Source organism: Cynocephalus volans, chromosome X, assembly GCF_027409185.1.
Source record: "Cynocephalus volans isolate mCynVol1 chromosome X, mCynVol1.pri, whole genome shotgun sequence".
Taxonomy (NCBI): Eukaryota; Metazoa; Chordata; class Mammalia; order Dermoptera; family Cynocephalidae; genus Cynocephalus; species Cynocephalus volans.
The window spans coordinates 166,909,062-166,981,150 of record NC_084478.1 but is presented as its reverse complement, the minus strand read 5'-3'; the positions used below and the strand labels follow the sequence as shown (position 1 = coordinate 166,981,150).

The 72,089-nt window shown below is 39.4% G+C and overlaps 3 protein-coding genes, 1 non-coding gene and 1 pseudogene across 4 annotated transcripts in view; 2 read left to right on the top strand and 3 right to left on the bottom strand.

The window, feature by feature from the left end:
• The first annotated feature begins 14,507 nt into the window (after nucleotides 1–14,507).
• LOC134368529 (spermatid nuclear transition protein 4-like) lies at nucleotides 14,508–15,077 on the top strand. The gene is made up of 2 exons (XM_063084966.1): nucleotides 14,508–14,606; nucleotides 14,796–15,077. Exons 1-2 carry the CDS (start codon nucleotides 14,508–14,510, stop codon nucleotides 15,075–15,077), a joined length of 381 nt encoding a protein of 126 aa, XP_062941036.1.
• A 1,205-nt stretch (nucleotides 15,078–16,282) lies between these two features.
• LOC134368528 (structural maintenance of chromosomes protein 1B-like) lies at nucleotides 16,283–57,134 on the bottom strand (annotated as a pseudogene).
• LOC134368742 (U5 spliceosomal RNA) lies at nucleotides 56,237–56,352 on the bottom strand. The gene has a single exon (XR_010022453.1). It is a non-coding gene; the product is annotated as a U5 spliceosomal RNA (small nuclear RNA).
• An 11,782-nt stretch (nucleotides 57,135–68,916) lies between the features above and the next one.
• LOC134366577 (EOLA-like protein) lies at nucleotides 68,917–70,130 on the top strand. The gene is made up of 2 exons (XM_063082939.1): nucleotides 68,917–69,169; nucleotides 69,997–70,130. The coding sequence occupies exons 1-2, from the start codon at nucleotides 68,917–68,919 to the stop codon at nucleotides 70,128–70,130; spliced, it is 387 nt and encodes a 128-aa protein (XP_062939009.1).
• Nucleotides 70,131–71,871: 1,741 nt separating this feature from the next.
• LOC134368527 (heat shock transcription factor, X-linked member 3-like) overlaps nucleotides 71,872–72,089 on the bottom strand; it is a 1,548-nt gene continuing 1,330 nt past the window's right edge. The window contains exon 2 of the mRNA XM_063084965.1: nucleotides 71,872–72,089. This exon is cut by the window's right edge and continues 371 nt beyond it. Coding sequence (XP_062941035.1) covers nucleotides 71,872–72,089 — 218 coding nt within the window.

The following is a 72,089-nucleotide window of genomic DNA, read 5'->3' as shown; positions in this document are numbered from 1 at the left end:
GAATAAAAGGTAACTTTCGTAACCTGATAAAGGGCATCTATAAAAATCCTAAAGCTAACATCGCACCTAATGCTGAAAGATTGAATGTTTTCCCTCTAGACAGAGAACAAGGCAAGGATGGCTCTTTTCACCACTTCTTGTGCAATGTCATACTTGAAATTCTAGCAAGTGTAATAAGGAAACAGAAAAGAAAGAAAATGCCCACATTGGAATGGAAGAAATAAAACTGTCTCTATTAGCAGACAGCATCACCATGTAAGCAGAAAAATCCAATGAAATCTAAAATAGCTCTTACATGTACTCAGCTTAAGAGTCAGAGTGCAAGGTCATAGTGCAAAAAGGTCAATATACAGAAATTAATCGTGTTTCTATATACTAGCAATTAATATTTGGAAACTGACATTCGTAACAGCTTTATTGAGGTGTAATTGATGTACATAAAACTGCACATGTTCAATACATACAATTTGATGAGTTAGGACATATACACCCTCCCACGGTAATAATCCCATCTACGACCTCCAAAAGTTTCCTTGTGTTCTACTGTATCATTTTTTAAATGTGGTAAGAACACCCAATGTGAGATCTACCATATTAATGATTTTGAAGTGCACAATTCCAAATCATTAACCATAGGCACCGTGAGCAGGTTGTGCAGCAGATCTCTAGAACTTACTCATTTTGCATAATTGAAACTTTACACCTATTGAGCAATGACGTCCCATGTCCACCTCCTTCCAGCCCCTGGCAACCATCATTCTATTCTCTGCCTCCATGAGTTTGACTATTTTTAATACCTTATATAAGTGCAATCATGCCCTATTTTCCTCTGTGACAGGTTTATTTCACTTAGCATAATGTAAAAAGCATTTGTGTCATTTACAGTAGGCCCCAAATATGGAATACTTAGGTATACATCTAACAAAGTATGTGCAGGTTCTGTATGCTGAAAACTACAGAACGCTGGGAAAAAAATAAAAGAAAACCTAAATAAATGGAAAGACACACTAGGGTCATCAATTGAAACTCTCAAGATCATTAAGATGTCAATTCTCTACAGATTGATCAATGGATGCAGTCCTATCAAAATCACAACAGTTTTCTTGTGATTATCAACAAGCTGATTCTAAATTTTTTATGGAAAGGCATATGAGATAGAATAGAAAGACAAATTTGGAAAAGAAGAACAGAGTTGGAGGACTCACACTACCTGCTTGTGAGACTTAATGTAAAGCTGCAGCAAACAAGCCAGTGTGATATGGGTGGAGGGACAGACTCAACAGAAAAAGAGTAAAGTACCTAGAAATAGACCCACACAAATATGATTGGTTGATTTTTGACAGAACTTTAGTGGCAACTCAATGAACAAACAATAGCATTTTTCAACAATGGTACCTAAACATTTGGACATTCTTATGCAAAAAAATGAACCTTGACTTATACCTCAAACCTTATACAATTAGCTCAAAGTGGATCATAGGCTTAAATGAAAAGCATAAAAGTATAAAATTCTTCATGAGAAATAGGAAAAAAAAGTGTGACCCTAAAAAAATAAAAAAATTTGAATTAAAAAAATTAGATACAATACCAAAAGCATGATCCATAAACGGAAAAATGATAAATTGGTCGCTACGTAAATTTAAAACATTTTCTCTGCAGAAAAGACACTGTGAAAAGAATGAAAGTATACTCCATAGACTGGGAGAAATGATTTGCTGATCACATATTTTACAAAGGACTTGTATCCAGAATATGTCAAGAACTCTCAAATGTCAATAATAAGATCAAACGATACAATTAGAAAAATGAATGAAATAGTCGTACAAATACTTTATCAAAGATGACACATGATGGAGCCATACAAGATATATAGAAGACATACGTAAGACAAATAAGCACATGAAAAGAAGCTCAGCATCACTAGTTGTTTTGGAAATGCCCTTACAAACCATAATGAGATATCACTGCACACCTACTAACATTCAAAAATAAACAAAAAAGAAAAAACCCAGATATACCAAGTGCTGGTGAGGTTGTGGAACTACCGGAAGCCTCATGCAATGCTGTGGGAATGCAAGATCGTACTGCCTCTTTGGAAGTCATTCTGGCAGTGTTTTTAGTAAAGTTAAACATACATTTCTCACATGACCCAGCAATTCTACTCCTAAGTATTTACACAGGTGAGATGAAAACACATGTTCATACAAAAACCCCTTAGTGAATGTCTGTAGCAGCTTTATTCATAACTGTCCAACAAAAGCCGGAAACATCCCAAACATCCCCCAACTGAGTCAACCGAGGAATGGATAAAGTGCGACCCACCCATCCAATGGAATACTACTCGGTAATATAAAAACAAACTATTGATACACACAACAACATGGAGGAATATGCTGAGTGAAAGAAGCCCGCTTGAGAAGGCTGCATACTCTGTTATTTCATTCCTATGACACCCTGCAGATGGCAAAACCATAGGGATGGAGAGCGGATCGGGGGCTTCCAGGGGTTGAGTGTGTGAGGCAGGAGGTTTGATTACAAAGGGGGAGCACGAGAGGAATTTTGGGGGGTAGTGATGGGACTGTTCTGTGACTTGATTGTGGTAGTGGCTGCGTGACTCTGCTCATTGCCCAACTCATCAAAGTGTTCACGAGAAGAGCACATTTTTCTGAATGTAAATAAAAATAAACAGTCTACAATTACTCTTCAGTTTCAAGTTTGCTACCAGAGTCAGTATTGCCGTTTACTAAAATAGGGAGCAGAGGAGGAGGACCGAGGTTTGGAAGAAAGAAACCACGTTGCTTCGGGGACACGGGACATTGTGGGACAAGTTCTGCGTGGCCAGCCATTGCTCGGATATCCAAGTTTGGTGCTCACAGGGAGAAAGCCTGCACCGTAGACCAAGACTGGGGAGCCCTTGAGGGTGAAAGTGTTTCCTCGACATCTGCGACACGCTGCTGACTGTACCTGGCTCCTCTGGTGCATTTGACAGTCGTCCTCTCCCTCCTTTTTGGAGCTCTCTACTCTCCTGACTCGAACGACAGCGCACTGCCCTTCTCATCACATTCCTATGTCTTTTTCCCTAGTCTTCATTTGGACTCCTCTCTGTCCCTCCAATAACTATTTCGAGAGAACTTCCTATTCTCCAGGCGGCGTGCTCAATGTTGGGCATGAAACAGTAAGGAAGGGCCAGTGCCTGCCCTCAAGAGGGTCCAGCCTGGGGACTCTTCCTCAGCCTGCCTTTTCAATGTTGGCACCCCAGGCTTCTGCCTGCTGATCTTCCTGCAGTCCGTACACTGTCTGTCCTGCCTGAGCCCAGTCTAGTCGTCCCCCATCCTTGCCCCGAGACTTCTCTTCAGTCTTTGATCACGTGAGCTACGTTATCCAGAGGATCCTTGAACACACGCTCAAGTGGCGGCTCAAGAAGCAGAATAAACGGATTTTAGCCGAGGCTGTGCCATTCGGTGGCTGTATCATTTTAGCATGTCCCTTGTCCCTCTCCTTGCTTCGAGGTCCCACATGTACAGAAAGATGGTGGCGCTAGGCATTGTCTTTTTAGGACAGGTCATAATTCTGTTTCCTCAGGCTCTGCTCCAGATCTTTCTCTGGCTTGTTCTTACCCTCAGATTTTTTAAACTTCACACCACCGATCATATTTCAGAGCCTCAAGGTCACTTACAACTGTAAGGTTCTTTCCCAGACCCTGGGCTCTGGCCCAGTGTCCAGTCATCTCTTGGCCAAAGCCAGCTCATTCTTTAGGGAAGATGTTGGAACTGCTTTCTCTCTACTGTATCAATGAGCACCCTTTGAATTCTGATGCCAGCCAACCTGAAACACGCCTCTTCATGCCCACCTCCTGCCTAAGCCCCTCCCACTCCGGGGATACAGGAGAATCTTTGGGAAGGCAGCCCCATTCGTTACCAAGGCTGGTGTGTCTGCTACTTCCAGACCCCACTCTGTGTCACAGACAGCTATCCTGCCAAGGTGCAGCTTTTAGCCACCTAGACACAGATACTGTTTCAGCCACTTGCTGCTCCATCCATGTGGCATTTGGCTTTTGTAACATCAGCTATAATGCTTTACAAACCATGCCTGACTTTTTGATCAGGCTCCCCACATCCTCACCAGCATTTGTTTTCTGTCTTATTGAGAGTAGCCAGTCTAACTGGAATGAGATGATATCTCATTATAGTTTTAATTTGCATTTTCCTGATGATTAGTGACGTTCAGCATTTTTTCATATGCCTGTTGGCCTCTATTGTTTTCCTTACAAACAAATGCTGACCGATGCTTCATAATTTCTGATGCTTTTTAAAATAAAACTTCTTGGTAACTCTCCCGATCCCTACTCCCAACCCCACACAGAATTTTCATTCAGTAGTGGAATCTCAGTTCCTGTCTGGCTTGACTGGTGAGAATTGCCCAGTCTGCTGAACCTTTTCTAAAATTGTTGCTGGTCTCCAGAACCTCTTCCAGAATTAAGAACAGTTGGTTAATGACTTGGTCAAACAGGTTGAATTTAATTAAAGTGACCCTTAGCCACTGAAATAGCATTTATTTGATCTGAAATATTTTCACAAGAACAAATATCAGCTCTCAGGCATGATTTGTGATTAGCAACTGTATAAAAATGAAGAGCAATTTGAAATTTTAAGAAAATTGAGCATCAAAGAACAAGAAGAAAGGAGAAAAAAATGGGAAAATATATAAACAGACAATTCAATAAATAAAGTATATAAAGATGGCCCTTAAGTATACGAAAGATATTTGAATTTCATGCACAATAGGAGAAATGCTAGTTTTAACTGCACTGAGATATTATTTCTTACCTTTTGGACAGGCAAAATTTTAACAAGTGTACAACCAAATCTATTGATGACTCTTTAGGAAAGAGGCACTCTCATTGAGTTGCCTCTTGAGGCACTCTCATTGAGAATGCAATTTGGAACAACCCTTCCAGACAGAATTTGGCAATACCTATAACCTTGAACCCAGAAATCCCAGTTCTAGAAGCTATCCTTGAAGATGAACTTCTAACAGTCCAAAAATACATATGCAAAATTATGTTCATTGCAGCATAGTTTGTACTTGTGTTTTAGTCCGTTTTGTGTTGCCATGACAGAAATACCTGAGACTGGGTAATTTATAAAGAAAAGAGGTTTATTCGGTTTACAATTCTGGGACAGCAGCATCTGGCACGGACCTCAGGCTGCTTCTACTCATGGAGGAAAAACAACAGGTAGCTGGCGGGTACAAGCAGGTCACGTCGTGAGAGGAAGGAAGAGAGACTGTCAAATACTTTACAAGTCATGCCTGACTGTTTAGTCAGGCTCTCCAGGATTCCAGAATGTTTTCTAACAAGTATTTAAACTTTTTATTTTTATGGATGTCCAGCTGACTTGGTCCAGGGTTTGAAGTTGCCACCTGTGACAAGCTCCACTACCATTTCCCTGATGATTAGTGATGTGAGCATTTTTTCATATCCCTGTTGGCCATTTGGATGTCTTCCTTTGAGAAATGTCTACTCAGCACCTTTGCCCAGTTTTAAATTGGATTATTTGGTTTTTTGCTGTAAAGTTGTCTGAGCTCTTTGTATATTCTGGATATTAATCCCTTGTCAGATGAATATTTTGCAAATATTTTCTCCCGTTCTGTAGGATGTCTTTTCACTCTATTGATTGTTGCCTTTGCTGTGTAGAAGCTTTCATTTGAATTTTAGAATCACATTGCTAATTTATATAAAAAACCTCATGGTATAATGATTTGGATTGTGTTGAATCTGTAGGCCAATTTGGGAAGACTTGGCATTTTAACAATATTGAGTCTTCTGACTAACGAACAAGGGTTATAGCTCAATTTATTCAAGTCTTTTTAAATTGGTCTTAGCAACATTTTACAGTTTTCAGTGCATAGGCTCTTCATATGTCTTGCTAAATTTTTCTCTCTATATATCATATTTTTGGATGCTATTGTAAATTTTTTACTTCAATATCTGATTGATCATTAACACCATATAGAAATAAAATTGATTTTTGTATATTGAGCTTGTATTCTACAACATTGCTAAACTCACTTATTAATGTTAGTAATATGTCATCTGCAAATAAAGGCAATTTTATTTCTTCCTTTCCAATCTGCATGCCTTTCATTTCTTTTTCTTGCCTAATTGTCCTGTTGAATAGAAGTGGCAAAAGCAGACATTTTTATATTGCTTCTTATCCTAGGAAAAAATTATCCAGTCTTTGCCCATTTAGTATGACATTAGCTGTGGTGTTTTGTACAATCTATTTGTCTTTATCAGATTAAGAACTTCCCTTCTATTCCTAGTTTGTTGAGCATATTATGAAAGGATCTGGAGTTTTCCATCTATGTCTATTGAGATTGTCATGTGTTTTTTTACCCTTAATCAATTAATATGAAATATTACATTGATTAATTTTTTAGATATTGAACAAACCTTGAATACCTGAGATAAATTGCACTTGGTCATGGTATATAATATTTTTCATAGGTTGCTAAATTCAGTTTGCTAGTATTTTGTTGAAGATTTCTGTGCCTATATTCATAAAGGCTATTAATCTGTGGTGGTTTTCTTTTCCTGTCATGTCTTTGGTTTAGGTTTCAGAGTAATATTAGCCTCAAAGGATGAGTTTGGAAGTGTTCCCTCCTCTTGTATCGTTGTCAATTCTTCCTTAAACATTTGGTAGACTTTAACAGTGAAGCCATCTGGGTGTAAAATTTTCTTTCTGGGAATAGTTTAAACTACAAGTTCAATCTCTTTAATGTTTATAGGGCTAGTTTGGATATACATTTCTTCTTGAGTGAGCTTTGGTAGTTTGAACCTTTCAGGTATTTATCCATTTTATGTAAGTTGTCAAATTTATTAGCATAGATTGTTTATACTACGTTCTTCCTTTTTATTATCTGTAGAATCCATAGTGATGTCATCTTTCTCATTTCTGATATTGGTTTTCTGTGTTTTTTATCCCTTTTTTCCTCATCAGTCTGGTTAGAGTTTTATCAATTTTACTGTTCTTCCAAAAAAATCCCCTCTTGGTTTCACTGATTTTCTCAATTGTTTTTCTATTTTCTATTTCATTGTTGTTGCTTTGGTCTTTATTTCCTTTTTTCCACATTCTTTGGGTTTAATGTGCTCTTCTTTTTCTTGGTTTTTAAGGGAGAAGCTAAGGTCATTAATTTGAGACATTTCTTCTCTTCAAATACATGCATTTAGTAATATAAATTTCCCTATACATACAGCTTCGGTGGCATTACATAAATTCTGTTATGTTCTGTTTTTATTTTTACCCTGTTTAAAATATATTTGAATTTCCCTTTGATTTCTTTTATGTTCCATAAGTTATTTAGAAGTGTATTATTTAGTTTCCAAATAGTTGAGGATTTCCAAACATATTTCCCATATTGATTTCAAATTTAATTCCATTGTGGTTAGAGAACAAAATCTACATGATTGAATCTTTCTAAATTTATTGAGATTTGATTTATGACCCAGAATATTATCTATTTTGATAAGTATCCCATATGCACTTGAAAAGAATGTGAATTCTGATGTTACTGGGTTTTCTTTCTTATATTCAAAATATTTTAACATTTATTTGCACAGTATATTGTTTCAATACATGCATATACCTGGCAATGATTCACTTAGGGGTGGATAGCATAGTTTTGTACCCATTAGTCCACAACTTTTCTTATCCCCCTCCAACTCCCTGGTCTCTGATAACCCTTATTCTACTCTCTACTTCTATGAGAATCACCCCCTTTTTAAAAGATTCCACATATGAGTGATATCATGCAGTATTTGTCTTTTTGTGCCTGTCGTACTTCACTTAATATGATAGTTTCCAGTTTCATCAATGTTACTGCAAATGATAGGAGATATATAAATATATATGTGTGTGTGTGTGTGTGTGCGTGTGCGTGTGCGTGTGTGTGTGTGTGTGTATTATAGCTTAGCAGTTTTCCATTGTATGTATATTCCACAGTTTTTTTTATCCATTCATCCACCGATTGACATTTAGGTTGATTCCATCTCTTGGCTATTGTGCATAGTGCTGTGATGAACATGGGAGTGCAGGTGTCTTTTTGAAACATTGATTTCAATTCCTTTGGGTATATACCCAGTAGTGGGATAGCTGGGTCCTAGGGCATATCTATTTTTAGTTCTTTGAAGAACCTCCATGCTGTTTTCCACAATGGCTGTACCAATTTACATTCGCACCAGCAATGTAGGAGAGTTCCTTTTTCTCTATAGTCTTGTGAGCATTTGTTATTTTCTGCCTTAATAATAGCCATTCTAGCTGGAGTGAGATGATATCTCATGTGGTTTTAATTTTCATTTTCCTGGTGAATAGTGATGTTGAGCATTTTTTCATGTGCCTGTTGGCCATTTGTATCTCTTCTTTTGATAAACGTCTGTTCAGATCCTTTTCCAATTTTTAAATTGGGTTATTTGTTTTTTTTGCTGTTGAGTTGTTTGAGTTCCTTATATGTTTTGAATATCAGTCCCTTGTTTGATATGTAGTTTGCAAACACTTTCTCCCATTCCATATGTTGTCTCTTCAATTTGTTGACAGTGTTCCTTGCCGTGCAGAAGCTTTTTAGTTTGATGCAGTCTGGTTTATGTATTTTTGCTTTAGTTGCCTGTACCTTTGTAGTCTCACTCAAAGAAGCACTGCCGTCTATTTACAATAGTAAGATATGGAACCAACCTAAATGTCCATCAGTGGATGACTGGATAAGGAAAATGTGGTATATATACACAACAGAATACTACTCTGCCATAAAAAAGAATGAAATTGTGCTATTTGCAGCAACATGGATGAGCTTGGAGACGACTATGTTAAGTGAAATAAGCCAGACACAGAAAGAGAAATGCCACATGTCCTCACTCATAAGTGGGAGCTGAGAAAGAAAGAAAGACCATAATAAAATGTTGAACTTTCAGAAGGAGAGAACAGACCTATAGTTACTAAAGGTGGGAAAGGGGAAGGGGGTGGGGGATAAGAAGTAATTGGGTGAGGGACACAAAAAGTAATTATGATTTGTAATGATAAACATGCTAGTAATTTTGATTTGATCATCACATACAGTACACAAATACTGATAGTCAACTCTGTACCCCATAAATATGTATAAATAATACAAAATAAATTTAAAGAGAAAACTGTAATCCCAAAGCATTAAGTTAAGTGAAGAAACCAGACCCAAAAGACTATAATTTATAATTTCACTTACTAGAAATTTCTATAATCAGCTCATCTCTAAAGACATAAAATTTGTTAATTTTTGTCTCCATCTGGCATGGTAAAGGAGAGTAAATGCAAACAGGATGCATTTTTCTCTTAAAGGATAGAAATATTCTACAGGTATGTTGTAATTGTTGTGTAATGCCACAAACATATCGAAAAGCTTGGAATCGCTCACTTAAAAAAAAAAGCGCTGCCCACTCCCATTTTGGGCAGTGTTTTCCCTATGTTTTCTTCTAGTAGTTTCATAGCTTCGGGTCTTAAATTTAGGTCTTTGATCATTTTGAGCTAGTTTTCATGTGTGGTGGGAGATAAGGGTCTAGTTTGAATCTTCTGCATGTGGATATCCAGTTTCCCTAGCACCATTTGTTGAAGAGACTATTCTTAACATTGTATACCTTTGATGTTTTTGTTGAAAATCAGTTGGCTCTAAGTGTGTGAGTTTATTTCAGGATTCTCTATTCTATTCCATTGGACAATTTGTCTGTTTTTACGCCACTACCATGCTGTTTTGGTTACTAAAGCTTTATAGTATATTTTCAAGTCAGGGAGTGTGATGCCTCCAACTTTGTTCTTTTTGTTCAAGATTGCTTTAACTATACGGGGACTTTTGTGGCTCCATACAAATTTTAAGATTGCTTTTTCTATATCTGTGAAGAATGTTATTGGTATTTTGATAGGGATTGCATTGAAATGTGTAGATTGCTTTGGGTAATATGGACATTTTGATGATGTTGATTTTCCCAACCCAAGAACATGGGATATCTTTCCATTTATTTGTGTCCTCTTCAACTTCTTTCAATAAGGTTTTATCATTTTCATTGTAGAGATCTTTAACCTCCTTGGTTAAATTTACTCCAAGGTATTTCATATTTTTGGTAGCTATTCTGAATGGGTTACTTTCTTGAATTCTTCTTCACCTATTTTGTTATTGGTGTATAGGAAGGCTATTGATTTTTGTGTGTTGATTTTGTAGTTACTGGGATTTTTCTGTAAATGTCAATTAGGCTACTGTAGGTTGGATGCCCCTGCCACCCTTGTTTTAGTCCGTTTTGTGTTGCTATAACAGAAATACCTGAGACTGGGTAATTTATAAAGGAAAGAGGTTTATTTGGCTTATGATTCTGGGACAGCTGCATCTGGCGTGGGCCTCAGGCTGCTTCTACTCATGGCGGAAAGTGGCAGGCAGTGGCGGGTACAAACAGATCACATGGCGAGAGGAAGCAAGAGAGAGAAGGTGCCAGGGTCTTTTTAGGCAATGAGCTCTCACAGGAACTAATAGAGCGAGAACTCACTCATTAGTCCCTTCTCCCCCAGGGAGAGCGTTAATCCATTCATGAGGGATCTGCCCCTATGACTCAATCAGTTTCCAATACTGCCACATTGGAAATCAAATTTCCACGAGTTTTGGAGGGGACGACACATCCAAACTACATCATTCAACCCCTGGCCCCCCAAAACTCATGTCACTCTCATATACAAAGTAGAATCATTCTATCCCAACAGTCCTAAAAGTCTTAGCTTGCTCCAGCACCAACTTAAAAGTCCAAAGTCCAAAGTCTCATCAAAGCAAAAGTCCTTCCAGCTTTGAACCTGTAAAAACAAAACTAGATTTATCTACTGCCTAGATACAATGGTGGAACAGGCATTGGGTATACATTCCCATTCCAAAAGGGAGGAATAGGCCAGAAAAAAGGAAAAACAGGCCCCAAACAAGTCCAAAACCCAGCAGGGCAGACATTATGTCTTAAACGTCCAAAATAATATTCTTTGACTCCAAGTCCTGCATCCTGGGCACAACTGGGCATTTGGGCCCCCAAAGCCTCAGGCAGCCTCACTCCCACATCTCTGCCAGGCACAGCCCATTGGGCTGCACTGGTGCCTGCAACTTTTCTAGGCTGGCGTTGCATGTTACCAGTGGCCCTGCAGTTCCAGGGTCCTGGAGGCAGTCCCACTGCCTTGGCTCTACTAGACATTTCCCTGGTGGGGGCTCTCTGTGGGGGCTCTAACCCCACTTTCCTGCTCAGCATTGCTCTAGTAGATGACCTCTGCGGTGGCTCCGCCCCTGTGGCAGGTCTCTGCCTGGGCTTCCAGGCTTTTCCATACATCCTCTGGAATCTGGGTGGAGGCTGCCATGCCTCCCCTGCTCTCATGTCCTGCTGGCCTGCAGACTTAACATAACGTGGGTGCCACCGAGGTTTTGGGCCTCTGCTCTCCAGGGCTGCTGCAAAAACCACATTTGGGGCCACTCCAGCCGGAGCAGCTGGAATGCAGGGAGCAGGATCCCAAGGGCGGCTGCACCCCAGGTCTTTCCTCCAGGATAACTCAGTCCTTCTAGGCCTCAGGGTCTGTGATGGGTGGAGCACCCTTCCAGACTTCTGAAATGCCTTTAGGGCATTTTTTCCATTGTCCTGCTTATTAGCATCTGGCTGTCTCACCGCCAAGATAATGTCTTTAGCAACCAGTTTATCTGCTTCACCCTTGCATTGTTCTCCAGCTCTCTGCTTTACCTCATGGCCAGGCTGCAAAGTTTCCAAATCTTTACGCCCTGCTTCCCTTTTCATTTCTGGCTTTACATTTTGCCTTTGCCGCCATATCTCAGAGTAGGCTGTTAGTAGTAGCCATGCAGCGTTCTTAATGCTTTGCTGCTTAGAAATTTCTTTGGCCAAATGCTCTGGCTCACAACTCTTAAGTTCCAACTTCCACAAAGTCCAAGGGCATGGACACAATGTAGCCAGGTTCCTTGCTATGGTGTAGCAAGGGTGATCTTTTATCCAATTCCCAATGAGTTCCTCATCTCTATCTGAGACCTCATCGTCCACATGGCCTTTACGGTCCACATTTCTATCAGCATTCTGCTCACCACTACATAAATCTCTAAAACATTCCAAACTTTCCCTCGTCTTTTTCTCTTTTTCTAAGTCCTCCAAACTCCTCCAACTTTTGCCCATTATCCAGTTCCAAAGCTGCATCCACATTTTCAGGTATCTGTTTAGCAACACCCCACTCCTCGGTACCAATTTTCTGTTTTAGTCCGTTTTATGTTGCTATAACAGAAATACCTGAGACTGGGTAATTAATAAAGGAAAGAGGTTTATTTGGCTTACGATTCTGGGACAGCTGCATCTGGTGTGGGCCTCAGGCTGCTTCTACTCATGGCGGAAAGTGGCAGGCAGCCGGCGGGTACAAGCAGATCACATGGTGAGAGGAAGGAAGAGAGAGAGAGAAGGTGCCAGGGTCTTTTTAAGCAATGAGCTCTCACGGGAACTAATAGAGTGAGAACTCACTCATTAATCCCCCTGTCCCCAGGGAGAGCACTAATCCATTCATGAGGGATACACCACCATGACTCAATCAGTTTCCAGCACTGCAACATTGTATATCAAATTTCCACGAGTTTTGGAGGGGACAACACATCCAAACTTCATCAACCCTAATTGAAGCTTAAATCCCCACTGTAACTGCTGAGGATGGGAAATCCTATTATGGTAATCGAAAGGTGGAGCCTTGAATAGGTGATTAGATTGTAGGACCATGCTGCAATGAATGGATTAATAATGCTGGTCTTGGGTGTGGTTCTTTAAAAGCTTTAAAAGGAGAGTGTATGAGGAGCTCTCTCTCTCTGCTCAGCCATTTTCTGCCATCAGACCCCTGCATTGCTGTAAAGGCACCACCAATGAAGGGCCTCAGCACAAGGGTTCCCTGGACTTTGGACTTCCCAGCCTCTGAAACTGCAAGCAATAAATTTTGTTCTCTTTATAAACTACCCAGTTTTATGTATTTTCTTATAAGCACCAGAAATGGACCAATATATAGGCCAATTCAATTGATGGCATAGTTCAAATTTTCTATATATTTACTGATTTTATGTTTATGTGTTTTTTTATTTATTGAGAAAAAGGTATTGAAATCTTTGACTATGAATGTGGACTTATCTATTCCTCCTTACAGTTGTATCACTTTTTGTTTCATATAGCTTGCAGCTCTGCTGTTAGAAACATAAAAGCTTTGGATTTTTGTTCTCTTGATAATTGACAACTTTATTATCATTAAATGACTTCTTTATCCTTGATGATATTCCTTCCTCTGTGTGATATTAATATAGCCACTCTGGCCTGTGGCTAACTCTATCATCCATTTCCTCCAGGGACAAAAAGCTGAATGAAAGACCTTCTACCTAGGGAGGTAAGTGGTCTGAAATCAATCATAAAGTGTCTCCTCCAAGAATCTGGAACTTTTTATAGCTGTTCATAAAAAAGAATTCCTTCAGGAGCCTTCCTGTAAGGTAAGGTCTATTTCTTCAGAAGGCCTCAGGAGAAGGCAGAAATGTAGGATCTAACAGCATCAGCAGCAAAATAAAGTAAGGCAAGTGTCTGGTGAATGAGGACACATGTTGAGAAGAGCTTTTCACATCCCTCTGGTTAAGCCAAGCTCTTCCCTGGAGCACTGATGAGTTTTAGGTTGTGCTTTCTGCATGCAAACACCAGAACAACTTGCAGTATGGACATATCTGCCTCATCCCCTGTTAACCCAGGCCTTGGTACTACACCTTCTGAGATAAGCAGGTCCCCAATTTGAAACAAGACCAAATATCAGGTGGAGCAAGTCTGTTTACCGAGTCTCACAGCCTGAAGGCAGTGATTTCAATCTGGAAAACATAACTGAGAAGTCCTGTGTGAACACTGGGAAAAGCAAGTGGGATGGAAAAGTTTCCTGGTGGCAGCCAGGAAGTGAGTGGCCTTCAGAGTACATAGAGAAATGTTTAGGAAGGATGTAGGATGACTCATATGTCCACATAGACTTAAGTGTGGCCGCATGACTGTGGGTGGATGGTAGGTAGGACACACAAAAACCAGGTAATGGTGAAGGGAGGGAGAGGACAGAATGAGCCACTGAATCAGGTGGCCGTGGGGAAGGGCGTGGAGGAGACACCCTCTCCTTGCCTTGTGACCCTCCAGAACTGAACAGTGAGGCGTGTGGCAGGTCTGTTTGGAAGGCTCTGAAGGGGTGCTAAGGAAACGTTCCCTTTTCCAGCCAGGGCACCTTGGCCTCCCCCCACTCCCAGAGGTGTCAGGATGGGCCATTGTGATGTCTAAGCCACCCCTCCCTGGACAGGGCTAGAGGGGCTGGGGGAGGGGCTTGCTGACCAAACAAAGCCTAGGGTGTGGCTGCTCATTGTCCTGGGCAGGATATATATAGGGAGGCCAGGGGCCCTGGGACAGACCACTGGGCAGTGCTGACATGGCGAAGGAGACCAGGACACCACAGCCCACCAGAAACACCAAAGCGGGGAAGGAGAGGAAGACCCCCTGTCCACCCAAGTCCAGAGGAAAGGGCAAGGTGAGATGACCACCCAAGCTCCTTCTCATCTTCCCCTTGACCCCTTTCTCCCAAGACCCCTCCCCTGTCCTCGCCTGGCACAACCTCCCTCAGCCCACACTCCTTCCCAGGAAGCCCCTGTTCCCATGCCTCCTGCATCCTCTTCCCCCAAACAGTTGCCCTTCTGTGATCGCCCTGTTGTCCTTCCAGGGGCCCAAGACAACCTTGAAGCGTAAAAGACCCCTCCAAAGGAGTCTGAGGAAAAAAGCTGCTGCAAAAATGACCACCCCCTCATTCAAAACCAAAAAAGGGAAAGAGCCAACTCTATTCGGCCACTATCACCGGCTGAATCAGGAACTGCAGCAAAAAGAGCTGAAGCAAATCCGAAAGGACGAGGAGATGCCCAGCACCTCAAGGGACGATGAGATGCCCAGCACCTCAAGGGACGATGAGATCCCCAGCACTTCACGTGACGACCTGGGCAGTCACTAACTTAAGAGTGAGACCAGAGATCTCAAAACTACCTGCAAGTCTCCAGAGGGCTGGCTGCCGCGTAATGGCTAGCAAAATTGATACCAACAGGCACATGATGGTGACAAGTAAAATAAAATGTGCCCCTTGTGGAATAAAGTGTGTGTGTGCGTGTTGTTCTGTGATGTGGGAGGGGGAAGGAAGGGAAGAGGCAGGTGTGGAAGGGGAGGGAGGGAGCTGGGATCCTCTTTAATTGCTTTAAATTTCACTTGCTCTTCTTTTTTAATTTTCTAGGGTGGAAGTTTCGGTTATTGATTTTAGATCTTATTTTGTAATATAAGCATTTAAAATATGCTATAAATTTTCTTCAAGGACTACTTTGAATAAATCCCACAAAATTTTATATGTATACTGGTATTTATATTTTTATTCAATCTGATTTATTTTTAAATTTCTCTTGAGACTCCCTCTTTGACCTGTGATTCTTTAGGAACATATTTTAAAATGTCTAATATTTGAACATTTTCCAGATATCTTTCTGTTTATAACTTTGAGTTTAATTGCATTATGAACTGAGAACATACTTTTCATTATTTCTGTTCTTTTCAATTGGTAAGGTTGTTTTATGGCCCAGAATACCATCTATCTTGGTAAATATTCCTTGCGTACATGAGAGAAATGATTATTCTGCTATTGTTGGGTGCAGTGTTCTGTAAATTTTATTTAGGTCATCTATAACTTTACTGATTTTCTCTTTACTTTTTCTCTGTAATGCTGAGACAGTTCAAAGAGTTTTGACAAATGTATAGTCACATAAAACCACAGCCAGTTAAGGTACAAAATATATTCATCATCTCCAAAAGTTTCTTCCTGCCCTTTTGCAATCAAATTGTCCCTCCTGTAGAAGTGACCTGAGGTGTAAAGAAGTGTGCATCTGCCAGCCATGAGCGCTCTCCCTTCTGTACAAGGGTAGGTAGGCACAGAGAGGGGCAGTTGCTATCACACGCACACAGTATCCAGGAAGAAAACCACATCAGTAGTGCCAGCGATGGCCAGCTTACAGTCTGGTTACAGACGGTTCCTCCCTTTCCTGCGCACCTCCTGTCCCCAAGTTTGGCTCTGCCTTCCTGGCCTCAGTGGGCTCAGCTTGGTAACTTATCCTTTCTCCTGCAATTATGATCCAGGAACTTCAGCCTTGCCCAAGTCCCAGCTGCTTCCTCAGCATGCTACAAGTGCTGCTCCATCACTGAAGCAGAGCTCTCAGCCTGCTTCACAGGCCAGACACCGGGAATGAAGCTTTCCTGAGGAGGGCACATCAAGAGCAAAGGCATCAACCTTTTATTTCCTCACCCAGGTGTTATGTGGAAGCCACAAGTGACAGGCTATTTGGCATCTTGTAGACACATTCTGGGTGCTGGGATGCTGCAGACAAAACCCTTGGTAAGCCTGGTAAAAGAGTATATTTTCACACTAGTGCCTGTGGCACTCACCCCTCCAGCAGCCTCTGAACCCATTGCCACATGGGAGAGTCCTGTGCTCTGCTACATTGCAACTCAGCCACAATGACCTTCTCTGGGTGCCATGAGGATGAGGAGGACAGTGTGGCAAGACCTTTATAGATGACAGTCCAACAGTTCACTCCATCCACATTTTACTGCTGCCTGCCAGAAACTGAGTCCCAAGGAGAGGCTAAGACATCAAAGCTAACATTTTATGGTTTACCAGACTCTCTCATATGCAGTATTTTGTTTACTCTTTATTCCAACCTTGAGCTCTCAAAAACAGCCTTGGTGAGTAATAAAGGTTTCAAGAACCCCTAACAAATACAGACCAACTGATTGGAAGCTCCTGATTCATCCACTTGCTACATTTTCAAGAGATTCCTGTCCCAACAATAGCTGACTGTAATGTACCTGTAAAATAAGCTTGGGAGATGATTTTATTTTATTTTTATACTTCTCATTGCTCAAAAATGGAATTAGGAAAAATTTAAGAAACACTTGTGATACAACTGGATTTTTAAAAGATCAGGGTGTCAGGGATATAAGAAAACAAAATTAGAAAAAAAAAAATGAAGCTATGTACATATAGTGCATCTGTGGGATCCTGAACTTTTGGTTTAGTATGGGATCTTTTAGCAGCCAATGTTAGCAGAAAAACTCTCCATTATGTGATTGTCAGGATTCAAAAGACAAAAACCAACCAGTTGCTGATAGAAGCAAAACTACTTCCAAAGATATAAAAAAAAGAAATTGCTTCTGGGGATCCTAATGAAGAGGACAAGATGGACTATAGAGAGTGATATCCTCAATATCTTAGCATTAAGTGTTTTAAGGAAGGCTTCTGTCAGAATTAGAGAAGATTTTCCTAGATTCATGGCTTAAGAGTATATGCTGGCAGGGGTGGGGGGTCTAGAATTTGTTTCTCTTCTTCGTATATTTTGCAGTTGTTCTCTGAGGCTCCTGCACTGTCATACTTATTAAACTTGTGATGACTTAAAACCCTTTTGCCTTTGCCTCTTCCTTGGTTGGTATGCCAAGTCTATGTCATTTGGAATCTTACTTATTCATCCAGCAACCTCTATGGATAACCTACCGGGCTCTGGAGAAACAGATGATAAATAAGTCAACAAATAAATCAAATAATTTTAGATAATTATGATGGCTTTTCAAAAATAAAACAGAGTAATGGGATAATGCTTGGGGTGGTGGTAGGGTTATGCTAGCTAATTTGTATAAGATGGTCAGGTAAGGCCTTTCTCAGGAGTTAATAGTTGAGCTCGGACTTGAATGATGGGAAAAGAAGCCATACAAAGTTTTTGGGGAAAAGTAATTTTAAAGAGGAGACAATAAGTGCAAAGGCCTTGAGGCTGAAAGCAGCTTATTTAAAGAACAGGAAGAAGGTCATTGTATCTGGAATGGAGTAAGCAAGGAGGAGATTGGTAAGAGATGCAAATAGAGAGATAGTCAGGTGCCAGATTATGCAAAACCTTGCACATCATAGTAAAGAGTACGGGTTTTACTCTAAGTATCATAGGAAACCACTGAAAGGGTCCATCAGGAGAGTGTATGTTCTGATTGCTTTTAAATGTTCACTCGGCTGCGTAGAGAGTGAATTGAAAGGCGGAAATAGTGAAAACAGGAAAACAATGAGATAGGAGGCTGTTGCAGTGGCTGGGACAGGAAGGGATTTGGTGAGAAAAAGTTAGAGATATGGGCTGAGGGAGAGAGAGGAATCAGGGACAACACCTAGATATTTTGATTGAACAACTGGTTCATGGAGATGAGGAAGACTTCTGGAACAATAGGTTTGAGAGGAAGAGACTCAAGTGTTCTGCTTTGCACAACATAACCAGTGCTCTTGACTGCAAGTGACATAACACTTACAACAGTAAGGGGACCATAATGGCTCATGGAACACAAAATTAGTCTGGAGCAAGCAAGGTTTCAGGCATAATTTGATCAGAGCTCTGGCTCAATTTCTGTTAATCTCTTGGCACTGTCTTTCTCTGGGTGTTAGTCTGATTTGCTTTTTGGGAGCAAAACTGCTGCAGTACTTATGGCCATCAAATTTGCATATCACATCTGTACAGCAGGAAAAGAACATCTGCAGTACAAAACTTCCAGGCAACAAGTCCTGAGGTCCACTCCAATTGGACTAGTCTGGGTCACATGCCTGCCCTTGAAGCAGTCTCTGTGACCTAGAAAATGGAATGTGTTAACTGAATTAAATTAGGTCACATACTCCTCATTTAGATTGAATTTGGTTTTCCAGAAACATATGGATCTTCTGAGAAAATCACTCGTGGTGAGGAAGCTTTAGGGAAGCAGGAGTGGGGGACGGATGCCAGAAAGACAATCCACTGGTATCTACTACAGACATGTCTAATTTGTAATTCCAGTTAGACATAAAAAAGGAAATATTGAGGAGGCAGTGGGATACATAAGTTTGGAGAAGTATGAGCTAGAGACAGACGTTTGAGAGTCATAGAGTTACAGATAACATTTAAGGCCATTAGAATGGATGGACATTGGGATCCATTGTCCAATACATGTCCACTGGGTGGGCTAGGGACAGACTTGAGAAATGTTAATCAATGGGAAATCAGCAGGATGTGGTGACTAGTTGGATACCTCCCAGAATTACGGCCCTGGTGACTGTGAAGATGATATAATCATTCACTGAAATAGAAAACTCAGGGAACAAGTTACTTTGCATGGGGTGGGGCAAGAGGGAGTTGTAGAGTTCACTTTGGTCTTGAAGCATTTCACATGCCTGTGGCATGTCCAATGAGAGATGTCAGTTGAATAGTATATTTTATGTATTGGAAGCTCAGGAAGCTAAGAGCTGCAGATGTAAATTTGGGGGGGGGGCATGTCTTGAGCTTAGAATCGGTAGTTGGACAAGACAAGGTAGTGGAGATGAATGTCCAGGGAAAATTTATGGGTTTGAGAAAGGAACCCTGGGGTGTATAACATTTGGCAGATGGTTAAAGAAGTGGCAACCCCAAAGAGAAAGACAAGAGAAATAATATGTCTAAGGATTAAAGTATTTCAAGGAGGAAGTACTAACCATCATCCAGTGCTACCAAAGGGTCAAGTAAGAAGAGTGAGACTTGACAATGGATTTAGCAATCGGGAAGTTCTCGGTCACCTTGACAAGAGTGGTTTCTGTGGAGTGGTGGGCAGAGGCCAGAATAGTAGAGTAGTGGTGGAAACCTCTTCCCAGGCAGTGGACGGAGAAGGGGAAAGACACAATGGTGGTTGGAGGATAAAGAGTCATGAGAGGAGTGGTGATGATAATACCAATATATACACATGTCCAAACTCACCAAATTGTATACATTAATTGTGTGCAATTATTGTATACCAATTATACCTTAATAAAACTGGATAAAAAGAAAAAGAATAGGCCATAGATGTGTGGGTTTAAAACAAAGAAACATGAGAATCTTTTTTCCTTTAGATTGCAGCAACTTAAGTGTGCTTTCATGTTTGGAGAAGAAAATGTTAGAGAAAAGGAGCATGAAGGAACAAGAGAGAGAGAGAAAGAGTGATGAGGAGACAGAAGGGAATGGCTTGAGGACACAGGTGTGTGAGTGTGGGAGAAGTGCTTACCTTGGAACAGGACAGTCTCAACTGTGAGGCTGGAAGGAAAGAGGCCAGAGGAGAGAAGACTATCATGAATCGATAAGGGGGCAGAGTCAGGAATTTTAGAGATGTAATTTCTGATGGCCTAAATTTTGTCATGGAAGTAAGAGCAAAGCAGTTTTCTACAGGAAAGAAAGATGACAGTTGGTTAGGAGGCTTGAGGAAAGCAGACAAGATTTATAGTAGTGACTGGTGAATGTAAACATTCAAAGACTTTTGCTGGCCAACTTCTTAGTGGCCATATAAGACCTTTTATTTGATTTTATTGATTATGCATATTCATGGAATACAAAGCTGACCATCACCACCGGTGCCCAGGATATGATGGACCGATCAACACTATCACGATGCCCACGACCACCACCTTGCCTTTCACTCACAACCTAACTGTCCATCCTTATCTGCTAGATAAAAACTGGGGGAGAAGGTCACTATGGCCATGGAAAAGGATGTCCTGGCAGCAATGATTGCTCAACTGCAGACAGACCCTGATTTATAATAAAACCAATCATGCATGTGTGATTTTTTTTTTTTTCCCAGCTGGGCTCAGAGCTGTGTCTAAAAGCAAATAAATTGGATTGTAGAATATTAGCCCATCCAGGTTTAGGATTTGGTTGGGTGTATGCAGGGGAAAGGGATGAATGAAAAGGAATCTAGAGTACTAGGGACAGAGTTGCTCCACTGATCCACCATGTATGGGGACCTGGCTTGGGAGGGAATGAGAAGAACCTTGGAGGAGGCTTCTGGACTGGGATAAAAGGGATGCACCCAAGAGCTGAGGCCTGTGTGAGGTCAAGAAGAACTGACCTCAGCAAGAGCGAATGTGTGAAAGAGTTCAAAGGATTGGGGTACGCAGTCAGGGGATGTGATCTGAGATCTGCTGGTGGTAACTTAGCTGGGGTTTTAGTGTCTGAGCTTTTGGATAATGTTCCACATCTGTCTGCCCATTGGCAGTGGCTGAAAGTTTCCTGGAGCCTGCCTGTGGTAAAATTTGGCAGCAGGGAGTCTGTAAGTGACTTGGAAAGTTCCGACTCTTTATGAGATGAGGAAGGGGTGATAAAACTTGGGAGCCAGGAGAATATTTTTAAATGAAAAAAAGAGTCACAAATAACTAATTAGAAAGAAGTCTTTTTGACACCTGGACCAACTGAGAGATGTGTGTGATTTGGAGCATAGTGACTTTCATTTCCTCAGAAAGAGATGAGGCCACTATGGTGCTTTTCATATGCACAGTGGCATCAATTGAGCTAATATTGGTTCCATTCTCTAAATACACACACACACACACATATATAAAATAAAGAAGGAAATTGGCCAAATTAATAAAAATCTGAGTGTTCAGTGAAAACGATTTGTATTCTTAATGATTGGGAGCTTTCCTCCATTAGGGTTGCAAAGAGTTTATTGTATTAGTCATTCAAAGGAACCAGGTTTTAGATTCATTTGTCCTTTTTCTGAGTTGTAATTAATTTCAGCTTTGAAAAGTAATTCCCTATCCACTCATCTGATGATGGGCATTTGGGCTGGTTCCAACTCTTGGCTATTGTAAAGAGTGCTGCGATAAACATTGGGAAACAGGTATACCTTCGACTTGATGATTTCCATTCCTCTGGGTATATTCCCAACATCTACACAATGGAATACTACTCAGCTATAAAAACGAATGAAAGACTGCCATTTGCAACAACATGGATGGACCTTGAGAGAATTATATTAAGTGAAACAAGTCAGGCACAGAAAGAGAAATACCACATGTTCTCACTTATTGGTGGGAGCTAAAAATTAATATATAAATTCACACACACACACACACACACACACACACACACACACACACACACACACAGACACACACACACACAAAAACCGAGGGGGGCGGGGAAGAAGATATAACAACCACAATTATTTGAAGTTGATACGACAAGCAAACAGAAAGGACATTGTTGGGGGGCAGGGGGGGAGGGAGAAGGGAGGGAGCTTTTGGTGATGGGGAGCAATAATCAGCCACAATGTATATCGACAAAATAAAATTAAAAATAAATAAATAAATAAATAAATAAATAAAAATTTAAAGAATATTTTAAAAAATTAAAAAAAAAAAAAGAAAAGTAATTCCCTTTTATGTTTTTGGTATTTTGTGGTTGTTCTAATCTCCTAAGTTGAGTAATAAATTCCCTTGTATTTCATCTTTCTTCTTTAATAATTAAAACATTTCACTCTTGATTCAGCTTTTACTGTGTCTCAAAAATAATGGTAGGAGGCATATTCATCATTTTCTAGGCATTTTGTAATTTGCCTCTTGAATCCTTGTTGATTCCTAAACTATCTCCAAGCACACTGAATTTCTATGTAGGCAAAGACTTTTTTGGTCACTATTTCTAACTTCATGGAGTATGATCAAGGTGACCTAACGTGTACGTTTAAGAAACTGTTCAGGTTTCCATCGCGGTCAGCATGTGATCCGTTCCTCTAAGTGTTTCATGGGTATTGTTCATTATACTTCACATTTATTGAGCACTTATCATTGTTCTTTGCAGCTTCTATTTATTAAACTTCTTAATCCCCTTAACAAGGTTATGAAATCGGTTCTATTATTATTCCCATTCTATTGATGAGGAGACTAAAGCATAAAAGCCTGCGAGTAACTTCGAGTCATACCACTAAAATGTTTCACTATAAGTTTCATCTTTATTAAGAAGTATTCTCACTTTAAATATTTAGGTGCTGTGTGCTGCAAACTGGTTTATAATGGAGAGCTTTGTTTCTTACTACATAATATCTTTGTTCAAGACATTTAATAAATCTTTATTAAGAGTGTACTATACAACAAAAGGATTTTTAACTTTAAATTTCACATTGTCTTATATTGCCACTCCTTTTTTTGTTTGCATTTGTCAGGTGCTCATGCCATTATTTTCGACATTCAATTTTAAGATGACTTCTTGTAAACGATACATTTAGCTTTTTAACCTATGACAGTCTTGGTCTTTTAATGGGAAAATTAAATCCACTCATTTACCATAATGTCTCTTATACAAAAATTTTATTCCTTCCATTTTTGGTTCTTTTCATTCATTTTTGTTGGTTTGCTATCTGTTCTTGTGTTTAACACTTTGGTTCCACCTCTTACCCACCTACCCCTCAAGATTCAATCTTTAGAATATCCTAATTTCCTCTCTTTACAGATGAGAACTTTGGAACTTATTTACATCTCTCTCCATTACTATTATTTTGATTTTGCTCTTAGTTTAGCACTGTTAATTTATTATAACTAGGTCTAATTTAATTCCTGTGGTGCTTAGAGTACTTTCTCTAGTATCTTTGTCACATGGAGTATATGAATGACATAGTCTCTGAATCTGCTTGTCTGTAGATTCCTAAGAGGTAAATGGTATCCTGGACTACAATCCTTTTTCCTGTGGCTATTATTCCACAGTACTGACAAGTTCTGTAGTCTATAAGCTTGATTTTTTTATGTATAATTTTTTTTGAAAAGTGTGAGGGAGGGTTGTTTATCACTGATTCTATAACTTAAGCAATCACAAATTACACCAAGATCTTCACTATAGTGGTCGTTTTCTCACCAAAACTTCATGGGACTGACTATAACCTTTCAATGGTATATTAAGATTCATTCTCAAACTAGAGAATTCTTTTAAAAATGTTTCCTCTCCTCTGTATTCCTTTTCACCCTTCTGAGATTTTATTATTCTCAAGTCAAGTTCCCCACGTCTATCTGCTAAGTCTCTATTAGCAGATATCTTTACTTCATGATTTCATTTTCTTTGCAATTTTGTTCCCTTCATTGAGATGCTTCTTCCATTTGGTCTCTCAGGTTGCTAATTTGGTTGTCAACAACAGGAATCCTCTCCTTCAATTCATCTACTTCATTCTGTAGCTAAGAAATATTTTTAGTTCCAGGAGGTCTTTCTTCTTCTTCTTTTTTTCTTTTCTTTTTTTTTTTTCTTTTAGGCAACAGCAGTTGGGGTGAGGGTCAAAACTATACTGAATCTCCTTAGAGCTCCTTTGTTTGTTTGTTTGTTTGTTTGTTTCATTTTTTTATTCAAGTTGTTGCCTGGCTCCTGGAACACCTCAGATCCTTTTATGTATTTTTGCCCACTGAGGATCAAGTTTGGGTATTAAAGCACCCTAAAGAGCAGCAGCCCCACAACTTACATGTTCAGCAAATAATTAGCTTTCTGGAATTCAAGACCTGCCATACCCACATGGGACAAATTTAACTTACCCTTAGGATCCCCATGTCCTGATACTTACCCTGGTGCTCTTTACAGATGAAGAGGATGAAGCCCTGCATCGGCCTTTCCGAGCAGCCTCCCTCAGAACCCAAGATATCATGTCCACCCAGCTGTCACTTGGTTCAGATGAGACACACATCTGGCATTCATATGGAACAACAAAAGACCACAAATAGCCAAAGCAATTATTAGCAAAAAAAGTAAAGCTGGGGGCATTAAGTTTTCTGACTTCAAACTATATTACAAATGTGTAATATAGCACGGTACTGGCATAGAAACAGACACGTGGACCAACGGAACAGTAGAGAGAACTCAGAAATCAACCCACATATTTCCAGCCAACTGATCTTTGACAGAGGCCCCAAGGATATACACTGGAGAAAAGACTATCTCTTCAATAAATGCTGCTGGGAAAACTGAATATCCATTTGTAGAAGAATGAAACTTGATCTGTACCTTTCACCATATACCAAAATTGACTCAAAATGGATTAGAGACCTAAATATAAGGCCTGAAACTTTAAACTCCTCGAAGAAAACGTAGGAGAAATGCTCCGGGATATAGGACTCGGCAATGACTTTATGAATAGCACACCAAAAGCACAGGCAACAGAAGAAAAAATAAACAAATAGAATTATATCAAACTAAACAGATTCTGCATAGCAAAGGAAGCAATCAAAAGAGTGAAAAGACATCCGACAAAATGGTAAAAAATATTTGCCAACTAAGCAACTGACAAGGGACTAATATACAGAATATATAAAGAGCTCAGACAACTTTACAGCAAACAATGATCCATTTAAAAAATGGACAAAGGAGCTGAATAAACATTTTTCAAACGAAGACATACAAATGGCCAAAAGGTATATGAAAAAATGCTCAACATCACTAATCATCAGGGAAACACAAATTAAAACCAAACTGAGATATCATCTCACCCCAGTTAGACTGGCTATTATCAAAAAGACAGAGATGAACAAACGCTGGAAAGGAAGTGGAGAAATCGGAACCCTCCTGCACTGTTGCTGGGACTGTAAATTAGTACATCCATTATGGAGAACAGTATGGAGGTTCCTCAGACAACTGCGGAGAGAACTGCCATATTATCCAGCAATCCCATTCCTGGGGATATATCCAGAGATTTGGAAAACATCAGGTCAAATGGTTACCTACACTCCCATGTTTACTGCAGCTCTATTTACAATAGCTAGGCAATGCAACCAACCTATATGTCCGTAGATGGATGCCTGGATAAGGAATTTGTGGTATATATAAACATTGGAATACAACTCAGCCATAAAAAAATGAACTTCTGCCATTAGCAACATGGATAAGCATAGAGAAAATTATCCTAAATGAAACAACCCAGGTACAGAAAGAGAAATACCACTCTCATAGCTGGGAGCTGAATCCATAAATAAACAAATGAACAATAAATAGAGGCAGAGAGAAAGAAAAAAGAAACAACAATCACGGTAATACGTTGAACTTTTAGAAAACTGTAAGTGGAAAAAAAGGGGGGAGGGGAAAAGGAAGGGGGCTAATGAGGAATTGTTCAATGGACACAAAAGATGACTGCATATTATAATGATGAATAAGCTAACTATATTGATCCAACTACCACACATTCTACACAATTATTGAAAATCAACGTTGTACCCCAAATGAATGTATAATAAAAAAAGTAAATTAAAACAAACAAACAAACAAAAAACAAAAACCAGGTAGGAACTTAATATGGACATGGATAGGATGCAAGATTCATTTCAATTTGCCATCTTAGCAGAACTTTCTCTGTGCCTAGACCTAAGTTTGTAAAATTTTTAAAAGCTGTATATTTTGTATACATTAGACTAAAACATAAAATGTGGTATTACGCTTACAGAAAAAGAGTAAAAGATGTTACGTAACCTTGTCAAAAGTCAAGTTTTTGATTCAGTCCTTGAATCAGTAACTGGAAATTTGTATACACAAAAGAAGAAAGCTAGATAGGAAAAATAAATAATCTGGAAGCATTCTATCAATGTAGTATCTAAAGTTGACATTTCAAGTGTGTGTAGGGAATACAATATTAAACAAATGATACTTTTATAAAATGACAAGTCAATTGGTAAAAATAAGCTGGATCCCCAGTCATCAAAATAAATTGAGAAGGAATAAAAAATGTAAATGTTAAATTAACAAAAGCACTAGAAAGAAGCACTATTGAATTTCTTTTGTGAGCTTAAGAAAGAATTACATCTCTCTAAGCATGAAACATCACAACATCCAGAAGTAATAACAGATTAATAAATTTGGCTACATAAAGATGAAAAACACATGTATGACAAAAAAGAATAAAGTCAAGTGTCAAAAAGATACTTGGAAATAAATAGGAATAAACTGTTGACACGCACACAACATGAGTATCAAAAACGGTAGGCTAAGTAAAGAAAGCATGGGCAAAAACTTCTTACTGGATGATTCCATTCAAGTGAAAGCCTAGAAGAGGAAAAACTGTAATGACAGAAAGATTGGGTTGCCCGGGCCTAAGGGGTCTAGGGGAGGGGACAGAGTGTAAAGGAGCACAAAAATGGTATTGTGTGTGGGCGTGGGGTAGTGGAAATGAGCTATATCATGATTGTGGTGGTGGTTACATAATGACATACATTTGTCAAAATGTACTCAATTCCACACTTAAAATAGGTGACTGTTAAGGTTTGCTCATTATACCCTAATAAAGCTAATACAAAAGTCAAAAATAGAAGATTTACAACATAAGAGAATATGACTAAGGAGTCATTTACTCATTATACAAATAACTTAAAGTAGGTAATGAAATAACAAACAACCTAATAGAAAAATGTGCACAGAAAGTAAACACACAGTTCACAGAAGAAAAACTTACAAGGAACCAACAGATACATGAAGAAATGTTCAACTTGTTATAATTTAAGAAATGAATATCAAACTAGACTACAGTTTTCTATCAATCAGATTGACAAAGATTAAAATATTTGCTAGTACCCAGTACGGACATGCACACTCTACTACAGGTTTTCTTTTGATGAGAATTTAGCAATATCTATCAACAATTTATTTATTTATATATTTTTTGGTGGCTGGCTCGTACAGGGATAGAACCCTTGACATTGGGGTTATAACACTGCACTCTAACCAGCTGAGCTAATCGGCTTACTGTCTATCAACATTTTAAATACACATATATTTAGACCCAAGTATTCCATTTATAGAAATTCATCTCAGAGATAGATTTATGCAAATAAAGATGTAATAACAACATACATTTATAGAGTGCTTCATATGCCAGGAATTGTGTTCAGTATTTTATCTAAATTGTTTGATGTATTCCTTATAATAACAGTAAATGTTAGGTACTTTTATTGTCCCCACTTTACAGATGGGACAACTAAGGTACAAAGAGGACCTTGCTCAAGGTCATACCACTAGTGAGTGGCAGAGTCAGGATTGAAACCCACGCAGCTTGGCTATAGGATTTATACTCGTAGATACTATGTTATTCTCCATCTCTAAAGAATGTTTAATGTCGCACAATTTGGAACAGCAAAATACAAATCAATAGGAGACTGGTTAAATAAATAACATCTACAAAATAAATTACCAGGCAGAATTCATTAAAAAATAAAGTAACTTTCTATATATGAAAATTTAAACAAGTCATTTTATGGCAATAAATGAAAAAGCTTGTTGCAAACACTACTTACAGCAAAAATATATTTTAAAGCAGTGAAAATAGGAAAATACATATACTTGCATATACAGAGAACACTTCAGGAGGCTAAGCATCAAACTGTGTTTAGGAAATATCACTGATATATAATTATTACTTTTTATTGTATTCCATTCTGCATCATTTGAATATTTTAAAATGATAGGCATGCTAATTTTATTACCAAAAAAACCCAACCTGGTTTAAAAACACACTCCCTTATTCCACTAGTATTTTGTAACTTTTATGACATGGATTTACCTTCAGCTCTTGGATTAGCTGGCTTCTTCTGACTCTTAGATTCGTTAACTCTTTCTCATCCCAGCATCTAGCCTTGTCTTTTAAATCACTTGACACTCCAGAGATCAACCCAGATTTTAAAAATAATGTTCCATCAAGAGCCACTGTCTGTAAAATCAAAACTATTTTACCTTGAAAAAACATACGTAAAGAAGACAAAAATAAGGACATTATGTGGCAATTTGTACAACTGAAAATTTGAAAATGAGAAAAACCACTTACTGTACCTTACACCAGCCAAGAAACAAAACACAAATACAAAACCCCTTTTACAAAGGCCCAAAGCAATTCTAGACAACAAATTAGCAGCAATTACTAAAGTTTGAAATAAGCTGAATATTAGTTCCAAACATATTTAACACTGGCAAGCAAAAACTAAGAATACTTATATGCAGTATCAAATAGTTCGCATCACATAATCCTATATCTTGAGGAATCTTGTCATATATGTCAATGGCATATTTTGAAAATAGCCTTCATAATTTTAGGATACCAAAAATATCGCTCTCTCCAAAATGGATGTGAAACTGGAACCAACGAAAAAATTTAAATGGAGTCAAGGTATAATACAGCCTGAAGTTTATAGTCCTGTTAGTAAGCAAGTGTTTTATGGAGTAAGTGAAAGGCTCCACTGCTTCCCTGCTTCTAAATTGTTGTCAATAAAGTGCATTTTATCTCTACACTGTGTGTACTAGTAATGTGTGTATATGTGTATGTCAGTGTCTCTTATATGACAACCTTCAAAGTCCTTGTGAGGTCCAAGATGACTCGTAGAGTTTCAGCCATAGTGTCTGTGCTTCAAGAAAGAAGACAGGAAGGGAGAGTCAGGGTAAAAGGGTCCTATAAGGAAGCTTTCCTGGCAGGCCCACCTATGACTACCGTTTACATCCAGTGGCTACACCTAGATTGCTACACAATGAAATCAAGGTCCATGAGTAAGGGAGAAGCAGAGAGGAATACTGAGCAGGCAGTTGTCTCTGACACAGACAGGAGGTAGCCAGGGAAAGGGGAGTGGTGGCATGCTGGCAGGAAAGGCATGAATGCATAAAATGGATTGTGTATGAGTGTGCATGTGTCACAGGGATGGGAAGGGCAAAGAAGGAATATAAAAGGATTTGGAATTCCTGCAAGAGTTACGGGTTAACTTAGAGATGAGGCTAGTAGACAGGCCAGATCTTTGGAAGCCATCAGAGGAAGAACGTGGATGGAATTCCACTGAGGACTAGTGGAGCTTGTAGAGGGAGCTGAGGAGGACTGGCTCTGAACACATTGAAACCCAACAGAAAGAGAAATGTCAGAGAGGAGCTTTAGATAGACCATTCTGGCAACTATTTGGAAAATGCATTGGTCCAGCAATGTCAGAGATGATGGTATAAATTCATCCAATAGTACTGAGGGTTAAGAAAAGGAAAAAGATTCCAGAAATATTTAGGATATATTATAAGAAGAGCCTTGGGATTGTTTGGATGTAGAGGTTAGGAAAGAATCCCTGGGGAAATAGGATTTTGTTTGGCTGGAATAGTATCATCAAGGATTGAGTTGAAGAACAGAAGAGAGATCAAGATTTAGTAAAAAGAACATGAATTTCATTTTAAACATGCTGGTTACATAGTACTTGTGAGTTAGCATTTTTTTTTATTTATAATGTGTACCTTGATTATTTCTTTAAAGAATTAATTCTCCTAGATTACAATAAAATTATAATGTATGTTAATTTAGAGGAAGAAAGCTACAAATATTAATTAAAATAAAGATAAGTAATTAAACCAGGTGGAAAAAGAACAAAGTATAATTAATAGTTTAGACTACTATTATGGTTAAATTATAATATTATAATCACTAAATTTAACGAAATAAGAAAAAGAAAAAAGTTCAATATATGATATTATGGCAAGTAATTAACCATTTAGGGGAAAAAGCTAATAACCACATCTAACAATGTAAATCAAAATAAATTCCTGACAGACAAACATTAAAATATAAAAGTGAGACCATTTAAGAAAAGTAAACTAAAAAAAACAATGGTAAACTTAGGTAAATATTTAATCTTATTATAAAGCCACAGTTGTATATATAAAAATAACTTACAAATATAGTTGTTTATAAAATAACATAAGATATAACATATATGGTATAATACTCACTAGCAGTTCTTGTTGGAGTGTGGTTACCACATATGGCAAATAAAAATACCAGATGCCCATCTAAATTTGAATTTCAGATAAACAAATAATTTTTTTGTATATGTATGTTCAAATATTTTACTTGGCAACTATCTTAGGGAATGAGTTTTTTTTTTTTTTTTTTCCTTTTGAGCTGCTGTTTTCCAAAGTTTTCTACACTGAACATTTATTAAGTTGTATTTCTGATGTGTGTAAACCAAATTATAACAGAAAAAAAAATCTATGGGGGCTTGCTTAGAGAGAAGCGAGAGAAGTATATCAAGAATTTTGAGCTAATAAGAATCTGCAAAAATAAACCTGAGTTCTAGTGCCAACTCTCTCTTCCCAACCGTGATACGTAGACAAGTCGATTTTGCCTCTTTAAACAGTGTGTACAGTGATTTTCTGGAGTTGTTTTTACTTTATTGCTGACACAATGCTTATACATTATTTGACTTGATGGAGATGTTATTTCCATTTTACAAAATGGGCTTTGCTTAAAGATATTAAGTAACTTGCCTTATAGCCATAGGCAATATAGCACAGGGGCTACAGTCCAACTCAGTCAAATACCTAAGTCCATGTTCTTAACTACTATGTTATACATCTCTTTCAAATCTAAAAATGTAGTAGCCAACAATACAATGAGTTATGAATCTTAAGAGTTTTCAGTAGTTTTTAGGTACACAACAAGTTATTTCTTCTAAATATTAATGTACTCTCATGTTATCTTCTTTCATTTGACTTACAGTCAAACTGTTATTCCAGAAAAACATTTTTCCCCCAGACTGCAGTTTCCTTCACGTATAGCTCATATGAGTTGCTCAGTGCCGTAATCCCTGCCTACCTTGGGGGTTACATTCTGACAAATACCTTGGCTGGCACAACTGGATCTCACATAAAATAAGGACTTGAGAAAATTTTTCAATAGCATCACATAAAAGTTCAGAGGGCATGGGCCTGCAAAAAGAATGAATTCTTTGTCATTAAAAACTTGTTCTGTAGGATAACAAACTATTTCCTGAACCAACATTGTTTCAAGAAATCTTGTTCCAGTGTTATAGGATTGTGAAGTAGATTCTTCTACAATTTTTGTGTTATGCAAAGTACAGTGTATTTTTAAGTCCTATTTTATTGGTATGAAAAATAATATCCTTTAACATTTTATTTTGGTACGGGTAAGATATTCACATAGTTCAAAATTTAAAAGATATGTAAGAGTAGAGTGAAAAATGTCCCTGGATTTCCTGGCCCCAAACACCACTACCATCCCTAGACGTAATTGGTATTTCCCATCTTACAGGTGAGGTTAAGTTTTCATGGTTAAGAGCAATTATACTTCCTTTTATGAAAACAAGTTTGTTCATATCCTTTGTCCATTTTCCCACTGCATTACTGTTCTTTTCCCTTGATTTGCAGGAAAATTTGTTCTTTTCCATGAGTTGGGAATATTTGCCCAGCTCGCCATTCTCTTTTTTATTTTGCTCATGGTGGTTTTTGCCATGTAGAAATTCTTTATGTTACGTGAATTTATCCATCTTTCATAGCTTTTGGGTTTTCTGTCGTATTGTAAACGCATTGCTGCCTCTGGGATGAAGAAAAAAATTCAATGGATTCTCTTAAAACTTTCACGGTTTTATTTTTCACATTTACGTTTCTAATCCATCCAGAACTTACTCTGATATAAGGTATGAGGATTAAGTTCAACTACATTTTATTCCCGATGGTACTCGTTCAAGCGGTACCCGGTACTTTTATTCACTCTTGTACAATGGGAGCAATTTTCGAAAAATGATCCTTTCACAAATCATCCAGCGACGTAATGACATAGTTTTGCTCCATCATATTAAAAGGGAAAAACATAAATAAATCTTTCTATATATATTTTAAAATAACAACCAGTCTATGGGAGAAGGAAGCAAATAACTGTTGTGTCTCTGTTTAAGGGGAGTGAATAGAATAATTCAATATATGTAAAGAGATTTTTGTTTTTGAAATGTAAGTACATAAGTTTTTAAATTATTATAGAATTGAGTTACCACAAAAATATGGTAACAAAATTATAGCTGGCAGAATTGCTGTTAACTTATGTACTTTGTAATTATGTATATAGATTATATATACTATAGTTTACATTTAAACCCAATATTTTGTGATATCACTTGCAATGTTTGAATAAGGAAAATTCTAAAATATAATGTCAAACTTATGGAAAACCAAGAGCACAAATGGCAGGCATCAGATGATTTCTGTGCAAATGTGACATCTATCCAATTGTTGTACCCAACCTAAAACACAGAAAATTCTCCAAAAGTTCCTGGAATATAGTTAAGATACAAATAAGACAAATAAACGTTAAAATTTTGAAATACTGATGAGAACAAGACACAAAGTACAAGGTAAATAAAGCTCGTTATTGTGAACAAGTTACAAATCATAAATATCTGCTAATTAAAGGAATAAACAGTCTTTTCCTTATGGGACTTCTATAAATTTACCACTCAAATCTTCAAAAGTCAATTTTACAAATATACATTTCAGTTTTAGCTAATGAGGTAGCAAAATAAGGAAGACACCTTAATAGCTCACTTATTACTCTTCCTTAAATTTAATATGTAGAAATCAATGACAGTAATTACTAAAAGACAGTAATCTCATCCTTATTAACATTATTATAGATAGCAGCACCGAACGTATGAGAAGTTAATCATGTTACATAAGTCACTAAATTTAATCCTGGAAATTCGTACATCTCATAAGAATAGCCTGTTTGCAATTCTGGACATTCCAGATTAAATGTGTTAACTGACTAGTAAACAATAAATCGACTATCACTTGAGTGTTATTTTCCAGGCACTATAACAGCATTTTGCATGTTATTACTTAACTTAATCCTCATAACCACAGGAAACAGGCAATATCATTTCACCAATTTAGACAAGAAAATGAAAATTAGAGGTTTAGAAACTTGCCTAAGTCACATAATCAATTGCTAAGTACAATCACTGGTCTTATTCAGAGCTTATGTCCTTAACGCTATGTTATAGTTCATCACAAATGTAGCTTAAAAAAAAAAAAAAAAGGGAGAAAGAGAGAGGGGGGGGGAATTTGACATCACTCAGCTAAATACAAACTCTATTCAATTGAGAGTGAAACAATATTTATTTATAAAACCAAAATTATTCCCTTGAGAGACATGTATTCAGTAATCTCATTTCAACTGTGCTTTCATTAAATTCAAATGTGTTAAACCTTGAATGTGTAAAAGGCGGTATCTCCATTAAGAAAAAGAAGAATTAACTCAGAATGAAAATAAGCACCTAAAATCTTTCCTGGTATACAAAAATACATGTACCATGTGGGTAAAGGCAGGGAAAATCTGAGGATCATAAGGACATTTATTCCATATAAAGTAAAAAATAAAAAATAAAAAAAATAACTTCTTTAGGATATAATTACAATAAATGTATTTTCCAAAATATAATTTATGATGTTGGGGACTGCTACAGTGGTTAAATTTTTAAAAACTCAACTGAACATTTTAGAAACTAATGAAGCCATAACCATCTTGGTCCCATGTTAGTTTTCCTTATAAAAGAGAACATATGGAAGCACATATAAATATTGTTTGTGTAATATATGAGTCTTATAAATACAGCTTCAATGTATCCAAAAGTGCACCCAGTACAAATCTTTTCTTACTTTCCGTCTTTCAGGTCCATCGAATGCAATACTCCTGGCTTCTTCCACAGTCTCACAGACAAGGCCATTTCCACACACAAATTCAATCACTTTCTTGAGCTGAGGGAACTGGGTCTTTATGACATCAATCGCCATTTTACAGCATTTAATCTTCCTTAATCTTTCATTGATTGGCTTAATCTAAAAGGTTTAAAAAATACTTCATGTATTAGATATACAAAAACATAAACCAAATGCTCATTATGTTCTTTCTCACCAAACACATACAGGCGTGACAGGAAATGATGAATAGCGTGCACTTACAGATAACAAAAGTTTGACATGAACATGATGAACTATATCCCACCATTGGCTCATGTAACATTAAAAATAAACTTCATCAAAAGCCAGAGGATTTAATTTCCAGATTCAGCCCTGTCACTAATTAAGTGGGAGAAAACAATGCAGGAGAAGTGCTCCATGCTCTCAAGACCATGAAATGTAGTGGAAAATAATATCCTTTTAAATACGTGTCAAAAGAGCGGTACGACACTAGGGCACTTAAAAAACACTTTAGGAATAAATGATCAGGAAAGGCTTCAGACCTTCTTAGTCGTGACTCATAGGTTGGATCTACAAACAGATCAAAAAAGTATCTGCAATTTATTAATGAAATCCTGCAAGTAAGATCTCACTTCTGCGTAACAAAGCAAAACAAAGCAAAACCGCTACATATAACCAAAATGTGTATATGTGTGCCTGTGTTATATATATACACACGTAGACACGAGTATATACACCTGCTAATATGTATTTATAAAAATGGAAGCGTATGGGAGCAATCAAAAGTAGTTACTTTTAAGGAACTGGACACTGAAAAGGGATGAGTATTCCCTTTATATTTGATATACTTCTTTAAGAGACGTTTTTAAAAATGAGTTTGTCTTGAAAAACTTCTCAAGTGGGGAATAAGTAGAACAGGATTTTAACAGGAAGATGAATTAGGGCTAAGAAGTTTCAGGAGGCAGAAGGTCTAAGCAAAAGTGTATTAGTACAATGGGCAGCTGGCATTTGCTGAGCCCCTCCTCTGTGCAGGCACTGTGCCAGGTGGTTTACCTGTAATGATTCTTTGCAGTAATCCAACAAGGTAAGAATCAATTCTTCTACTTCATAGATGAAGAAACTGAAGCCCAGAAAAGTTATGAACAACTTAGTGAGAGCAAATTACAAGTTGGTCTGAGATTCAAACTCAGGGCACTCCAACTCTAAGGCATGTGCTGTTAACCACTATGCACACTGCCTGCAGTTCAGGGTCTTGACTGCCGGATCAAATAGAACATTATGTTTGTTAGGCAATAGAAAATCACAAAGGATATCAATTATGATATGACAGAGTTCCTGCTGCAGGAATTTGGATTCTGGATATGTGAACATATCTCAACACATAACTCAAGGCTCAACATTTAGCCTGCCCCACCCAGAGTTGACACACTGGACCATATATTCACAATAAAAACTGAGTTGACATCTCGCTCACCGACCATACATCTTATCAATCTCCTATCTAGATGGTCCCTAAATTACGATGGTTCAAGGTATGATTGTTTGACTTTACGATGGTGTGAAAATGATATACATTCAGAAGAAACCGTACTTCAAATTTTGAATGTCGGTCTTTCCTTGGCCTAGTGGTGTGCGGAGTGGTGCTCTCTTGTGATGTTGGCAATGGCAGCAAACTGCAGCTCTCAGCCACCCACGTGATAAAGAGTAAACAGCCGATACCCTGCAGCGCACTGTGTTGCTAAGCTATGTGGTTTGGTAGGTTAGGTGTATTAAATGCATTTCAACGGATGATATTCTCAACTCACGATGGGTTTACCACGACATAAAGCAATGGTCAAGTTGAGGAGCGTTTGTATTTTGCTATAGAACAAAATACATTGCTGGCTAGTATGCCGAGTTTTGTACTGCTAGAGTAATGACATCAGAATCAACAAGACAGAATTATGCAAAACTAGATTAGGAAAAAAATATGATATCAAGAAAGATAGCAGCTACTTGATATTATTCTTTGCCTGCCACTATATTAACACAGCCATGCAAATGACGGGTTAATTGGCAACGATTTTTTCAGTCACTACCATAGTTTTAGGCAATAAAGACATACTATAACAGACAAGTTTTTATCACTACTAAATACCAAACATTACAAATTTCTTACCTCCAGGTAATCTAGAGCAAGGAATGTCTCAGGTTCAGCTCTTTCCTCCTTCAGAAATTGAATACAATCTCTTTTGCTACTTTTTCAGAGGCTACAACAATTGCAAACATGTACTGGTCAAGAAGCTTAGTAACAGCCAGCTGGTATTTCTTATGAATAGGATGACACAGGTCAAGCAGTCTTCCAAACTTAGCAGGTTTCAAGAAAGGAAAGAAAAACAAACATTAGTGAGGAATGTATAATTCACTGTTTTCTCATGTAACAAAGCAACATAGACAAAAAGTAATTCATAAAATTATATCATAATTTAATAGTCTCATTCACATGGACCTAAGTTTTATTATGAAATGTCCATTTAGGCATGTCACTTCATTTAAGAAAAGAGTAATGCAGAGGGACTAGACTTATCAAAGTACTAAAATATTTTCTAAAACTGTAGTAATTAAATAATATTCATTCATTCCCTATTTATTAAACGAGAATCTTTGAGGCACCTACTACGTGCAGGACTGAGCTAGACACTAGGTAAACATTACTTAATAAAACAGATACTCTCTGATCTCACACAGTTTTCAGTCTAGTAAGGAAGAAAGACAGTCAATAGCCACATGCATGTAACAAAACACAGCTAGTCACTGTGACAAAAAAAAGAGTGCTCTGAGAGTATATAAAAGAGATCGGGTTGGCCTAAGAAGTCAGGGAAGGCTTCCCATAAAGAAGTGTTATTTGAGCTAAGATCTGATGAATGGTCAAGAATTAAACAAGTTCAAAAACTTTACTAGAATATGTCTGAATGTCAAACATCCTGTATCAATAGTCTCTAGAATATCTGAAGATTTAATTGTATATCTTTGGACTCTCTTCCATTTATTAGGTTCTACTTCAAGAACACAATTTCCTTATGATAGCTCATCATAGTATTTCATATTTATTATCTTTGGTTTAAACATTTAAATCTCTCTCTCTCTTTTTTTTTTTTTCCATTTACCTGTGATTATCTCAAGCTTTCCTTCGGGGTCAAGAATATAATTTTCAACTGTGCAGCTCTCTCCTTGCTATTTCTAATTAATTTATTAGTATTCCTTGCTACTTCTTAATAACTTATTTTATTAATAGTCTATTTTATTTATTAAGTAAATGTTAACTAATTATTGTTCAGTAATACTGTTTGTTCTTAATTTGTTTTCTTAGCTCCATGTTTTCATTTTCATTTTGTTTATCCTCATATTTGAACCTAGTTTTATGAATTCAAGCTCTTATTAAATTATGCAAAGCAGAAAACACTTATGGGGGATTATGTTCTGTAACTTTCTAGGCTGGACTTTTAGGCCTCTAAATATTTTTAAATATTTTCTTTCTCTTTATTTTTATGTATACTTATAGCTGTAGCTGCCATACTGATTCTTTTCATCTTGCTTAGGTTTAATGTGGGCATATCTGTTTATTTTCATTTGCTATAATAATCGTTTCATTTTCTTTTTGTAAAAAAAAAAAAAATAAAGCCTACAGTACCACGTTTAAGAGTCAGAAAGTCAAAAAGGATACTGTAAAGGAGATGAAGATGGGTGGCCAGAGAGGTACAAGGAAAACCAGGACAGTGTGGTACCATGGAGGCCAGTGGCAGGTGTTTCAAAATAGGTCAAGTGGTTAACAGTGTCAAATGCTGAAAACAGGCGATATTGTATTTTCTTGATGACATACATAAGCAAAACTAGATGCATAGTTAGAGAATAAAAATATGCCAATGATGTCGCTGAAAAAGTATTTTTTTAAAAATTAAAACCATGAAGATCATGAGGTATGAGTCTACGCGTCTGGGGGCTCAGACTACTTCATGGCACCCATTTCCTTTGGGGATACTGACAATAGCTCAGACTTTTTGGGTACTGTGTTCATGTCAATGCTTCTCCCCACTAATTATTTATCTGTTGACACTACCCAAAGTAATGTACATTTTACCCCAATTATTTATTGTTATACATTAAATATAAATTGCCAAGCACAAAACATAAAGATTTCTGAATTGTTTTGCTTCCTAATAATGGTATATTTATAGTTCCAAATAAGAATATACTGTTTTCACCACACAGGAAAGCTTAGCCTTGTTTTAATTGTTCATTCTAATTACCACAGAATCTGGGTAAAGTCTCCTAAGGCGATTCAGAATCTCTGCTCACTTCTGCTGACATCTTCTCTCATGGTCATCAATTCCAGCATTCTGCAATTCACTTCCAATGAGATCCAATTCTTCATTAACCTCAGACATTCTTGATTTTGCTTTCTCGATTTCCTCCACTAGGGTTTCCTCTTGCTCTTTCTCCTCTTACAAGCAATCCCTTCGTAATAACAACAACAAATTATATAGCAAAAAGCAAAACCAAAATTTAGGAATTACCAGATACAACGTACTCTTATCTGGAATTGCAAGGGAATGGAGTAGTGCTCTATTAATATTGAAACGATAAAAAAACATATAATACAATAAACCTAATACCAAATGAGGGCAAAAACAATTTTGATTATTCGTTGTTGATTCAAAAGATATGTATTTCTGTGCACTGAAATAGTAATGATAGATTAATATAACCAGAGCAATCCTCATGAGCTTAATAAGCAAATGCCAATTAAAAAGAAACCCTTAGTTACAGAATACTTAGGTTGTATGAGGGTTCTTCAAAAATTCATGGAAAGATTCATATTATCGTTTAATTCTATTTTTCCATGAACTTTCTGAAGTAACCTTGCATTAGCTTTCATGATATAACTCACTACTTTCATTAAAAATATCAGTAATAAAGAGACTTAAAATTTCGGTACTGTTACACATTTGTATTTCCCAAATTTAAATATTTTATTTTTTATGTAGTCAAGGATAATCTTTAACAATCTACAATGAAATGAAAAGCAATGGAGGAAACAAAGAAAAGAGTCGAGGAGTGAGAAGTTTGTATCAGTGGGAGCATTCATTTGATAGACAGAAATAACCAGACACTTGAGACATAGCTGAGGGTTTTTTTTTTTTTTTTACTCTACCTACACGCATGTCTTTGTATCCTCCTCCAACTTCTCTATTCGTTTTTTATGATCTTTTATTTGTTCTTTTATTTGTTTTAAATTTCCCTGAAATAGGAAAGGAAACCTAAAATCAATTACAGGAATTCCACCCCAGTTAAATTACATGCTTAACACTTACTATAACATTGTAAGCTGTTATAAATTTGAAATACATCAAATATAAATATATGAAAATATTTAGGAGAGCAAATTTTAAGTTTAAAAAGGCAGTGTGGTATAGAGCTTTGAAGTTGTACACAACAGGGTTCAAATCTTGACTCCACCATTTGCTGGATATTTGATCTCCAGCTAATTAAGTCTCGTAGCTTCAAAGTCCAAGAGGATTATTTTCAAATATCTACAGAGTTCTTATCTGTCCCTCAAACTAACTCATTCAATAAATATTTATTCACTGGCTACTATGGGGTAGGAAGTAGACATACGATAATGAAAAGGACAGAGTCCTTGTCTTCAGGGAGTAATGTCTGGTGGGAAAGAGACAAGTAATGACAGTAGTGTGGTTTAATGTTAAACCACTTATAGGACAAGCAATACACTTATGGGGAAAGGACTTCACAGAAGTCTTGCTCTATTCATTTTATCATTAAATCCAGTAATGTAGTAATCTCCGATTTGTTTCATGTCATTAAGCCTTCCCACATCTAATTCATCCTGTGTACTATAGCAAGATTGATCTGTCTTACTCCATTACTGAATGATCTAAAAACCAGGAGTGTATGAAAGTAAAACCACAATTCTTTTCCGTGTACCACCGGGAAAGAGAATACCACACTTTTCAAGTGGAAAAAGACAAGCGTATTCCCAGATAATTATCCTGTTTTACTCACTTATCACACAAATTCACTGAACAAACCTCCACTAACAAGGTGCGAGAGTTATAAAAATGAGCCAGACAGTTCTTTTGCTGTAGGAACCCACACATGTTGAAATTAGAGTCCCCATACTGAAGTTCTATTATGTCACGTAAGAATTCCATCCAGAGAGGGAAGAGCAAGAGTCATCAATGAGGAGAGTACCAAGCTCAGCCAGCTGGGAACAGGCGCTTCTGCGCCTTTACTCTGGACAGTCCCAGAGCCTGTGTCATGCTAGACGGTCATTAGTTTAACATGCCAGGTGGGTCTCTTAGGTGGTGACCTAAGGTCCTGGGACAAATTTCAGACTTGGCTTAGGTGGAAGAGTAGGATTTACTGGAGAAAAATCTAAAAGACCAGGGTCAACAAGAGAAGAGAAGGCGTGGGTCGCATTTGCTCTCACCATCCCACAGGAGGTGTGTCAGGACCTGGGTGCTCTGCTGGACTCATAATGTGTGATAATCAGACTACCCTGGTACTAGGCATTCTGGACTTGAGATGCTGGCTGATCATGCTGGTTGTCTGAGAACACCAACTATTGCTCAGCGCCAGAGATCTTGGGACCTGTGGAAAGTGACAGAGCCTCCTATCTGTGAACGGAGTCATCGGTCCTGTGGAAACTGAGTTTGGGCACAGCTCTTCCACCATCTCTCTCCTCCTCAGCAAGTTATTTCACTTTTATATTCAAAAGGCAACAGCAGTTCAAACAAACTTATTGACATGTACTAAGTGCAAGGTTTACAATGGACATCATTATGAATCCTGCCTTGAAGAAGCTTCCAGTCTAGCAGAGCTGTACCAATTAATTGTAAATGATGTGCAATCGTACAAAAGCCCTTAGACAGAAACAGATTAAGAACAATGGGTACTTATATGAGGATGAATTATTTTGGGCTCTTCTTTGGAGTGGAGTGTGGAGAAAATGAGAGCAAGGGAAGGCTTTGTGCTATAGATAACTATAGAACTTATAATGTGACACAAATGATACAATTATACAAATGTTTTAAAAATATTTCCTCCTATGTTACTATCTTTGTTTTTCTCCTGACACAAAATGCCACCTCTTCTGCTCACAGGACTGTCATACACTGCACCTTCCATATTTGTAGTTCCATCTGCCAAATCCCAAAGACTAAATGAGACAGTATACTATAAGGTGAAGGAGAAGCACTCTGAAGACAAAGCGTTTGGAAGTAAATCCCAATTCCTCCACTTATTACCTTAGTCAAGTCTGCTCAGTCATTTTGTGTTTTGATCCCCTCAGCTGTAAAATACAATAATCCAACACATAATTATTGACTATCAGCTGTGGAAAAGGAACTATTCTAGGTGCTTGAGATGGATCACTGAATAAAACAGACAAACATCCCTGCTCGCATAGAATGTACACTGTAGTGGGGGAAGGCAGACAAATATATCTGAACCATAAAAGATCTCCTAAATAATACTAAGCAGCATAACATGTAATCCAGAAATTATTTAATTGCTTATGTTTGATGTAAATCCATTTACATATTGAAACGTTACTACCAAAAGGGAATAAAATGTCACTGAGGATAATCCCAAATCATCACGGCACAAACTGAGGTACCTGAACTTCACCATGCCTCCTCTTTTCAAATGCCAGGCTGTCTTCCCTCGCCTTCTGTTCCCACTGCAGTTTTTCCAGTTGTTGGATCGTTATAGCTGCTTTCGTTCTTACTTCTTCCTTAAGTTCGTCATAACGATCCAGCTGAATAAACAGCATTGAAACATTGCTAACTCACTTATAGAAACCCGACAGGAAACTCTTCGTATTATACTAGCAGATAATTAATCTTATCAAAAGCTAATTTTATATACATTGGATCATAATTGGCCATCTTCCCAGGTAATCTAATGTGAACATCATACAAAACCCTCTTTATTTAAAACTGCTTCTACAGAGCAACAAGGTATTCAAAAGAAACCCTATAATAATGTGTCTGTCAGAAAATCTTAAGAGAAAGGGAAATCCAGAGAAAATGATATATCTTTTTCCTATTTATACAATCACTATTATTTTGGTATATATAGTATGATGTAGGATAATCATAAAATTACTGAATGAGATAAATGATAAAAATTTAGCTGAGAAAATATTTGGAACTCTCAATTATGATATTTGGATATTTACTATTGATTTATTATAATTAAATATCATACACGAAGTTGGATATTAATTTATCACTGAATATTTTAAATCACCTTAAGTAATCGATTTCTCTCCTGTCAATTAAATGATGTCTCTTCAAAGCCATATATATCAGACCTTTAAGTTTTTATAATATCGCAAGAGAAAAACATTCTTACCTTAAATAACTTAATTATCTAACTTTCATATAACAAAATGACATCACGTAACCTTGTTGAAGTATTTTCTAGGACTTTAACTCATAGATGTTATAATGTCATCTAATCTTGTAAAAAATACTTCAGTCTGAAGAATAAATTCAGATTCTGTGTATAGGCTAAAAAATCTAAATCCCCGTAATTTACATTCTCAGGAAAATCTCTTAAAATATCAGAAAGAGAGAAAATCCTTTAATTTTTTGCTAATTAAAAGGAGAAGTTGAAACAATAGGTACAAAAAATTTCCCATTCATTGACTTTTTCACCTTACTGTCTTCCAGTTTTAAGCCTCCTAATTTACTTACGATTTCTTCCTCAATCTGCTTTTCAAAACTTCTCCATGCACCACCTAAATCAACCAGTTCTGTCTCCAGGGCTCTTATGTCATCTTCTTGTTTAGAACATTGTTGTTCACTGTCCTTTACTGATTTCTTAGCCACATCTAATTTTTCCAGGTGGTGACAAGTGCTTTCTTTGGCTTGAATGTATTGAAGCTGCTTCTGATTTAAAAGTGCTTCAAGAGATCTTAAAAGAAAAAAGTTTGCTTTAAAGGAAAATATATTTTTTAAATATATAAAGGGAAGAAGTCCTTTTGATCAAATCACATTAAAAATAAATTCTAAAAATCAACTTTTAGACTGTAAGCAGATCAGTGGTTGCCAGAGGCTGTGCAAGGTCAGGGGGAGGGTTAGACAGATGAAGCACAGGGGCACTTTTCAAGAGTGGTTTAACTACTCTGCATGATATTGTAGTGGAAGACACATGACATTATGAATTTGTTAAAACCTATAGAATTTTAGAGCATCAAGAGTGAACCTTAACGTAAGCAAATTCCTTTAAAAAATCACTTGAAAGCCTGAGGGATCCTAAACGGAATAGAATGTGACAAAAGAATTCCAAATGTATAAACAACCTTACCAAATGGGTGGGAGGAAATTGGCTTACCTAAGTAATTTTGGAAATGAGCAGAGTCGTTAAGACTAAAATCAAAAGGAATTGTTCATAAGCACTGTACTCCAGTTATAAAGTTGCTTCCCTTGGAGGTATGGGTGAACAATTCTGATACTGCTATACGTGATTACTGGAATCGAACAATTAAGCTAATGGATGGCTGATGGTGGACGCCAGGTTTTTCACCATTTAAATGGGGGTTATAGATAAGCAAGAGAAGGCTAGAGTGATCCATGTGTTAATGGATTAAAATGGAGAGACAGTATGAACTCAAGTTTAGTTCAATGAAGATACAGATGACTATATATGGAAATACTTAGATATGTTTATTTACAAGAGTTACTATACACACATATATTTCCCAGTTCTGTCAGCTGAGAAAGCATAGAAACAAAGACTTCCAGAAGGAAAGAGCACACCTAGCACCCAGATGTATAGTTCCTAATACCAATAAAAGGACCAGAACACCTTGAAGAAATTACTGACTCCTGGGCAAGCTCACACAGGCTAGAGCAGGCTGATTCTAGGACTGGCCCCTACGAAATGAGCCTGGAACATCTTGTAGTGCCAAAAACGTAAGGAATTGCCCCCAAACCAAAATCACAATGATGGGGATATGTCGAAGGGACACAGGAGTCCATTCAGAGTTCTTCATAATCTAAACTGCCATAATCTAAGCAACAAAATAAACAATGCAGTATTAGATTATAACCTCAAATATAAAATATCCTCATATCCATACTGATAGAAATAAATAATTGAATAAATAAATAAATAAGAGACAAATCTCCCGTATAGAAGAATTCTAAATAAATTATGTAGATGCTCTGCCCTGGATGCAGAACATAACGCCCCATTCCTCAGGTTTGGGCTCTGCCTCGTGACTCCCTTCCAAAGAATATAGTATGAAAAGGGGGAAGGTAAAAGAAGACCTTTCCAATGGAGAATCCTGACAAAGTCAGGTGATCAGGGTCAACGTGTCAACCGTGATATCATGTTGATATTATGATATGTGATACAGGATGTGATATGTCCTATGACACATATCACATGTTATCATCCTGATGCCTTATGATGAGAATGGCATTTTATTTCTGTCGTCTTCCTCCCCAAATCCCACAACCCCAGTCTAGTTATAAGAAAAGTTTTCAGACAAATCCCGACCGAGGAACATTCTGCAAAAACCTGACCAATACTTAAAACTGTCAAGGGCATCAAAAACAAGAAAAGCCTGAGAAACTGTCATAGCTGAGAGAATCCTAAGGAGACAGACAACTCAATGTAATATGGTATTCTGGATCAGAAAAAGGACATTAGGTAAAAACTAAGAAAATATGAATAATGTATGAACTTATGTTAATAATAATGGGCCAATACTGGTTTATTAATTCTGACAAATATATCACACGAAGATGTTAATAACAGGAGAGACAGGGTGGGGAATTCTGTACTATCTTTATAATTTTTCTGTATATTTAAAAGTATTCTGAAATAAAAAGATTATTTTAAAAAGTTAACTTTCAAAGTGTCATTTATTTTTTTTTCTATCGATCTACATAAAACACAGCTATTACTACCTATTTTTAAAAACTCACTTGACTTCTTTTTCTGTCTGCTGTAGTTGTCCGGTTAGCATTCCACATTCCTTTTTCTTGGCTTTAACTCTGTTTGCATGATGAGAAAGAGACTCTTTTGTGACACTCAAATCCCTATTCACACGCTCTAACGCAGATTTCAGAAAACAAATTTTCTTCTCATTGTGATATAGTTGGAAAAGTTGTAGTTGTATCTTGTTGACTTTCAGTTCTTCAAGGAGAATCTGGTAACGCTCTGCCTATAAAACAGTACAATTCAACAGCAGTAAAAAGTGAGTATATTTAAGCTGACCTTTCATAAACCCAACGACTGTACCAACAAATGATCTCTAATGAATTTTCATTGATGTCAGTAAGAAACAGTATTCTTCCCCAAAATAGCATTATTTAGGGAAGGTTGCTGAATACACTTCTAAATTAAATCAGGAAACCATTACTTTTGTATTCATGCGCTCAGTGGTGTGCTGATAAGAACAACGGAGTGGCACCCCTAACCCGGCTCCTAATCCCATTTCTGTCTTGAGGAGTTTGGCAAGTCCATTAACATTTCTAGCATCAGCCTCCTCATTTGTAAACTGAAGGAAGAGCATCATGTAACTTGTACGGTCCCTAGCAACTTTAAATTCAAGGATTCCAGGTAAAATTCCTGCTACAGGAAGTGATTTTCCTACTGATGGAACTAATAGGACTATTATAGTTCTTAATTATAGGTAAAGAGGAAGAATTTCCTTAACACTGATGCTATTAATAAAGAAATAAAGGAATGAAGTCTATCAAGAGGAGAGCTCCTAATCAATGAAGAATTTCAAGTAACAACTAAATGGTCATCCTCCAGGATGTTGTAAAAAATTAGGAAGTTGGACTATTCTAATTGTCCTTATCATGTTTCAAGTTCTGTAATTTTATAAGTTATTTCACTACACTGTGACTATTGCAGTCTGACTTTCACTGCTACTACCCCTTTTTACTGACAAAAGGGACACATATACACATTTTAAAAATATGCAGAAACAAAGAAAAACCACGAATAAGAAACATATCCACTTCTCATTTATTTCCTTAAATACTTATTGAGTATCTACTATGTGCTAGGCCCTGTTCTATGTGCTGCTGGGAGTATAGTGAAGAACTAGACAGACTGTCCGTGCTCTTGTAAAGCTTATATTCCAGTTATGTGAATGGGGCGGGGTAGAGGAAGAGGAATCAGATCATAAACACACAAACAAATAATAAACAAGATCATTTCATACAGCAATACACAATAAACAATATAAAATAAACAATAAAAAATAAACAATGCAGGCTGATGTGACAGTGCAAGAGAGGGGATGCTAATTGAAATTGGGGCAGGGGCTGGGGGTGGTGGACAGCAAATGCCTGCTTGAGAAAAGAAAATGGCATTTTTATAAAGACTCAAATGAGAGAACCAGCCATGCAAAAATCAGGCATACAGCTCTCTAGGCAGAGGAAATAGCAAAAGCACCAGGATAAAAGGGAGCTTGATGTATTCACCAAATAAGAAAGGTCAATAGGGTGGCAAAATAGAGGAAGTTAAAGATTGAGAGGTGAATAGAGACCAGATCAGTAGGCAGGAAAGGAGACTAGATTCTCAGTGCAGCGGGAAGCACTGCCCTGGAAGCTTTCATGCAAGGGAAAGACAAGATCTGATTTGTGTTTGAATAAGATCACTCTCAAATGCAAACAATTACCAGTCATAGACAAGGCACTATACAGTTCTTCACAAAGTTCGTGGGAAAATGGAACTAAAAGATAATACAAATCTTTCAATGAACTTCATGAAGACCCTTCGTACTAGGCATCGTAACGGGCACCAAGAAATACCACAGCATTTGAAAAGTGCAGCCATGATTTCTTAGGGGTACCCAAGACCATTTTAGAGAACCCCATAGGACAAAACTATTTTCATAATAATACTAAGACAACATTTGCTTTTTGCAAGGTGTTGACATTTGCACTGATGGTGTAAAAACCAATGGTGGCTAAAACAGCCAGGCCTTAGCACAAAAAAGTTTTAATGCTTAGTATTTATGAGAAGTTAGCTGTCTCCTATTAAGCTAGACATTAAGGAGACCATAAAAATGTAAAACTGTGTTGCTCTTCTAATTAATTTGTTTGGAAAATATAGTTATTTTTCATAACAATCTTATTTATGTTAACATGTAATAAGTTTATTATTGCTGCTTTTTACATGGACCATTAAATCTATTTTTAAAATTTCCAGTTTGGATTTCAAATACAAGAAGGATTGGTAGAAAAAATCCACATGCACAAAAACTCTTTGTGTTCCTCAGTGGTTTTTAAGTGTGGAAGGGGGTCAAGATCCAAAAGTTTCAGAGCCTCTGCTACATAAGATATAACCTATCAAGCGTGTTTTTCGTTGAGAAAATCAGACATTTTCGTAGTTCAGGTTGTCCTGCCTATTTGGGAGTAAGAACCCAAATAGTGAAAGATATATCCAAAAGTTTATCTTTACTGAACATTGGGCTTTCTTTTTCTTATATTACTAAAGAAATCTTCTTGGTAATCCCAAGCCAATACCTAGCAACTCTAACAGACAAAAAGTTTTGGTATCAAACACTTACTTGGTTACATCTTCATGACATCTTACCTCTTCTTTCTCTAATTGTGCTTGTTTGCACTCTGCAGCTACACTTTTTTTCTTATTAAAATTAAACTGTGCATCCTCTTCAGCTTTTTGTAACTTTCTCTTCTTTTCCTTATATTCTCCTATTAGTTCTCCCGAGCTGCTGATTTCCTCGAAAAACTGGGTTCTTTCTTTGGGTTTTTTCATTGAAATCAACTCTACACTGTCCTATTAAAAACAGTAAAGCACACCAACATATAAAATATAGTGATGTATTTTCCCAACTATGAATCCAATAAACTACTACAGCTACTTACCTGAAAAACTAGGCAGTGTCGCGCTTTGACTGTTATGCCTATCTTCTCCAACTTGCTGTGTAAGCAGAACGACTCACAGGATTATCATCACAATGAAATTCTGAGCATCCCCCTAATATGAAAAGATAAAGACTATTACAGGAAACATAAATATCAGACATATCTCCACCACCAAAGAAGTTCAATAAAATAATTTTTGTTATTGAAACGGCCAGTGATGCAATAATACAATCATATACATATTAATAAATGCATTTAATCAGCCAACAAATACTGATTGTCTATTAGGAGGGTACTTTAGAAAGTTCATGGAAAAATAGAATTGAAAGATAATACAAATCTTTCCATGAACATTTTGCAGGACCCTCGTATATGCCAAGGACTATTCTACAGCGGTGAACAAAACAGATAAAATTTTCTGATCTCAAGGAGCTTATATCCTAGTCAGGAAGACAAACAAAAATACGATAAGGCATAAAAATAAATAGGATGTGAGAAAGTGGTAAATGCTGAGGAGTAAAAATGAGCTGGGAATGTGGAATGGAAGTTTCTGTTTAGCGGGGATAGGCTTTGCAATTTTAAAAAGGGTGGGCAAAGGAATCCTTACTGATATGGAAACTTTTGATTTAAAAATCTAAAGAAAGTGAGAAAACTAGTCACTGAATATATCAAGGTGACAAAGTGATGAAATACTTAAATTACTCATGAAGGCACAAGTATAAAATAATCAGTATTTCTAAAACCATCTGTGATAGCATTTGGGGGAGGTTAATAAGACAGCGTTTATACATTACAAATGTTCTGGTGGACACTGAACAGTAACAACAAACCAAAAACAAAAACACGTATTATAGAGGCTCTGTGAAATCCAAGCATAAGATAAAAAATAAATAAATAAACAACTCTCTATGTTGTTTATTCAGACAACACAGGGAATTCATGAATAAGTCACAACATACAAATTCAAACATTTCACTCGAGTTGCTTTTCATGGTAAGAAAATCTGTCTATACAAGCCAAAAGTATGCATGTAATTAGTTCATCATAAGAAAAGCAGATAAACATAACCTCAGGAAGAACTTTTATAACTTCTCTGTTTTTGAGGTAGACTCCTTGTATCTGATCCAAATATCCAGATATAAAAATGCTATTTGACAGTAGGGGCATTTGAACAAATAAAAGGGTACTTGAAAAGTTTTGTAGAAAGATTTTTTTTTTTTTTTTTTTTTTTTTTTTTTTTAAAGATGACCGGTAAGGGGATCTTAACCCTTGACTTGGTGTTGTCAGCACCACGCTCAGCCAGTGAGCGAACCGGCCATCCGTATATGGGATCCGAACCCGGGGCCTTGGTGTTATCAGCACCGCACTCTCCCGAGTGAGCCACGGGCCGGCCCTTGTAGAAAGATTTTAAAGCACCCTTGTTATGTCTGCTTAGGGAAGAGTCTTAGTGGAGCATCAAATAGATTCTGTTCCTTGCATCTGAGATCTTCTATTGAACAGGGGGAAATAAACCCTCTCCTTCACTTTGCCAGTGGAACAACAATGATCACCCTTCAAAGAAAGAAAAGAACAGGCAATCTGACTTAATCTTAATCAAATGACATAAGCAAAATTCTACAGAAACTACCTTGGATAATCCTTGTAAATGTTTTCTCTTCCCCGCTTTCCTCCACTTACACAATTTTTACACTTGCAGAAGAAGAAATAGGTTTTCCAATATGTGCTCCATGAATAAGTTCTTGAATATTTTTCACTGTCAAAATAGCTGTTTTCTCTCCCATTACAAAACGAAGCGCATCCATTACATGAGATTTTCCTGGGGAAGGAAAGAGAAAAATTCATTCGATCTTAATGATAAAAAGCCTTGACCAGAGCTGAAGAAATCAAGATATGACTGGGAGTGAAATATAGCCAATATACTTGCCTAAATACTTCTGTCTTGTCAATGTTCAAAATACATGTGACTGACAAGTTTTACTTTGATTACTTGTTTCTCCTATGCAGCTATGGTGGAGCATAAGATATCTACATTTAAGGATCTAAATCCCAGCTTTCTCCCATTATTAGGCATTTTGCCCCAGATAATCATTTAACATCTATGAATATCAGTTATTCTTAATTTATTAATAAGCATCGTCAGTGCAGCACTAAGCACTCACATACTGAAAAAAACAAAGCCTAACTAAATCCATGGTCTTCCGAACGGACAAACCAAGGTTACTAGACTATTTATGACTGGTATGAGATGGTGCTACAAAAAATTATATAGCAGGCCTGAGACTGCTATCCTGTGAAAGTCCTGCTTACGAGGTTGGCTGGCATCTGGGGATTGGGTTTGGGATTTGGCGAGGGTATCTACCATTCCCTGATCAGAATAGCTCATTGTGCCTAAAATGTTTGTGCAAACAGTATGATTTATGCTAACACATTATTTCTTTCTAAGAGTCTAGAATTTTGGTATGTGTCAGGCAGAGAGGACCTGTGTGACCATCTCCCTGTAAAAACTGAGTCTTCAGTGGGGTTCCTGAGTAGGCACCATTTCACACCTGCGAACTTGTTACTGGATGAATTAAGCACTGTGTGACTTCAGTGGATGAAGACTCACAATCTTGCACCTGGTTTCCTCAGACTTTGCCCCACGTGCCTTTTCCTTTTGCTGTGTTTGCTTTGTATCTCATCACTATAATAAATAGTACTGAGTACAACTATGTGCTAAATCCTGTGAGTCCTCCCTGAAAATCACTGAACCTGGGATAGCCTTGGGGATTACCCACCCCAATGGTAAATTTGTTATCCAACCGTGGGCCAGTAATTTCCTCTAAGACAATTTCAAAGGTGCAATATCGATGCAGCTACTACCATCTGCATTTATTTATTATTTTCCTTTCTCACATTCCTTCCCCCATATCCACAAATGGTTTAAATTTTCACTGTAAGAAGAAGGAAAGTAACATGAACAAAGAGAAAGTTACACAGTCAGTCACTAGAAATATGGCTTAGTTTTAGAGATTTAGGATCTTTCTAAAAAAATTCATAAGTGGTTAACTTTCCAAAAAAACCCAGAAGTGGTTAACATGCTGCAAATTCATTTAGCTACGTCTCAGTTAACCAAAGTTAACCAATAGCTATAAAATGTGGCTTTTGGGCTAGCTATTGTAAGACAGTGCATGTAGGACAAAATGAGCATTCGTGGAATTGAATTATTAAGTCTGACAGTAACAGAGCTAAACAGAAACTCTCTTTGATCAATCCTTATTTAAAATATGCCTAAAATAAATACTATTCCACCCAAATTCACTCATTCAATTAATATTGTCCCTGACTAATAAACGTTATATTCTGTCAATAGAGTCAGACAGTAAACAAAAAAAGACAATTACATGTTGTAATAAGTATAAAGAGATAAACTGGGTGATGAAATAGAGAGTAACAGAGAGGCAAGTTCAGATAGGATGGACAGAAAACATTTATTAAGTGCCTACCTGCAGCTAAGTAGTGGGCTGAAAATACAAATCTGTAGAATTTCACTGTTAAAATTTAAGGGAGGTCATTGTTTGGACTAGCCTCCAGCACTATTCCCCAGTAGAACAGACCAAACCGAAATGGAGTCACTCTCATGGAAGTGCTACATAATCAAACTGAAACTTTAACGAACCAGATAAATCCCCAAACAGATCAGTTTTTCCTGAAAATAGGAGATTCACAGCAACCATTAAGAAAGAGCCCAGCTAACCTGAGTCGGCATAATAAGGAAGTCTCTACTTTAATGCTCACAAAAAAAGTACCCACCCTGTAGGGACCTGATGATAACCAATCCACTTCCTTTTAATTGTTCTGTTTCCTTGGTCCCACCTAGGAAAAACGAACTGTTCTGTCATGCTCAGCAGATCCTCATTCTACAAAATAGAATGAGGTGCTGACTGATTATATAATCACAAATAAAAGCCAATTAGATATTTCATCTAATTTTCTTTTGTAATTTTATTCTTTTACTCCTCCAAGGTGCTTACAGTGGGGATTGTCAATTTTCATTGAACCCTATTTTTTGCCAGACACGCCACATCTGTTATTTTGTCTGTGCAACCTTCTTAGGAGACAGGGATTCAATTTGCATTTTACAAATAAAGAAACAGAGCCTCAAAGTCAAACAAATCATGTTTCAGAGTGATGTGTCTCATACCAAAACCTATGCTCTTTCCACTAAATCCAGAAAACTCTAATAGACTAAGTTCTACGATAAAATTAACACAAAATACTCTATTGGTGCTTAGGAAATGCACTAATAATTGGAGGCTCTGAGTAGGCTTTGCAGGAGATAATTGTGAGCTAAGATTTAAAGGGTAACTAAAAGTTTAGAGAAGGGGGTGCAGAAGGTAAAATACCATCCCAGAAAAGAGAATAGCTTCATCATAGGTACAAAGAAGTGAGAAAGCACTGCACCGTTCCAGTGAGAAACCAAGTAATTCTATGTAGGTAGAGCAGAGCTTACAAGGTTGGGAATCCTAAGAGAGAAAGGTGAGGAAGTTAAGTAAGAATTACAATAGGCTACATTAAAGGAATTAAACTTTATGTTGAACATTATGTGTAGCCACCAAAGGATTTCTTTTTTTTTTTTTCCAAAATATATTTTATAAAGATTTCTCAGACAATAACCCAACAGGAAAATGGGCAAAGGACACAAACAACAATTCAGAAAGAAATACAAAGCCGCTTAAACTCACTCATAAAAAGAAAACTGTGCAGAAGAGGTAAATGTATAATGACAGAAAGTAGGTGCTGAGGGCTGGGTGGAGAGTAGATAACAGGAAGCGAATGCTAATGGGTACAACGTTTCTTTTGGGGTGATGAAAATGTTATGGAATTAGTACACAGTGATTTGATGATGGTTGCACAACTCTGCGAATAAGCTAAAAACCATTGAAAGTGCACTTTAAAGGAATATATTTTATGATATGTAAATTACATCTCAATAAAGCTGTTGTAAATAAAAATTCTAAAAGTGTACTTCATGTATTTTCTAGCCCTGTACACTGAAATGGTTCAGAACCAATGTTTTCTGAATGCACTGAGTACGTCTAGTTCCTAGATGGTCTCAAATATCTTTCCTACTAAAACGAACTAGAAGTCATTAGAGAACTAGCTAATTCCAAGTCTGTGACAATGAAAACTGAAGATGAGCCTGGGAACTAGGACGCCATATTTCAGAAAGCAAAGAGCACAGGAAGCATCTTGAAGAAATTCCAGCTGAATGAAATTATAATAATATGAGCATCAAAAATGATTTTGATGGATTAAAACACACTGCGTCAATGAAAATCCATGAGTCCATAATGATACTGACAAAACAAAAAAGGGGGAAGCATTTATCCTGTTTTTCCAGTGTGAATTCTATTTTACGTTAATCAGAAAACTGCATTTATTAAAGGCAAGCTTCTTTCTTTTTTTTTCTTTTACAGGGAAATACCATCCACTGAATGTACAAAGCATGACAGAATTAGAAAATCTAATTTCGTAAACCTTAATGAAATGCTGATTCAAAGATTATTCACTGGCATTAAAACCATAAATAAATGTCAATAGAGAACATTTTAATATCACCAAAGCAATAGTGGACTTTCTAGTTTGAAAGAAGGAGAAAAACTACGCAATCCAGAGATCACTGTCACCATCCTAATCCAGGGGTCAATTTTTAGCATTACTAAGAGTACAACAAGCATATATCATGTCACATAATGCAATGTGAAGTACACAATATCAGCTATGATGGAGTCTAGCCAAAAATGTTTAATTTGAATCTGTCAGCTCTTTAGATATATCTTCCACTTCACAGAAACAGAGAGATAGAGGAACAAACTAAATAACACCTTAAGGAAGCAGTCAGACAAACCTAAATATTTCGTAGGAAAACTTTTCTAATCTTTTCAACAATTCAGTATTATAAATAAAAAGACTGTGCCGAATAAAGAGAGAGTTAAGGGCTGCAACAACCAGATGCAATATGTGGTTCTAGTTTGGAAAATGGTTTGGTCAAAGAACATTTTGGAGTCAGCTGGGAAATCTTAATTTGAGCTGTGCAGCAGATGAAATGGTCGTTTACTAAAAAAGGCAAAGATAACTGCCTGAAAACAATAAGTCAGAAAACAGTATGTACTGGATAATCTCATTTTCATTTTTTAAAAGTTTGTATTAAAAGAGTCTTTATGGCTATGGCCCTAAGTATTAGAATAGTAATCTCTGAATTGTGAGAATATGATCTTTTTACTTTTTAAAATTTTGTTTATTTTTTATTAGCATATTCATTGTTACAAATCATACTTATTCTTTATGCACGTATCCAATCTTCCCTCTCCCACTTCCCCTCCCAGTTTTACTTATTTATTCTTGTTTGTTTTCTAATTCTTTACAAAGATATATTCTGCTTTTGTAATAATAAAAGATTATTTTTTTACGAATTCAGCAGCCATTATGAATTATCAAAAAACTTTTTTAAAGAAACACATTCCTGGTTAGAAATGTAAAACATTCAACATAGGGAATTGGGAAAATATAATTAGCTGAATATCCCAGCATTCAGAGAAAACCTTGTTGATGGAAATGGATACTGAATGTTGTCAAATGCCTTTTCCTCATCTATCACGAAAAGAAAATGGATCTTCTTTCTTGCGGGAACAAATAAAGTTTACTCTGGTAGAACCATGCCACGTGGATTTAAAGTACGGTAAGACTGAAGGTTGGGGACTCAGCAAACAGGTTCCTGCATTAATCCAAAAAAAGAGATAATAAGAGCCTGAAGTGAAGTGATAGCAGTGGGAAGAGAGGGAAGAGGACAGGGCTATTAAGGAGGTAGAACTGGCATAATTGGTAATATACTGGCTGTAATAGGGAGCATTTATCAACGATGTAGGAAAATTCATCAAGTCGGTAGTCATATGAAACCCTTGGAGAAAAGCCTTCTAAGCCCCAGGACCAGCAAATGCTAACACTCTGAAATGGCAATGTGTTGGGCCTATGCAAAGAAGGCAATAAAAGAAGCAATTCTGACCCAAGTATAGTAAATTTGGGGATTCCAAACTTATAATCTTCTTCTTTTTTTGACCGGTAAGGGGATTGCAACCCTCAGCATAGTGTGGTCTGCACCACACTCAGCCACTGAGCACAACGGCCAGCCCTATATAGGTTCCCAACTCACGGCCTTGGCGCTACAAGTGCCGCACTCTCCGGAGTCAGCCACGGGGCGGACCCCGACGTTATACTCTATTGCTTTCCCAGATATGCACTACATGCTGGCCAGCTTGGAATATGAGCTGTTGCACAAACAGACTTTCAGAAAACCGTGGAAAAACACTCTACCCTTTTGAGTACAGCTCACATGCCATCTTCTGTGGAAAATCTTTCCTGATCTACAACTTTCCCTATCTGTACCTCTCCAAATTAAATGTTTTATTTTCCTTGTTTAAATTTTCATAACCACTATTATCAGGCCTTCTATCTCAATTAGTGTGTTACTTTCTCTTTCTGTTAAGTAAAGCATTTCATTAATAAACTTTTATACTGTTTACACATTAAAATAATATTTTGTATCTGTTGGATTCAATATATTAAAATCAACTTCACCACATGGTTTCAGGAGGTGACCTAACAAAGATGGAAATGATGACTGTAAGAGAGGCGGGTGATCGGAAAGCTGGCAAATAGAATGGAAGGAACTATTGCTTCCAGAACACTTGCCCCCAAGTTTAAGCTCATGAAATAAATTCACAAACTGACCATACAGTTTTCATCTTAACTAATTTGAATATAGGTTAAACTATCAGTCAATTAACTTTAAGTTATTTAGTGTAAGAAAACAATAAGAAAGTTAAGTAAAACTCTAATGAAAATCCAATCGTCAAAGTCTCTCTTTTAACAACATAACTAGCCTTGTCAAAACAAGGATCCAAAAAATTGGTTTAAGACTCAGATTTGTTTCTCTCCATGGAAATCTTTAGTAAAAGGCAAATGATTTACACAATCTGAAGAGAAACCAGAGTATCTAGTGTGACTTTCTTACACTCCCTGTAGGTTAGGAACAGAAGCTGTCTTAGTCTGCATATCTTCTTCTGCTCCTAGCACTAGATTTATGTCAACAACTATTTGCTGAATCTAACTGAATGGAAAACATAAAGGTTAAGATTAAAACCGAAATTTTTCCTTTACTCCTCCCCCAAATTAGGACCATATCGAGTTTTGGCAGGTGGTGGCAATAGGAAATTATTATGAAAAGAATGACCACTTAAATTAAAATATAACAGGAAAAGATCAATTGCCTTAGTGAAATCTACATGAATGTGCCAGTAATTCTGTGAGATTAAAAAAATCTAACGAGTTCAAATGAATATAAATGAAATATCACCCATTAAATTAGTCATGGAGGAGTAGTATATTGAGTTTTGGTCTTCATACAGCAAAAAGAATGTGAACAGCCAAGACCAAATCCAGTTTTACCTAAACTAGCCTGAGGGGGCGGGGAGGGGGAGGACCCGGCCCAAGAGCTGGTGGAGGTTGGGGCTGGGGACAAAGGGTGGGGCAGTCCCGGCTGGGTCAGGGCCTCCCGCAGTCCAGTTTGCATGGCCGCCCACACGTCCCCTCAGTCACTTCAGGCAAAGCGCTGCCGACTGGGCCGGATGGAGGAGTTCAGGTCCCGCCCCGAGGTGCCCAGTTATCGGAGGAGCCGTTGGGGCCGATGATGCAGGTGAACCTCTTGAAGGGGCCAATGACCTGGCGGCCCCGCCACGACTTGAAGTTCTCCACGACCAGCAACTGCAGGAAGCCCATGGCGGCAGCCTCCTCGCCTCAGCCGTGTCCTCGCGCCTGGCGGGAAAAAACGCGGGAAGAGCTTCTCCAAGTCTCGCGAGCCTAGAACAAGACCACAGCACGGACAGCACCGTTCCTTAGCAACTTGAGTTATTGAAAGTCCCCTTTTAATGTAATGTTGCTAAAATTTTTAACCATGTACTGGTGTTGAATTTCTTACATAATCTTTTTCTATACACATTGATGTGATCCAATGTTGTTTTACTTTCCCTCTGCTTCATTGTTAATGTAGGAAATTACAATTAAAAATATTTTCTTACAATAAATCACATTTTGATTCCTTAGGCACAGCTATTAATTCACTGCTGTATTGACTATGCCATTAATTTAATTAATATATTGGTCTCTACGTGTGAGCTTGGCTCAAGTGTCCTTTTCAAGGTGGTGTCCTCTTCTGGTACTTGAATGGGCGACAGGAAGCCTGAGAAAATGAGTTGAATTATTGCCCGACTTTTTGGATGCTTTAGAAATGTTTACTTAAGGTGGTGATGAGTTTTCCGTTATAACTGCAGAACTGACCTGCAAAACTGCCTTGTTCAGGAACTTTATAATCTGGATTGAGCTTAGAATGGTTTTATTTTGCATTGTTTGCCTAAAGGTTTTTCTTCATTTATGAACCAATTCATTGCTGAACTACATTTTTTTTTTCTAAAACATGATCTATTTTACTTAGGATTTGAAATTTAATATAATATTTGTAAGAAAGATGTTTCATGACAAAAAGTCTCAAGCACATGTCACATTACAGCAAATAGTATAGAGAACCCAATATATACCAGAAATTCGGCATCAACAATCTTCAGTGCAGGGCCAGTCTGGTTTCAACTATACCCCTACGTCCTCTGCATCTGAGAAGCTGGAATAAGGTGAAGCAAATCAAAGACACCATAGGATTTCATCTCTAAGTGCATCAGCCCGTATTTCTAAAGATATCTACTCTTTATAAAACTTAAAGTCAGCGTGGTTTTCATTTCAAAACATTTAAGTAAGTCATTAATATAACCAACTGTCCAGTTATGTGTCACACGTAATTACTGCTCAAATACTTCTTTTCAGTGGAGTTTCTTTGAACCTATTTGCAAACAGGATCTACACATTGTGATTGTTTCTGTTGCTTAAGTCTTTTAAAATCTATAGATTTCGCCCACAACACTTCTTTTTTTTTAGTTTATTTATTGAAAATAAAAGCATGCCTTGTGTTCTGTCCAGTTTCCCATACTCTGGACCTTTCCAAACATAATATCTCTATCCTTGCATTACCCATCTGTCTTTCCATGTTGTCTATATTGTCCAGTAAAGTCTTTTAACAATTAATTTATTTTAATTTTATTTTACTAAGTTTATTTTTTGGCCGCTGTCCAATGGGTATCCGAACCTTTGACCTTGGCTTTATAACACCGTGCTCTAACCGACTGAGCTAACTGGCCAGCCCCCTTTTTTAACATTTTTAAACATAGTTATTTTAAATCCCCTGGCTGATAATTCCAGAATCTGTGCTGTATTTGAATCTATTTCCTATGTTTTCCTTGTCTCTTTAGATAATATATTTTCTTTCCTTTTGGTGTCATTGGTAATTCTTTTGTTGAGAACCACACGTGCTCTGCAGAGTGAGGGAAGAGGAGGATATTAGATACCTACTGGGAGGATTTATGTTAATCAGGATAGAAGTTGGGCTTTAATTCTTCTGGCTATAGGTACCAGAGCCTTCAAGTTCATCTAGTGTCCTTGTTTCTGTCTTCTCTTTTATTAATTGTAACAAAAGTAAAATACTAACATAAGATGACAGTAATTGGGGAAACTGGGTGTAGAATAAATTAGATTTCTCTGTACTGTCTTTGCAATAATTCCATAAACCTAAACTTTTCTTAAAAAATATGTTTTTTTTTTTTTTAATGCTGGGGTTTTTTTTCAATGTACATGTTTATAGGGTACAATTTCTTGTTTCAATATATACATAAATTGTCTAAAGATCTAATTAGAATAATTAGCACATCTGTCACCTCTACAGTTATCATTTCTTTGTGGTTATAACATTCAAGATCCTTGGTTCGGGCTATCTTGAAATATCCAATACAATATTATTAGCTATTGTCACCCTAGGGCACAAGAACTTATTCTTTCTATCTAAACGTTACTTTGTAACTTTGCACCAGTCACGAACATTTCCCTGGTGCTCCCCTACCCACATTCTTTCTCTGCCTCTGGGAATCACTGTTCTACTCTATGTCTCTTTTTTAAAATTTATTTTCCTTAATCAGCCCACGATCATTTTATAGATTTATGGAGTACGGTATGATAATTGGGTAGATTTATACTGTGTGCAATGATCACATCAGGATGCTTAGTACATCCCTCAGCTCAAGCATTTGTCACTTCCATGTGTCAGAAACATTCAATATCAGGCTGGCCCGTGGCTCATTTGGGAGAGTGTCGTGCTGATAACACCAAGGCCACGGGTTCGGATCCCTGTATAGGGATGGCCACTTGGCTCACTTGGGAGAGTGTGGTGCTGACCACACCAAGTCAAAGGTTGAGATCCCCTAACCGGTAACCTTTTTTTAAAAAGGGGGAAAAGAAAAAGAAACATTCAATATCATCTTGACTAGTTTTTCAAAGATACACTGTGCTTTGTGTCACCTTCCTCTTACCCCCGCCTCTCTCTAGTAACCACTAGTCCACTGTCTGCTTCTCTGAGATCAACGTTTTTAGCTTCTGCATATGCGAGAGAACCTGTGGTCTTTCTCTCTCACTGTGCCTGGCTTATTTCACTTAACATATTTCCTCCAAGTTCATCTATGTGGCTGCAAATGGCAGAATTTCATTCTTTTTTATGGCTGAGCAGTAATCTGTTGTGTATATATACCACATTTTCTTTATCCAATCATCTGTGGAAGGACATATAGGATCGTTCTAGCTCTTGGCTATTGTGAAGAGAGTCGCGATTAACGTGGGAGTGCTGGTGACCCTTCTACTGTTGATTTCCATTCCTTTGGATATACAGCCTCAGTTCACCCACTTGGGTCTTGGCTCTTTCTGGCTCCTTACTAAGTCCTGCTCAGGACCTGGGGCTGATGCTCACATGCAGTTATCTTTCATTGAAATTTCCCAGTTAGGGATCCCCTTCCATGGTATTGCATTTCAGGGAGAACTAGCAGAAGACGTAGTCTTTTGGTGCATCTCCCAGTGTTTGGTATACAATAGCCATTGCCATGTGAATGAGTGACAAATCTCTATGATTATGATCCCCCAGATAGTGCCCAACCTTAGACTAACTGACCACCTTAACTGGGTAACAAGGAGGTTTTGCTTTCTGAGGTTGATCAAGAGAGGTGGGGGAGGGGTGTCCTGTCAGCCACGGACAGAACCAGCTGGGGACATGGAGTCCCCACACAGAAATTCTGAGCAGAATAAAGGCTGTAGCAGATGGCGGATGCATTGTACAGAAGGATGCTTCCCCGTTCCCAGCATACCCCAAGACCCACATTAAGATTTGGAAAGGAGCCGGGCAGGAGAGAGCATTGGTGTCCCTGAGGGATGTAGGCCGTGGTGAGCATCTGCTGCCCGAGGGGAGGCATGAGGAGAGTGCTCACTGGATCCATCGGAACCGCCCTGGCAGGCCAGGGAGGGACGTGGGAGCAGAAAGAGGCTGAGGTGGGCTGGAGCCCTGGACCGTGTCATGAATCAGGCAGTCCCAGGAAAATGCCAGGGGCAGTCCCCTGTGTGCCACTCCAGGATGGAGACAAGGCCAGTGCTGGAAAAAGGAGCACTATAGGACAGTCCTTGAAGGGAAATGACTGGTGTGGAGAACGCTTGCCCAGGGCAGCTAGAATGGCAAGTGCACCCCAACGGCCTTTCCTGGAGGCATTTCCAGGGCCCACCATCCTCCACAGCAGCCTTTTGTGCCTACGCACAATTGCCATGGCCCAAGCCTGTTATGTGTATTGAAACCCAAATAATGTTGATACAATAAGATTATTTGATCTTTGAGTAAAACTTTATTTAAGAAATATGTCATGATTTCCTCCTGGGTGCCAGTGCTTATGGTGGGCATCAGGACTTGGGAACATGGCATTCAACCCTTGCTCTGAGGAGCTCATTATCAAAGAGGGGTTTATGACCACTTAGGAACTTCTTTCCATATGGTTCCAAAGAGCAAATTTGTGTGTACAACAAAAATTTATAATTAACAATGTGCTTGTTTCGAAGTGAGATTCGTTTAGCCAGACTTAGGTATAAAGGACACAGCCGACAGCAGGGGCTCTACGGCCAGCCAGCCTGGACATAAACCTCGGCTCTGCCACTTCATAGCTGTGCGATCGTGAGCAAGCTTCCAATCTCTGTGTACTCCATTTTACTTGTCTGCCAAACATGTACAGCATAGTACATAACTCCTGGGGCATTTACAAGGACTAGGCCAGGTATTATCTGTAGAGCATCTAAACAATGTCTGGTCCATCCTGTTGTGTGTGTGTTTATTAAACTGGCAATTCCTGACCTCACTAAGTCACTTGTGTTTGTCTTCAGGATTGAATGGAACAGCTCATGGATGGTTCAGAAAATAGGGCTAAGACTTCTACTACACAGAACTGTGATGAACTTGAAGCACCTAGCCCACTCCCTGGCATGGGAAATGATCAGTAACTGTTCATGGTTGTCGTCATCCTTGAGGCTGGCCCTGATCCTCCAATGCTCCAGAGGGCGCTATTGCAGGAGTCAAATGTTCTTATTGTCTCTACAACCAACCAATGGCCAGTGTTGGTGAAGCCCCTCAATGTACTGAATGGCTTCTGCCATCCTCAGGCAGTGCTGTAGAACCATGGGCAGTCCCAGGCATTTTCTCAGTGGAACTTTAAAATAACCCATGAGTTTTGACCACAGAGGCTAATACTTGTACATGAATACACTGGCTTACTGTGCGGTGCATAAATATTGCTATAATAATAATGAAAGCATCCTCTTACTACTGTTACAGTTGACACAGTGGGTCATGGAGATTATCTCATTTTCTAAATCAAGTATCAGGACACAGGAGACTTGAGATTCTGACTTTTGACTGAGCCCAATTCAAGTACTCAGGAATCTCTCTTTCTAGAGTTTCTGGCCAAGCACACAGATTCCCCCGCCCACGGCTTAAGCCTCTCCTAGTGAAATCTCAGGGTCTAAGTTGCATTTCATTCTGCCGTTCACATCTGCCGCCATTTCAGAGCACAATGGTCACAGGAATTTTTGAAAACAGAAAGCAGCTGTGAAGGCCGTGCAGATAACCCTAACTGAAGCGAGGGGATCATGCCCTTGTGCTCCCTTCCAATGCCCCCTTGACTAGTCACTGGAAGGGACTTGATTCCAGAGAGGCAGTTCCCATCAACTGAGGGCAATTCCTGGAGAGGACCTTGGCTGGGAGTCATCAAAAACTGATGCCCTTGGCAGCTTGGGTAATGAGTGCCTCAGTTGTAAAGGGGGGACCTGGGTGACATCACACCACCCACTGTAGTCCATCTCTTGGAACGGTTAAACCTCTTATCTTCATATAGAAAGTTGACCTGATTTGAGACTAACTCCTCAAGGATTCCTGCTGTTCTCTTCCTAAAGAAGCTCACACAAGAAGGAATAGTGGATAATTATGGGCCCTTTGCTACAGCTGGCCTCTGAGCCATAGTAATGATCATTTTCTCTCTTGTCTGCTATGCAATCAATTGTCGCCTCTGTCTCAGCCCGCACCTCTACTGTTCTCAGTGACTTACCTTTTGGACTAATATGGACCTCAATCCCTGAGGGTTAGGAGCCCCTGGTCCCCGTGCCCTTCTCAGGATGTGGCACTTACAGTTGTCCATATACCATAGAATTTAGGCAGGGGATTATTAAGACATATTTAGGCAGAAAACCTGAGTGCAAAACATATCCCTCACTGTTCCCACTGTGTGAGAGAAGCCCTGCTTCCTCCTGACGATCAGGACCAATTATCCCTGCAAGGATGGTAACACCTTTCTGTGCCTGCTGGTCCTACAGCATGAGGAGCTCAAAGTGCCCAGGTGGGAGCAACAGCTTAAAGTTCAATTGGACTCTTATTGTTTCTTCTGATGGGAATATTGTCACCTTGGGAACCAATACGTCTAGCCATCACTGTCCAATATGGTAACCAGCAGCCACATGTGGCTATTGACTACTGAAATGGGGTTAGTGTGACTGAGGATCAGTACTTTTAATACAATTTTAAATAATTTACATTTAAGTACAAATAGCTAAATATAGCTGAAGGGTACCTTCTTGGATAGCACAAGTGTATAACTACAGAACCTAATCTTGTGGGCAGATGGTAGGAATTCCCATGTAGGTCACTGCGAGTGATAGTCACTGAGGTCATTCCACACTTAGATACATGGATCATGTATTGTCCCTACTGACAGCAGACAACAATAATAGGTTTTGAGTGTGTACATTCGCTGGAGGACACCCCATCCTTACAGGGTGTCATCTCCAAATTTGCACCTCATTTGCACCTTGTAGAAGCCATTTCATTGCTCCAAAAGACCAGCACCTTCTGGGTGGTGTAATGTGAACAGTAAGAAGGTAGTCCCACTTGGAGGGGAGGAAAGTAAGGACAGACAGGTTTGAAGACTTTGATGACACTAACAAGCAGTTGTAAGAGAAAGAGGGAAAAAAGAGAGGAGACACAGAGAGAGATGCCACAAATAACTTCTTATAGTATGTTTTCTTTGTTTTTAACATACTATTCTAAGATTAAAAATTTTGTTTTGTCATATTTTTATTTTATTATTTTCATATAACCTATTTTTCATTTCGGCTCCGGAAACTTCAGCTTCCTGGTTTCTCACCTTATGTTCTATACACAAGAGTTGTGTTCTAACTGTTTTGCTCTCAAGCTATTTAAATTAATTGTATGAAGCATATACTTTTATGCAATCTCAGAGCTAATGATGCAGCACTTCACTTTCACTGTCTCATTATATTTCAATCCCCTAAAAAACCAGAAGCTTTGGGTTCCTGGGAAGGTAAAGAACTAAAGCAAACCTTTATTTTTGACAGTTACAGTTGCATTATCATAAATCATGGTTGAGAATTTACTGCATATTCACACTAGTACAGACAAGGAGCCAGAATTATATTGGCCATTTTTTCCAGATTATATAATATATACACACCCTTGACTCTGACAGGTGCACATAGATATTTTGTATTCTGTCAACTGCACTGCAGGGGAAATGATTTGGGGAAATGGTACTTCCGTGTGGTCAAGGTCACATAGGGTTGCTGAAAGTACAAAGTGTACTGACTGATATGCTAAAGGCATTTAAGGAATATCTCTCCATTACGTCATCCTACGTATTAGGCATGACATATGTAAATACTGTGAAAAAGGCAAAGTTGTCCTTTGGTTTTGTCTATAATTCATGTTTCCCTTCCACTGCTGTGTCCCTTCTGCTAACAGTACTCTTACTGGACGTGATTATACTTATTAAAGAGTACAGTAAGTAACAATTTACTTCTCTGGGTCTACCTTTAGACATTAAACTCCCAGATAGGTCTCTGCCTTAATGATGTTGGGGTCAGTCATTTCTAACAATGTGCATGAATTATAATAGCCCCTCAACATTCACCTCTTAAGTTTATGTTCGATGTGTACACGTACCCTAAATTTTATGAAATCATGAGGTACATTTTCCAATTTCTCCCAGATTTAGAACAAAACTTCCCATCATGGGAATTCAAACAGCAGTTGTTTCATGCACAGATGGTTACCCTCAGCGTTCCACGATTGTGAAAACTTGAAGGCAAAGATCTGGAACATGGTGAAGCTCTGTGACATCAGGTACAGGAGAGTAACTGTAATTCCAGAAGAAGAAATCAAGTCCGGGATCCCCTCTCCACCAAGTGCTCATCTCAGTAATATTTTTTTCCTTGTGTCTTCACTCAAGGATCATCCTGGGCCACTATTTATGCACCTGTCAATTAACAAGAATAAAGACCAGTGTAATAGTGTAAATGCATCTATGAAAACTTTAAATAAACCCAGTCATAAATTATTTTATTTTGAATATATTATTGCAGATTAATAACCAAGGCGGGATTAGTTTCCAGACTTCATAAATAGCTCCTACAAGGCCCTACATCCGGATAAGTCACTCAATAGAAAAATGGGCCATGGGCCTCTCCTAGAAGAAAAAACCAAACCAACCAAGCTGTATTTGAAGGAAAAACAAGGATTTGGGTCAAGGTCCTCCCAGACTGACGGTGCTCCGCACACGTGGCAGGAGCCAAGGGGAACCGTCCCTGGAGGAGAGCACCCTCACCCAGGGCCTCAGAGGCAAATAAACAAAGGGAGTAAGGTGGCCACCTTCTCAAAGGCGAAGGAGGGAGGCAGCGGAAGAGAAAGTGGTGACAGGCACAGAGAAGGAACGGAGTCACGTAGAAATCACCCTGAGCATGAAGGATCAGCTCGGGAGGAGAGCATCTGCACTAGAGAGGGACTGCTGAGGCAGGGATGCTGAGGAAAGAGAGGAGCAGTGGCATTCCTGGGGACAGGCCTGGCCAGGGAGGCTGGCCTCCCATGGCCGTGTCAAGGAAAGGGACCAGAAACACAGTGGGAAGGCTGAGATGGCCACTGGGGTGGACAGTGAGTTCCGCAGATGCTCCCCGGGGACATGGCAAGTGCTGTGGTCTCGGGAAAGGAGGCCATGTCCTCTTGGGAGACTTGGCTGCAAAGAGTGATCCTTGGAAAGGACAAGGACTTCCTGAAAGGAGGACATGTGGCAGGGTGGGGAGGGAATCCTGGTGTGGAGAAGAATGCAGAGCCTGAGGAGGGGACTCACTCATGACCCCAGGAGTCCGGCGAAGGCGAGTCTGTGCTAGCATGGTGACCGGAGGCACAGTGGCCGAGCTGGAGCAGAGGCAGGAGACAGGGAAGGCCCCAGATGTCTGCACTTCTCTAGCATCTGCCTGGGGGCTCCAGAGTGCCATGGAAGGGTCACAGAGCGAAAGGTGGGAGCAGGGTACCTGTGAGGGGGTGAAGGCTGACTTGCCAACACACGGCCAGTGTGGGAGGGAGGGAAGACCTGTCCCTGCCAGGACTGTGGGAATGAGGGGATGGGAAGTTGCAGGTGAAGACAGTGTGATACGGAGGTCAGAAGACAGGTCGTTGCCACGTCTGCAGCTCACTTGTTACCTGTCATGAAAATCAAGACTGAGATGCATTTCGCAGGGGTGGCCAAAGACTAGCCTCCCCATCCATACCTGCGACCCAGCAAAGTGGTTCTTCCCAGGGTCACCCACACCATGGGGGGGAACTAGCCTTGTGGCTGCTGCCCTGAGCCCCCGCTCCTTGTCACAGATCAGACTTCTGCTGTTGTCCTCACACTAGTGACACTGCACAGGACATGTGAATGGCACCTGCTCCTCAGCACGACCATGAAAGTGAGGAGCAGCTGGCAGAGTCAGAAGAGGAAGGGCTGTGACAGCACAGCCGTGGCTGTCCCCACTAGAAGCCATGTGTTGTATCCGTCTGATTTGGGAAGTTCCAGCTCTTCCACCAACAGGACACGGGAGAAAGGGCAGCAGCCCACCTGTAAGGGGAAGCTCACTCATGATTTGACACTGCTCCAGGGAGGAGCCGGGGGTTCGGCATAAGCTGGCAACCATGGGTGGGGAAAGGATTCCAGTAGGGGACACTGGCGTGGATGACAATTGGTGCTGCTGATATTTCAGGTCCCTCACAACCCTGAGACCTTTGTCCCATGTTGAAGCTACCTTGTCCCCCTCACCTCGTGTCCTCGAGCTTCCCCAGGGACAGAGCAGGTGCATCTCACAAGAATAGAAGAGCAAGCCGTCCTCTGTTGATCCAACATTTACTACCCAGCTTCTGTGTCCTGGGCACCCGGCTTACCGCAATGAGTGACCCACAGGACTTACCCTGAAGGAACTTGGAGACGCTGGATGTCCCGACTCTTGCAGTGATTACAAGCTGGGTTACAAGAGCCTGATGGAGGGAGAGTGGGGGCAAGGCAGAAAGTGCCACCTGAACTCAGAGACAAAAATACCTAACATTTGGGGGTGGGAGGTGCAGTGAATGTGACTTTAAACTTGGGCCCTGAAGGAGGACAGGGTCTGCCAACTAGAGAGAAGGCGGGTCTTCCAGGCTGTGGGAATGGCCTGAGAGAAAGCAAGGCGTCCTGGTAGGGCAGGCTGGGTCGGGGACCCGCGATCAGGCAGCACAATGTGACCCAGCAAAGAGTGTTAGGTGATAATGGTGGAGCGAGCTGGGGCCGACTGCACCAGGAGAAGGCTTGGCAGGGTTCTCAATAGGGGCTGATGGCAGTCTGATGACGACTGAGATTTACAGAGTGGCTAGGAGCAAGCAGAGCCCGCCTTCGGGTTCAGCCCTGCGGTGCAAACCTCAGTCTATGGCCCCGTGGACCCCATACAAGTGCTACTGCTCCTCTCGAAGCTACCATGCCCTCTGGAGTGCCCTCTGGGGTACACACTGGGGATTGGGATAGGTCGCTGAGGACTTGGTTTGCCATCCAGACCTTTCCGTAAGGGTGCAGCACACAAGTGCCTAAGCTCCCTCAGGCAGCTCCACCCCAGCTCCTCCTTCTACAGCTCTTGTAAGGTCAGCTCCTCCTGTAAATCTCTCCACAGCGGGGCGCTGTTCCACCTGCAGCCCTGCCCCCTTCACCTCCTCCTGCAGCCCCGCCCCTAGCTCCTCCATCTGCAGCCACGCCCCCTTCACCTGCTCCTGCAGCCCCATCCCCAGTTCCTCCTCCAGAGGCCTACACCCAGTTCCTGATCCTGTAGCCCCGCCCCCAGTGCCTACTTCTGTGACCCCGCCCCCAGTTCCTCCTCCTGCAGCCCCGCCCCCAGCTCCTCTTCCCCCAGCACTTTCTCACAGCCCAGCTTAACCAGCAGCTCTGCCCCAGCTCCTCCTTGTCCTCAGCAGTTCAGTGGGCCTGGCAGTGATGGTTAAACACGGTGATGCACTGATCGTACACACCACAGGAACTGTCACATAGAAGGTGTGTGTGCACTGGTCTAGTTGTTCTCGTTCTAATTATTTCTTTCTAAGGTCACAGGTCTGGGACAGGGGAAGGGGCATGAACAGGGTGGCCCCTGAAGGAGTCGGGAGGAGACACCTGACGGGGCCACCTGAGGTCACACGTCATTTCTAGGCTGAGCTGAGGTTGGATACCAAGGACTTGTGCTCAGCAGCCCTGGGGTAGGAGCAAAGAAGCTCAGGGCCTGCGGTGCCTGGGGCTGGCACAGCCAGGGAGCTGAGAGTATCGGCGATGTCTGGGTTTGGAGAGGGCAGTAGGAGAAGAAGCAGAGCCCAGGACTGTCCCTGTGTGCTGCCAGAGGGCTGAATCCAGCCCCGACTCTCACTAGCCCACACTCCTCTGTGTTCCCCTCGGACTTGATGACCTCTGTCGTAGCACTGACCACACGCTGTCCTGCCTGTGCCTTTCTCTAGCTGTCCCTGCCATAGTCCGTGAGCTCTCCGAGCATTCCATCAGGTGGATATGAGTCATCCAAATCCCAGCCTTCCCAGTCCCAGTCTTCGCTTGTGCCTGCTGTGCTGACAGATGGAAGCAGTGAACCATCGAGGTCAGTGTGGATTCAGGGCACCTGGGAAATGGGGTGAAGGTCGGGCCCACTGACCGTGAGCTTGGAGGACTGGTGTGTGACGATCTTCTGTGTTCCCACAGGCCACCGAGGCCCAGAGAGCTTGCGGAAGATGAAGATCTGTTGCCTCTCCTTCCGGCAGCCTTATGCTGGCTTTGTCTTAAATGGGGTCAAGACCTTGGAGACACATTGGTGTCCCCTGCTGGGCAGCCACCAGAACCATACCATCGCCATCTACATTGCTAACAGGGACTGGGAAGACGACGCCTGGTGGGGGCTGCTACAGGGGTGGCTCGGGATGACGCCCACTCAGATTCAGGCCTTACTTCAAGAAGGGGAAAAGTTTGGCCGAGGAGTGGTAGCTGGTAAGTGACGATGTGCTGATCGTTGTGCTGACGACTCCAAGTGCTGCCACCCTGGATCTGGCTGGGGAGTTTGGGGGCTTCTCTTTTTATTTGAACTGGTTTGTGTGTTTGCTGCAGTTTTCCTAAGCAACGCACCTTCAAGGGGGTAGCAAGGGGCCCTAGGCTGGGGTCTGCAGGCCCAGCTTGCATCACCTCCGGTAAATCATTTCTCTGCTCTGGTCCTCGGTTCCCTGTTCTGACCTGTGAGGCTGGGTAAGGTCCGTGATGTCATGTGGTGCTGGGCTGTGCGTGTGTGTGTGTGGGTGAGCGTGTGTGTGGGGCAGAGACCACCAGAGGCAGCACAGCACATTGTGCGGGTCGGCTGCCTGCCTGGCTTCACGTGCTTGCCCTGTCCCCACCACCAGTGGCACCTTGGTCCATTCCCTTCACCTCCGTACGTGGTGGAGGGTCCACATCCGCACCTGTCCCTGGTGAACTGCCTCTGAGCCTCGTTGTCTCCATGTTCCCGGGCAGTGGCTGGTGCCCTTCCATTCTCAAACTCCTACCCTCAGCAGTCTTGCTGGCACCTGCACGTTACTTGTGTGGCTTCACAGGGGAGCAGGCCCTGTCCTCTTCATTTCTGGAGCCCTCCCTCTGCCTCACCCAGGATTCCTGGAACATGTTTGGCTCATCATCTGTGCTCCGTGAGAAGGCCCTGCTGCCCTTCCTATCCTTGTGGTGATGTCATCGAAGTCTGTAGCGGCAATAATTTTGAATAACCAAGTTGTCACACTGGCAGGCCTTGGTTTATGGAAGGGAAAACCACCTGTGTGTTTCTTTGTGCACAGGGCTCGTTGACGTTGGGGAATCTTTGGAGTATCTTGAAAACTTAGCTTCTGAGGAGGTTGTGGAACTGGAAAATCAAGCTGTCCTGACCAACCTGCAGCAGAAGTACCAGACTGCGATTTCCAACCCCAGGTAGTTACTGGAGCCCTTACCTAGCAAATGGGGAAAGGATATATTCCAGGTTGACATCCCAGAGCACCTGATACCTTTGTGGCAGAAGGTCTGACGTGTGTGGGTTCCTGAGAGGAACGTGGCTGAGAAACCAGCTAAATCATGGCACCGTTGATTCTCCATCTTGGTGCACGTGCATGTAGATCAGGTTAAGTGTGAATTACCCCTGCATTGTAGCGTGCTTCCCACTACATGGCACCCACAGAAACGGGTTTCTGCGCTCACATGAAGGGAATAGGGGATGTTGCTGGTCATTTTGGTCCTGCTAATGTCTGGATTGTAGAAATAAATGTGTTGAAGGTAACTGTGAAGTGTTTGGGGCTCCCTCATGTTTCCCCAGTCTTTGTTCTGGTCAAAACTCATCAACTCTTTGAGCAGCATCCTGGTGACCTTGTGAAAAGCGTGGGCCCAAGCAGTGAATGGTTGCTCAACAGTGACCAGCCATCAATAGCCTGACTCATCCGGGAGTAAGATGACATCAGACGTAGAAACATGCAGCTGTCCGTCCTTCCAGATTCCTCTAGGTGTCTTGCTCACGCATCTCCCACTCATGAAGGCTAATTGTTCATGAAGCCGGTGTGTAGCCAGCAGTGCAGAGCTTCTTCAGATCCAAACAAAGGACCTGAGATACAGCTCTCATTGAGTGAGGCTGATTTTGCAAAGTGATCAGTAGTGTTATAATTTAGTAGCAAATCTTTGTTTTTCTTGTGTGATTTCCCAGCAAAGTTTCTAGTGGTGGTTAGCTATGAGGATCATGGGCTTTCCCGCCAGGCATGGACTGGAGTGGCTGGTCTCTTCTGAGCCAGGACATAGTGGTTGTACTTCCCTTGGCAGATGGGGCAGCCTCTTTGGAGGGCCCCTGGGTGCTGGGTTGGGACACTTAGCTGTGGAACAGAAACTTCCTGGGAACAGTGTGGGGACAGCGATGAGGAAGGAATCTCCAGTTTCACGGTATGGGAATAATGTAAGGTGATGCTCCCAAGGTCAGGAGTGAGGCTGTTCTGTCTCCTGAGCAGCAGGCAAGGCTCAGGGGACTGGATCTTGCTGGGCGAGCCCTCACAGTTTCTAGAAAGTCCTTTGCTGAGTGTGTGGAAATGCTGCTGTCTCAAATGGAAGAGGGCAACAGGGACCAAGCCTGTCCTGGGCAGGGTCTTTAGCCTCATGTCAGTGAGACAGGTGTGGTATAGACGGTTAGAAATGACACGGAGTCCTGATTCTCATTTAGATGGTTTATTTGCTACCGTGGGATTTTGTTGTGTTTATTAAGACCAAAAATTGTTCACCATTACAAAATGTCCCTTTTTTTTTTTTTGGACTGCGGTAAGGTCTTTGGGTTTTATTCTAATTGACCTGATTTACATTTTTATTTTATTTAATTTTTTTATTATTATTATTATTTTATTTATTTATTTATTTTTTTAATTTTATTTTGTCGATATACATTGTGGCTGATTATTGCTCCCCATCACCAAAACCTCCCTCCCTTCTCCCTCCCCCCTCCCCCCAACAATGTCCTTTCTGTTTGCTTGTCGTATCAACTTCAAGTAATTGTGGTTGTTATATCTTCTTCCCCCCCCCCGGTTTTGTGGGTGGGTGTGTGTGTGTGTGTGTGTGTGTGTGTGTGAATTTATATATTAATTTTTAGCTCCCACAGTATGGTACTGAGGAAAATGTCCCTTTTTATCACTCCTCAGTGGCCTGTGAGTTTAGAGACCTGGATTGTCCTTAAACTGTTCACAGAATGCACATGTACACTCGGAGGAGCCCTCCTGCTCCTCGTTGTTGGGCAGCTCACTGGGAGACGTTACTAAGAGGGAAGCCATCCGAATGGGATAATAGATGCAATACATGGACATTCGGAAACCATTGCCTGGGTAAAGTGGGAGGTTGGGTACCGGATCCCCTGCACCTTCCATCCCAGTGT

Bases quoted from the DNA above. Each gene is read 5' to 3' on its own strand.
- LOC134368529 (XM_063084966.1), top strand. From the start codon at position 14,508: ATGGCGAAGGAGACCAGGACACCACAGCCCACCAGAAACACCAAAGCG. The intron at 14,607-14,795 runs GTGAGATGACCA...TTGTCCTTCCAG, and splicing joins AGTCCAGAGGAAAGGGCAAG to GGGCCCAAGACAACCTTGAA.
- LOC134366577 (XM_063082939.1), top strand. From the start codon at position 68,917: ATGAAGATCTGTTGCCTCTCCTTCCGGCAGCCTTATGCTGGCTTTGTC. The intron at 69,170-69,996 runs GTAAGTGACGAT...CTTTGTGCACAG, and splicing joins TGGCCGAGGAGTGGTAGCTG to GGCTCGTTGACGTTGGGGAA.